Genomic DNA, 72,089 nt, shown 5'->3' on the forward strand with positions numbered 1-72,089 from the left:
AGTAGACATTTCTTATTTCAAACATAGATGGCGTTTATAATTAATATTATCTTATACCAGTTGAGTTGAAGACCAAGCTCTGTGCTGTGCCATTAGAGCAGTATTATTGCGCTTTATATATATATATATATATATATATATAATAAGTTTACTTATTTATTAATAATAATATACTTATTTACTTAGTAGAATATTTTCTGCATTTGATTTCTCTCAGTGGAAGAAGACAGGACAGACATCATTTTAATCAGCGGTCACTGATGATAATGATGATGACATAAATATTTACATACTTTCATGATACTCGATACAAACAAACACTGTGTAGATTTTAATAACAAAGGTAAGATAAAATAAGACAAATTTAACTAAATTCAATATCAACAAAATAATTCAATCAATTCGCAAGTCAATTCACGAATCTCATATAATCAATGAAAAATTTACTGTCTACTTTGGTAATTTATCTTTTGCCAATATGATGTAGCGCACAACTGTAAACGCGACGGTTGTGGGTTCGAAGGCCATTCGGGGAATAAAATATTTAATATTTTCAATTCCTCGCTCAGGTAACGAGGCAAAGGTAAATTCGGCGAAAAAGGGGAAACGGAAGTGTCTCAATGGGAACGGAGTGTTTTAACACTAAGTTCCCAGATCCTCCTCTAGTGCCCTGCCTACCCTGCTATGTGTTCGATACAGCGAGAAGCTAAAAAAATCTATCGTTTATTTCGCATGTCTTGTCATTGCAATCAAATGGGTTATTTAACTAACGGCTGGCTTAACGATTGATAATTTTAATTAAATATTAAGAATTTAAAATGGATATTCATTATGCACTCAAACGAAAACAAATATTAAATGTAGATAGAAACATGCATTTTTGTGGAATAAATAAAATTCAATTAAATCACAAAATTATATTTATCTATATATTTGATCCTTATATTAGCGTATATTATATAATGCTTATATGATTTGTAATTTATTTGAAACAACGATTTTTGTTTTTTACAATTAAAGATCACAGTTGATTTAGGTTTTATAAAATAAATAAGCATTTAATAAAATAGTATAAATGTTTATAATTTATTAAGAAAACCCTAGATTATAATTTTCTAGTGTAATAATATACAAAAATTAAAATATATTATATCTACAGGTAGAATAATAAAATCATTGTATTTTTCATTTTTATGTAACTTAAAAAACTACTTGACATACATTTTAAAACATCAAAAGAATAAATACAGAAGGTTCACACAACTGTGAACGTTTTTTTTTTGTTTCTGATATCCATGAGCGTATTTAGAGGGTCCTGAAGTTTAGCTTTGAACAGCTATATGTTCTTGTAAAGATTTTTTTTGTTTTCAGGGTTTTTAGTAAATCCTGAGATGATGATGTGACCCCCATTCTGACGCTCATGCTGATATACTATTACATCACTTTCCGAGAATGATTTTACGCGAAGCGCCAAAGTTCTGGCCGGACTGGGACGCCATCTTGTTCGTACCAGCCTGCAGGCCGATGACAGCTTCTCCTGCACGTAGAACATCTTCACTGAACTCACGGCGATTCTCTTCAGCGGGTTTCGGGCCTAGGCAGGGGCCACGCCATTCTGGGTGTTTGTATGTCTGGAAATTAAATAAAATGTACGTCATTGACCGGATATTTATTTATATAATGTACTGTGATCTTTTTTGATTGACGGCTGAATGAGCTGATTATTACTTTATATTTTTACATAATACCTACAGACTAGTTGTTAAAACGACATGTCGTCATTATTTTATAGCATTATGTGATGTATGAAACAAAATCATAAAAAAGTGAATACCGTTCTGCCTAGAGCAAAGATTGTTTGCGTAACTAACGCAATATTCTTTTGGTCCCACAAATCCGTAGATTGGAAGAGGTCCACGTCAGGTACACCATATTTAGCACAGGCTTTTTGGAATCTGAAAAAAAAATCTCAGTACAATTTGGAGCATTAAAAAAACGAAATCCTACAGTTTTTCATCAGCCTATCGCCGTCGACTGCTGAATGTAGGCCTCCTTCATCAAGCGCCGAACTCCTACATAATAATACGAAACCGAACCTTTTTTTTCGTATTATTATACACAGCATATTATTTTAAAATCAAAGAAATCTTACTGGCTAATATTGTCCATGAACTTGTAGTCTCCACCCGAAACATTGACTTTTGAGATAATGCCTGGTTGCAATCTATTCATGAGCTTGCACAGAATAATTCCATTCCTGAGAGCCAGTTCGTATGGCAGGTCTGCTGGGAATGGCTCGCCTATCACAGCTTCTATCCACCTCTGTGCCTCTTGTTCTTTTTCAGGCTCGCGTTTACCAGCACACTGAAGGAAAGAAACAAATTTTATCTTATAGCAATTTATATACCATAAAAATATTGGTTAAAGTTAGAATTTTCAAAGAAAATAAATTTCAACTTAAAAATCTGTTCTCTCCTAAGAAACTGTTCTCTACTTCTCAATAACAGAAAATAACATATTTTTTTATAATTATGTAATTTTGTATAAAGAATAAAATACCCTATGTTATGTTTTTTATTTAAGATATATAGGTACTATAATCTACCTAATTTGAAACAGGTAAAAAAATATGTTATAAGTTGTTAACCTAAAATGATATTTTTTTGTTTTTTTTTACATGAAACAAATATAAAAATCATCATAATAAATTACATAAATTTTTAAGGGGTTTCCCAGCACGTGCCTGCGCGTGGTTTGATTTTAATTGGACAATTGCCAGTGCAAGAGTGCTATTTATACGATATAATTTATTAGTGCTATTTCTTTTAAAATACATAACAAGTTATATTTTGTATTTTTATTATCTAATATAATTATTATTATATCTTTTATTTACTATATACTCGTATACATGTTTATATTTAGGCCGTTAGGACTGTAAAATCGACTGGTTGTGGGTTCAATCCCCACTCGAGGAGATGAAATATTTATTAAAAATTTATATTTCCATTTCTTCGCTCTGGTGTCGAGACAAAGCGCGGCGTTGAGCTCTGTCACTTAACACACGACCTCCGGAATTCGGCAGAAAGTGGGGAACGGAGTGTCTTAACACTAGGTTCCCTCTGCCTACCCTGCTGTGTGCGGGATACAGCGGGAAGCTAAAAAAAGTCTCATTACTATGAATTGCCTTTGCTTTAAGTTTGCTTTTGCTAAATCTCCAAGTAATATTAAAAATTAATATTTCAACGTTTCAAAGTATGTCCTTATATGCTTTGAGCTCTCTTTATCGATGTGCAAAAGTTAAGATAAATTGTGTGCATTTAAAATAAATTTATAATTGATAGTTAATAAAATAAATAAACCAACAATAACTAACACAAAATAAAATGTTTGCGCGTTATTTCAACATAAAATGTTTCGACAATGTTATTTCTTACATCACCGAGTGCACTCGAAAATATTCTAATATTAGATTATTGCTGGATTAATGACGAACGTACAAACAAATATTTCACAGATGTGTTGTGCTAATCCGGTCTTCGTTTAATGAGAATCAGACAAGGTCTTTTGAATGAAAAAGCTTTTCCAGAGAAATAAAAAAGAAATAATCCAATGGCTTTAGAAATCATTTTAGAAATCAATAGAGGGTAGGCAGAGGGAAACTAGGAATTTAGTTTTTAAGTTTTTGTCCTTCACATCAAGACTTTATTTCATTCCTCGAGTGGGAATCGAACTAACAACCGTCGCGTTTCCTTTACGTTTACGTCACGGATTTGAATCGATTTTTTCAGCATTAACCCTGCATATAGAAGTGTAAGTAGAAAGAACTTTCATCCTAGTATCAAATATCTCCGTATTCCCCACGAATTTTAGCCGATGCTGCCCTTTGTCTTACTAGAACAAGGAAATCTAAACAAAATAATTATGTTCCCCCGTGAGGAATTCGAACCCATAACCCTCGCGTTTAAGGACAGACTGTCAGTGTGCTTATACTACATATAATTAACTATTATTTAATTTTTCAGTGTGGTAAGAACAGAAACCAAAGTTCAAGATTATAAAATACGTATAGGTACAGATTAATCTAACCGGAAACACTATGAAATTAATCATATTTTGCTGGTTTCACAACGATCTGGTTTTTAATTCTATTTTTATTGCTTTTAGTTGTTGCTAACGAAATAACGAAGAGTATAGATATCTCAGTTAATTTATCAATCGTATTTTTGAATAATTGTCTAATTTTCAGGTCAGTCGTGGCGCAGCGCCACAAGCGCGGTACTGTAAACGCGACAGGTTGTGTGTTCGATTCCCGTAGGTTCTCAGGTTCCCTCTGTCTACCGTGCTGTGTGCAGGATACCAAATGTTTTAATTTTATTGTGACAACCTTGTAATGATAATAGCTGCATCGATGCGCTTCGTTTCAAATTATAATAAATGGCATTCCAATTTGAAGTATTTATATCTATATATATAAAAGGACTTGTCCTCACTGACTGAGGTAAGACGCACGCACAGCCGTAACCGCTCTGCGTAGAAACGTGGAATTTGGACAGATGTTTACTTTCGTAATCTGGACATCCACTAAGAAGGGATTTTGAAAAATTTTAACCCTAAAGGGGTGAAATAGGGGTTCAATTTTTATAAAATTTGAAATTTAGATTTTTAAAAGTATTTAATTGAACACGTGTTTCATCGTTTTCTAGAATTCTCCCCCTAAGGGTGCAAATAAGGGGTTGAAAGTTTGTATGGAAAAATTCTTAAATCGCCACCGATTTTTATAAAATTTGATATTTAGACTCTTAAAAATATTTCATTAAACATGTGTTTCATGGTTTTCTAGAATTCACTCCTAAATACGCAAGCGAAGCTGCGCGGGTCCGCTAGTTTGATATATTGATGTTAGAATATTTTCTATCTACCTACTTTCATTATTATTTGGTATATTTTCATTATGATATCTTATTATATCTTATCTAAGTAAATGATCAAAAGCAAGTATTTAATGTCAAAATCTTCAGATTTCTATATTTATAACGGTGATTTAGTTTAGATTCCTAAAATAGATAGGACATGCTTGCAATAGTTTTATTTCTAATTCAGATGAAATATATATCGAACATGTTAATGAGTAAATTTTAAATTAGCCGTAACATTAAGAAGTTGCAACTTTAGTTAGGTATTATAGTCCAAAACGTCAAACGTGAAGGTTGAAAAATATAGTAAAGCTCTAACAACAGACTTTTTAAAGTAGAATTATAAAAAAAATAAATGATGGTTTTATATTATAAGTTGTTTAAAAACATAAATGCTTCTAAATAGAGTAAGTAGTCCAGTCTAAATTTAACATATATTATTTTTGCATAAATTAATCTTGTCATAAAAAGTCAAGACCGAATTGGCTTAATATTGCACAAATTAATCTTGTCTTAAAAGCTCCATACTGAAATGGTTTATCATGCAATCGTAGGTTGATAGGCAATGGTGTAATAGCTATAATTACGTATGCGTTTGACTTTAGTTCGTTGAAAACAAATGGCTGAATGACGCCCGCCGTCCGCCCCCGCCGATGCTGGCCGGCTCTGGGCGGGCGGATCCACAACCAGTCCACATTTTGATACGGATCAGGACACTCGTCTCATTAGTGCTCATTATAAATTGTTCATATCAAGATGCCTGTAAGCTTAATTAGCTTTAAATTTATAATATTTCTTTGTTAATAATTCAAGATTAATTTTAGACAAAATTATTTGTTTTCGTAAAACGGACAATCATTATGTTTGCTTTGTTACTTGTTTCAATAATTTTGGGATTCTTCTCTGTTTATTATTGTATACAATGTACATAAATTTCCATCTCACAATGAGTGATTGCCTTTTAACTCTGAAGCTTTTAGATTTCCAGAATTATCATTTAGATAACATCCGTTAGGTTGCGTTAACGTTATTTTCGGATATGATTCTGGAATCCGGTCGCTGTACCATCAAACGACTTGGCACTGGAGCAGATATTTTATGGCGGTAGTTCAAAACACTTGCTTTTATTTATGTCTCTGACATAAGCATATGTTGTTTCAGGCTAGGAACAAGGAGCAAGAGGAAGAAGTCCTTAACTGGATTTACGCAGTGCTAGGAGAACCCGTACCAAAAGGAGCGTATGAGGACATACTCAAGGATGGTATTGTTTTATGCAAGCTGATTAACAAATTAGCTCCTGGATCAGTCAAAAAAATTCAAGAGAGAGGAACCAATTTCCAACTTATGGAAAATATTCAAAGGTCAATTATACAAATATATTTATTTATTTTTAATATATAGTACCGAAAAAATAAAATCATTACAAAGGCAATATGTATTTACCATTACATGGCAAATTCCAGGTTTCAAGCAGGCATTAAAAAATATGGCGTTCCAGAGGAAGAAATTTTCCAGACTGCTGATCTGTTTGAAAGGCGTAACATTCCTCAAGTCACCTTGTGTTTATACTCTTTGGGCAGAATAGTGAGTATTTTTTCACAATGATACATTATAATTTCATTGTGTAATAATTGCTTCGTAATTATTAATTGTTTTAATATACATTTATTTTCTATTTATTTCTTTTTCAACGACATTAACGTTTGCCACTATTTAAAAGTGATTATTAAAAAATATATTCTTCATCATTAATCGCAATATACATAAAAATATATATTTTTTTAATTATTATTATATATTACTTATACTTATATAACTACTTCCAGACTCAAAAACATCCAGAGTTCAATGGCCCACATCTTGGTCCGAAAATGGCAGACAAGAACGAAAGAACATTTACAGAGGAACAGCTCAGAGCGCATAATGCCGAGCTGAACCTCCAAATGGGCTTCAACAAGGGAGCCTCTCAAGCAGGCCACGGCGGGTTTGGCAACACCCGCCACATGTAGTCATCGACTCACTAATTATGCGTCGACACCATGATAATTATTTGGTTAATCATTTTTTTGAAATTTTTAGCTAATTTATCTTTAAACTCAGGGTCATTGTTATTTTTATGTTGCCTGATGAGTGTCTGTTTATTTTTTTTGTTCATAGATTTGTGATTTGAGTTCTTATATAATGATTTAAAATGCTATGACTTATTTATTAGAGAATAATTATTTTTTCCGAAAGCCTCTTTACCTGACTAATAATATAATTTTGTAAATATTTTATACTATTTAATAAAAAGAAATGTATGTACTTTTTATTTATTTTCCTAAGTCGAATCCTTGGCATTTATGAAAAGTTTAGCTAACGTGTGGGTGAAAATATTAACAAAGCTTTAATTTACCTAAAATAACTTCTAATTTATATTAGACAAAAAAATTCGCTTGGCATTTTTATAAAATGTTAGATAGAATAAATATTTATGAAACCCATTTTAAGAGTTTTTTTTGTTAATTAGATAGTAAGAATTGTTTAAATAGATTTAGTGTCTTACTGAAAGACGACAAATTAAGCGTCTGATGTACCTACCTATAAATTAATATATGAGTAATTTAATATTTATATTATAAAGTCACATATATAAATTGTTAAATATTTTACATACTATTGTAATAATTACTCATAAAAAAAATAAAAATGTTTAAAGATATAAGATGTGCGCGAAAGCGTAATGTAGCAATTCGAGAAACTTACATGACATGTACTCAGCAAATGTCAACATTTAAAATTAAATAAGCGCACGCGCATTTTAAATGTCATAAATTATCGTGTGTGATGAGGTAAGAATTAAGTATTTTTTTATTTTAAAATAGTTAGAGGCTCCTAGGAGCTTTATAAGTTAATGTTTTAATTTTTTCGCTCTAGCAATAAGGAAAACGCGCGGCCTTGATCCAGATTTCTCCGGTAATCTCTATGATCCATTTCCCAGTTTCCTTATGCGTTTACTGCTTGTATAAGAGACTAGTTAATTCCGGCGATTCCGTTCGTGTAAATTATATTATGCTAACCATACACGTATTTACCATCCATTTTAACTTGACTACGTAGAGATGTATTCAACAGTATGTAATAAAAAAAAACATCCCAACATTCAATAACTGACTGATGACGTACTTACCAGATAGTGTGAATGAAAAAATAACTTAAATATAATATCTGTTCTATAGTTTTTATTTTGCAGAGAAAGATGAAATAGTACAGCATACATTGTCAAAGGAATGAAAAGTACTTGACAGAATGTTAGGGTTAGGTTCCAAACTTATAAGTTTCATTGAAATAATTTTGGATCCCTGCAGGGTGGGGTCCCTTCCTGGTAAATTTATTTTTTAACATTGTTATTGTATATATGTTTTATTTTTTCTGTCACTCTAACCTACTACTTGGAAAGTTTCTACAATAAAAAATGAATATATTTTTTTATGAGCTAAGTGTCTTATCATAACCTATTTACAAGCAATAAAACGGATTTGAAACACAAAAATAACCGCAACGATTTCGGAGCTTCATCGTTCTGTCGACTTATATTATGTTTGGTGTAGATACGAGTACATAATCCATTTTATATTTATTTAAATTTGTGGTTTTAAAATAAAAGGAAAATTATTTCTTTTAAACGATTTAAGGCCGTCGTTGCGCAGTGGGGCATCTGATTCCAAATACGATGGTGGTGGGTTCGATCCACTCTAAGGCGAATTAATTATTTTAAATTTCCCGCTCAAGATTGCTCTGCTATATGCGGAACAAAGCGGAAGCTAAAAACCAAAACAATTTCTATAGGTACATGTAGTATTTTTTGATTTTTTAAAATAACTTAAAAAATGCGGTCAGTATATTTCTTATTTAAAAAAAAACTTAAATATTAAAGCACTGTTTTTTTGAATTAATAGTAAACCTTTAATTAATATAATTAATACCTTTTGTTTTGTATGCAGGATATTTAAAACTATAAATAATAAATAAAAAACAATAGTTACAACATAAAACAATGATAAAATATATATAAATGATTTATTATTACCGAGCACGAATAAAAAACCACGATGAGATACAATAGACTCAAAATCGCTTAAATTATTTATTAGAAGTCGTTTGGATAAATAAACAAACATTTGGACAAAATGGATGCTGCAAGATGGATTCATCCCACGATTCAGCAAAAGTACAAGTACCAGGACAGCATAAACCACAAAGATGTTGCAAAAGTTCGAGAAATAGCGTGGGCCAGTATATGATTTGTTTATTTTGAATGCAAGCCAATTCGCGAGGATGTTAAATAAATCCATATGACTGTAAAACCTTGATACAAGCTAGCTCTTGTAATTAGTGTTTGCTCACTATTGTGATGATTTATATGTTAATCATTAGGAATAAATGTCGCGTGGGCTCTCTGGCATAGGAACGTTGACTCAGGAGTCAGGAATAATAATAATGTTTATATTGCTTTATGATGTACCTTTAAACTACATTCAAAAATGAATATAATGAATATAAAAAATAGTGTACAAAGCACAAGTAAATGCTAATCATAATTTTAATTGATGCTATCTTGCTTCTTTGTACTATAGTGTAATATTTTGTTGGTTCATGCTTAGCCCGCACAAGGCAGGATGGTCGGGAACTACCTGGGAACCTAGTGTTAAGACACTTCATTCCCATTAAGACACTTCCGTTTCCCAATTTTCGTCGAATTCTGGAGACTATGCCTAGCTTCATACATGTTGAGTGGCAGAACCCAGCACCGCGCTGTGCCTCGTTACCAGAGCAAGTGCCCCTGCACCACGACTGGCCTCATAACAATATTTAATATTTCCATATAGTAAAGAAATATTATAATTCGTAAGCGTTAACTAATAATAAGCTTTTTACCCTATTCCCGAACACGAAATTGTGTAAACATCGACCATTCACTGTTCAAGGCCGCCTTTAAGTTCATAAAGCCATTCTCTATGCTACCCCACTAATGTAATAATTTCACAAGTCATCCTTATTTGTTATTAAATAATTTTCTCACTTTAGAAGTGCAAATTTTTTGCTTATAAAAATATAAATTGAATAATATAGGTTCAAATTCCTTTTTTAACAATACGTTTATTATAATATTTATATGATAATTCGAGTATTTAGGATTGTTATAATATTATAACAATCCAAAATACCCGTAATAATAAAATATGTATATCAATAATATAAGTACGTAGGATTATAGAGCAGCTTCATCAGCGCATACAGCAGGATAAGCAGAGAGAATCAAATTTTTAAGACATTACCAGTTCAACAGCAAAATTCAACGCCGCATTTTATCTGGTAACCAGATCGAGGAATTGAAAATAATTAATTCCTCCAAATGGGAATCGAATTCACAACCGTCGCGCCATGACTGCCTCAGGAATCACGTAGGATTGATTATAACCATATTATTAATTTATATGGACATATTTCTGTGATTTTTAATTTAAAGTAAATTTTAAACTAAACACAAATTGTACACACAATACGAAAGAGTACTAAAAAACGGTTAGCAAATAGTAATCGCGTTCAAGGAGTCGATGGGACGGAACCAATGTAACACTTATTATCTGTTACTGGGTTTCTGTTACGAATGCAGCGCTTCGACGATCCACTAACTAGAATAACTAGTTTTACAGGAACTTGGTGTTGATAGCTAGTTTCTACTTCGCAGGTAATCTCTGACTGAAGCTATGAGGCAATATTGCAAAAGAGGATGTGTCTCTTTCATTGAACACGTTACAGTTATCACGTAACCTAATATAAAATTAAATATCTATACTAATATAATAAAGCGGAAGAGTTTGTTTGTTTGTTTGTTTGTTTGTTTGTTTGTTTGTTTGTTTGAACGCTAAGATCTCTGGATCTACTGGTCCGATTTTCATTGTTTTTGTTTTGTATGAAAGCTGCATTCTTCCGAAGTGCTATAGGCTATATAACATTACATTACACATATAAACTAATATATTTTAAAATACTTTCTAATTTGACATGCAATTTATTCTGCCATGTTAATAACAACCGTCGCGTCGCTATGCAACCGTTACCGCGACATTTTGATATTCATCCTTAGGAAAATAAATATAATAGTCACTTTTAGCATTTTATCTAGATTGAAATTATAGTTTGCTGTATAACATTCTAATAAATAATTAAGGAGATGTCACTGATTCGGAATGACCTAGCCTACGGGCGGCATAGTAGGCGAGTATGACCGACGCGAACGGGCAGATGACGTTGACGGTTTTATAAATTTTCATACATTTTCGAACTATTGTAAATGTTTATGTAATTATTTGCTGTTTATAATTAATTTAAACTACACTTTGGTTCTCTTCTTATTTTATTTGATATTGCTCGCTAAAATTATCCTACTTAATAGAGAGAAATGTTTAGATATTTCGTAGAGTCGATATCTATGTACGCACGCACGGAAAACTTTAGGTACTTTTTCTAATATTGAGAATACCTATCCTTTAGTTACTTTTAATCCTATTGTTGGTTAATTTCAATAACTCAGATATTTTTTTCTAATAATGTGTATCTACTTATTATTCTTTTGATTATTTAAGCTTATATTTTCTTACTAATTCTATTGAAAATTGAAAATAATTTCATGAATATATTTAATAAATATTCTTATAGTTGAAGCAGGCGTAGCCGCGTCCGGGTCCACTAGTTAATAATAAAGACTCACAAAAACGCTTCAAAAGCATTATGTAATCGAAGTAGATAGTTAACAATAGTATTCGTATCTTATATACTCTAACATTAGACTCTATAGAAATGAGATATAATTTCCAAGGGGTATATAGGTGCTTTTGAACCAACTTTGGAAGGGCAAAGTTTAACTTTTATTTGCGCTGACAATTGCGTTGTGCCCCCACTTCGCGTAACAGCAAGTAACTCGAAGACAGTCTCTGCCACAGTCCTTACCGACCACCTCGAGCAGCCTGCTCGGGGCCCACGATAGGACCTAGTCGCTTCAATTAAATCATGTTGTCCAAATTGTTTATGGTGTTTGTGTTGTATTCAGCGACAACTGCTGAATATTACAAAACGAAACGTGAGTAGTTTTAAACATTTAAAGTTTAATTATTTATTAAATATATTTTTCTATGTTTAATTATTTTTTCGTAATATATTATTTTTAATTAATTTTTCACATTAATTATATTTACTAGTCTTTTTTAACCTCAACCAGAAAAAACTCTGTATCTCAAAAAATCCTTTTTGTAAGTACGATTTGAACCTACAATTATGGTGTACCATCAGATATATATACACTCGCAAACGGCTCTACGCCGCCCACAAAAACATGATATATGTACAAATTCTTAAAATAAAAAAACTTACAGTCGAATAGATAACCGAGGAGGTTTTTTAAAGTAGGTTAATTATTTTGTATCTACATATTAATATATTCATAAAGCTGTGTAAAGTAACTTTATGCAATACATATTATTCCTAGAATAAAATTATTTTCATTATTAATGTATTTTAATATAAATATTTATTTGATATTATGTAGAATTACGTATTTTATTGTTTTAATTTCCATTTACTTTCAGCTAGTTTCGTCCAGACTTGTCTTAAAAGTGATCCAGACTTCGATGATTGTTCTACAGAAGCCGTACAAAAGTTGTTTATAGCTTTGGGACCAGGTGAGATACTAGAGTCACATATAAATATATATTTTATTTTGGACAACAATATGTAATATTTAACGCTTATGAGGAAGCTACTTAAGATATCGGTTTTTAATTGAATATTCTTTCGATTTTTCCTATTTTTCTTTGTCCTCTATATATTTTTTCTAAATATTTATTATGTAAACAAGAAGTGTTGAAGACACGAGCTAGTATGCTATTTTTACAACGCATCGTTTCTAATGATAGTATTACGGATAAGTAGGTAATGTGCGGTTCTAGGCTAGACAGCCTCGTAAGTGGCCGACGCCGTGTATTCCGTTGCACAACGTAAATGCAGTTTGCGCTTAGGTACTTTATTGTAGTAAATATACTCGAGGCCAGTCGTGGTGCAGGGGCACAAGTGTGTGACTGTTAACGGGACTGGTTATGGGTTCGATTCCCACTCGAAAAAATTAAATATTTATTTAATTTAATTAATATTTTCATTTCTTCGCTCTGATGTTCGTTCCACCACTCAAGACGCAATACCTCCAGATTTTGACGGAAAATGTGGAACGGAGCGTCTTAACACTGGTTCCCTCAGCCTACCCTGCGATAAGATAACTTTAAGGATGACTATTATGTTTTATAAATAAATGTGTGAACGAATTTGTTACTTAAGTACAGTTACCGTAAGACATTTAAGACATTTTTACCGTTTTCTTTCAATAAATCTAATAATACCTATATTATTCAAATTATCATATTTATGTCATATTTAACAAGGTAGGTTGAGGGAACCTATTATTAAGACATTCAGTTCCAATTAAGAGCTTTATGTTCCCCACGTACCGCCGAATTATGGTGACAATGCGTTTTGAGTGGAGGAACTCAACGCCGCATTTTGCCTTGTTACCAGAGCGAGGAAATGGAAATATTTAATATTTCATTTCGAGGAAGAATCGAATCCACAACCTGTGACCTTTACAGTTACATGCTTCTACCCCTGTGACACAACTAGCCTCATGTCTATGTTTTATTAGTATGTAATTATTTGGCTGAAGATATATCTATAGACATAAAGTGCCATATCAAATTGCAATGATTCACAATATTATGTAAAATATAATGTATCAGCATGAGTCTAAAGAGATAACAAATTAATTTTAAGCATGTCATAAGGCACTGAGCTCGTGGCACAGCCTCAATTACGAAACATGTATACGACATAAGCAGAAAGCGAAAGTGCTATTTCTTCATCTTGTTTACTTATGGCAGTGACAATTTTTTTTTTGCAATATCTTTTTTCTTTATTTCAGGTCTTCCAGAAATAGATTTGCCTCCTATAGATCCTCTAAATATTCCGAAAATAAGAATACTTCAGGGCGAAGGACCTGTTAATGTCAATGCTGCGCTTGATAACGTGTTGGTAACAGGTTTTGGGAAAACTGAGGTATTATTGAGTCAGTAAGTATTTACAGCTTTTACTAAATCGTAATATTTAGATTTTCAGAATGTTATTTAATTTTTATTGTATTTTTCAGGGTGCACAGTAAGTCATACGATTTTTATACAAGAGTTCGAGTTCCAAAAATAAGAATAGAAGGCACATATGATTTAAGAGGAAAAATTTTGTTAATTCCTTTAGTTGGTAGCGGTTTATGTTGGTTTGAACCAAGTAAGTTTGATATAAATATTTAAAAAAGTATTGGTACCCACTTATTTTATTTTAAAACGAATTTAAATTTAATACATTAAATGTTTTTGCTTTTAGGTAATATGACTATAGACATTGTAAGCGACGTAAAGCTTTATGAAAAAGACGGCCTACCATTCTTCAATGTTACTCAAGTGCACGTAAAATATAATATAGGGGGATTAAAATTACATATGAGTAATTTGTTCGACGGTATATCGTCGCTCGGTAAGCATTATATAGATCACTAGCGACATCTAGTTCTGTTGTACAAAACTAACCTTATTTCGCTACTCGATATTAGATGGCGCTACTATACATGCGTCTATACAATCTCTTAGCTCAATCTGTTATCCTAGTACATTCATGTTACAAATTGCAACGTTGAAACATTGTGAGACGCCGTCGCTGATGACCTTGGGCGTCAGTTATTGCCAATTCGCTTAGATTTTGCAATTCTTGTATTTATTTAAATTTATAAAGTTTACCGCGATGTATAAGTTTGACAGTCAGTTATGGTATAATGATTTTATGATAAATTTATTTTTTAAATTTTATAATAAAATTATTATTTTTATTTTAATATTTTTTGTGTCTTTTTAATATTTTAAATAAAATTGTTTTATAATTTATTTTCCAACAAGAGACAGCTAATATGAGTTAAAAATATAATCGTAATGAATACACATAGTAAATATAAATACAATTAATTACATGATTTTTATAAATTTTATTTTCAGAGGATAGCACTAACGCTTATCTGAATGCAAATTGGCGACCAGTATCCGAGTCTTTGCGGCCGATCTTATCAAAGACTATAGAAGATATTTTACTGGGCTTCATTCAACAAATATTCCACAATTTACCAGCGAATTTCATGATTGGAGATATTGAAACGGTTATAAATAAAAATACTGATAAAAAAATATTTAACAATTAAGAAATTATTGTTAAAAAATTATTTATAAAATTGACTGTTAGGTTATTGTAATTATGTAGATATTTTAGACTAAGCAATATATTTGTATTCTTAACCAATGATTTTCTGTTAAAATAGATCGACGGAATGAATCAGTATATATTTTATGTGAATTTTGTATTTCGCAAACATATTTGTATGTTTATTATGTAGTTATATTCTTTCTAATGTGATAATAAATTTAATAAGTAATTACTTTCTGTGTTTTTCTTAAAAAGCTTTTGAAAGTTTTTGATATCAACAATAATTTGGTAGTTTTTTTATTTAATCTATTAGATGAACAGAACTAATAAATTGTAATATTAAAATTGTAATATGCCTATATTATAATTACATAAAATTAAATTAATAAAGTAAGTGCAATACGACTTGATACGTGACATTTTACCTGATATTTTAAGGTAGGCTTATTAATGTCACGTCTACGCATTGGATCAAATCATAAGATTTGAGTTATAATTTTGAATATTGGGTTTGGGTTTAATTTGGTTTATAGCAAAAATTAAGTAAATGCAAGTAAATTTATTACCTGCCAAATAGGACGTCCAGGCATTTTGATAAGTAAGGATTTCCAAAACACAGCACAACCACACTAGCCACTCGCAAGTTTGACGCGTTTGTCACTAGATGGCTCTCTCACAAATGATGGGAACAAAATAAGCTCTACTGAGTCACCTTACGTGTTTTATACGAGGCAAAGCGCTATCGGTGTAAATACCAGCGAGAATGGACATTACGCAGAAACGAGCAAGCGATGGACGAAAATATCTACTTACTCAGCCAGAATCGCTTAGTTAGACACTTCGGGATGGAAATAATTGCCAATACATAAAGTGAAAGAATATTTCCAGGTTTCAAAATATTATAATAATATCTCTTTAATACAAAAATATGTTTGTGTGGTTAAATAATATAATTACAATCATAGTTATAGTTAAATAAATCTTAATGCATGATTGAACTCATTCTTTAAGAGTAAGATAAATTTAATAGAATGTTGACCTTTTATTAACCGCATTAGTAAAAAGCCAAGAAGTCAGCTATACAAATTTAGATGTTTCTTATTTTACACCTGGAAAGCTACTGTATAGGTCAATAAATAAACTACTAATTATGTTTTCGTTTACAAAATTCGTTTGCAAAATTTGAAGAATAAATATATAGTAGGTGTATTTCGATCAGTGTTTACGAATTATATATTTAATAACGATCTTAATTTACGATAGAGACAGTAATTAATAAAAGTTTCACATATAGCACTGCTGCACCTATGAGTGTTTCATTACCGTCAAGCTTCCACAATAAGCAATACAAAAATATTGCATGATATAAAATATTTATTAGAATAATCTGATAGGAAAATATACAAAATGGGAATAAAAATATTTTACAAATTTGTATCAAATTATTAATTTAAATTTTATTAAGCCTTACTTATGTTATTGGTTTTTTTATATTTGTATCCGGAATTTGGAGTTCTGTTAAACATTATTCTTTATATAATTTACCCATTGACTGATTGTGTATCTCACATTTGTGGTTCTGAAACTGTACGATATTTTTATTACAGACACAGTTCAGAATTCTGTATGTAAGTGGGACGAGGTTAAATATTTTTTTTACTTTTCGTTTTCAAAAACGAACTGAGATAAATAAAGTTGTTACTTTAAATGCGAACAAATTTAAAAAAACCATATTAAGTATATTTTAAAATTTCAGTAAATCAAACATCCAATATTACACGCTGTATCCCGCTCACAGTAGGGTAGGCCGAAGGAATCTAGTCTTAAGAAGTGTTTTAAGTATTATCAATATAATATTGGTAATATAAAGCAAAAATATAAGCAAAGACAAATAAGTGAGTAATGAAAGTGCTTAATTTAGCAGAACGACTAACGACGACACGATTCAGACATAAATAACAAGTTTGTGATTAAGATACAAATAATAAGTCATTTGAAATTAAGGAAATATTAAAAAATTACAGCACCACAGGTGATATTGAACAGCAAAATATGAATTGCATATATTGCAAATGCATTAAATTACTTTTTAGTTTTCTGTACTCCTCGTCCTTCGAGTTCCTGGTAAGATCAACGATCAGCGTCCAGTTGTTTCTACAAAATCATACCTATACTGCATTTCTGGCTGATTTTGATAATAAATAAATAATTCAGTCGAAATTCAATTGTTAACATGATTTTTTATAAGTAAAACCTGTTGACCTTTGTAGAAATACGAATGATTTGTAAGCACAGTTAAGATAAATTAAATATAACAATTGAAACGGAATCAATATTTTCATGTAATTTGTAATTAAGAACTTATTAGAAAAGGTGGCAGCGCCATAGGTGATATTGAGTAGTAAAATATGAATTGCATAGAAATATATACAAATGCATTCAATTACTCTTTCGTTTTCTGTACTCCTTGTCCTTCGAGTTCCTGGTAAGATCAGTGTACATCGTTCTATAAAAAAAAACAATGTTATTTTCGTCTATTTGCATTTTTGGCTAATAATAATTAATGTATTTTGTTTGACGTTTTGAATCATTTTGTTCATTAAGAATATAATAAGTTGCAATACCTTTTCTTCCTTCCTGACTTCTTCCTTTACTCTTCTTTCTTGCTAACTTTGTTAGTGATCTAAAAATTGTTCGTCTACATCTATTTTAAATAAATAAGCGTCCTAAAAATATGAATTCATTATTTTTCTTCAAATAAATGAGGAATACTAAAATATCAGTAAAATTGTGATTTAATTAATGTTCATAAATAGATTAATAAAGTGCATCATACATTAAGCGTGTAAAAAGGCAAAATGCACACGAAGGTCGTCGAGTTCAGTGACCGCATGACGAGCGATGACCCAGAGAAGGGTGCTCTTGAAGGGGATAGGGCCCCTTTGGTGTCGCTTACAAAAGGAACGATCACCAGGGCAGCATGAACGCGAGGAGATTGAGGTGCATACATGCACTTTGCACCGAATGCGTGTGACGTAAACCAGTTAGTATTGTATTATTTGATATTGCACTTTTCAAGTTGGTGAGTGTCATACAATTCGCTCGCGTGCCAGAAACAGCGTGTTGTGTTAAATGGACATTAATATTTATCTATTTAACGACATAATGTCCTATCGAAGTTTTTATAAATATATCGTAGTTTCGTTCATGTTTATTTGTACTTTTTATTGTCTTCTTTCATATTTGCGTAAAATGAGATTTTTATAAGATAAAATAGTTAAAGACAAAGTGCTACAAATATCACATGTAAATTTTATAGATAAAATTGAATTTAAGTAAATTCTAAAAACTATTCTATTATAATTAAAGCTACGAATAAAAAAAGGTTACATTATATGCAACGTTGGCATCACTATTTACTATTATAACAAAACTGAGCAGCTCTGAAAAAATATGCAAATAACATTAATGTAATAAACACTTAAAGTCACTTTAAGAATAACAATTAAAGCTTCATAAAAACTTACAAAAAAATGTATTTACAAAAATAAAATCTAGAAACTAGTTTGTTTTTTGTAGTTGCCAGTAACGATCGTTAAACGGCGTAAATTTTGTGCGCCATCGCCTACGCTTATGCTCAAATTAGAATAACGAATCTCTAGCGAAAAACACCTGCAACGCCGTTGGCACGTGCGAAAGCTTCGTGTATCATTGGAGGTTTTGTATATTAGATAATCATTCTTTCTCGAATGTTCCCGAGTCACGAAACTAGTTTGTGTTTGGTTCAAGGCGGTTGTTCCAGGAATAGCCCTATGACTGATGCTTTTAAAATAGACTTGGAATAGCTCGTCGTGTGTTTACCCTATTCTCCACGCGTCGTTCTTTCTACCTACGTTGTTTAAAATAACAAAAGTTTTGAAATTATCATTATAATTACTTATTGTAAAAACATGTATTGAGGCCAGTTGTGGCGCAGAGGCACAAGTGTGTGACTGTAACTGACGCGACTGATTGTGGGTTCGAGCCCCACTCGATGAAATGAAATGTTTATTTAAATTTATGTTTCCATTTTTTTGCTCTGGTGTTGAGGCAAAGTGCGGCGTTGAGTTCCACCACCCAATACGCAATGTCTCCATATTTTAACGGAAAAGAAAGTAGAAAGTGGGGAACGGAGTGCCTTAACACTCTTCCCTCTGCCTACCCTGCCGCGAGCGGATTACGGCGTGAAGCTGATTTATTTATTTATCTATCTTCTAATTAATAATATAATCTATCTATTTATTTTATTAAAAATTATAGATTAGATAATTACAGATATTTGAAAATATTAATTTTATTAATTATTTACTTTATGTAAATATTTACTAACATTTTCACTAAAACATGAATATGTAATGATTTCTTTTAATAAAAAAAAGATATATTCAATAATATCATACATCACATAAATATCGAATTATTTAAACAAAATCGAGATTCCGTTAATAAACAAGGTAAACAACAAGTACGTCATGAATCTTCGGAACGCTAGGAACGTGGGTGTTTGCTAGTGGAGAATCTGGAGCAGGCAGTTACAATCGCCATGTACTAGGGCATCATATTATAGTAGGAGTGCAGTGGTGGTTAAGACATTAGCGCCATCTGTTGCTGAATAGATAATTTAACTTTATCGATAATTTTTGATTATCACCTTTTTTTTGTACAAGATGTCTCCGCTATAGTGATATTTACTAGTTCTTCTGTATACGTTGTCTTGGCAAATAAAGTTATTCATTTTAGTTTCATCGTAAATTTTAATATCTTTTGCTTTAATTGGAAGCATATAAAGATAAAAAGAAAAAATTGAACAATAGTGTTATTGTTACAATATAATGGTGTTTAATAAAGACTTATATACATTTCTTACAGTATGTATAGTGTTATATTATGTACATAATGATAAGTTGTCAGGTCAAAGCAAACATAAATAAGATAAATAATACGAAAAATGTGTAAATATTAATTTATATTTTTACAATGCCTGAATTTTAGTTTATGATAGAGCTACAAATTCGTCATTTAAAATAACCGTCATACTAGTCTTAAGTTTTAAAATAAGAAATTATTGCACGTGCGCTTAAGCTTAACTAGGTATAGCTTTTGTATTTACAGAACTATAAATATATTTATAATCTATATTTTCATTCATAAAAATTAAATTAACAACAGAATGGTTGAAGTTTAAAAACATAAATAATAAAATTTAACATAACATAACTTATGAGATCAAATAGGAAATGTAATAGGATTATTTGTAGATTTATTGGAACAGTTATATTATGTAAACATTATGTTATAAATTAAAATTTATTAAGTAATATATATAAAATAAAATAAATAAAGTAAAATTCTAATTTTATAATACTTCGAATTCGTTTCAAAGAATGTATGTATATTTCATCTAAATCTATTCATTGCCTTATTGTTACTGCGGTTTTAGAAAAAAAGCTTATTGCTTTCAACACGTAGTTTCATATTTACAATATTTATCATGCACTAAACAATCTTCACTACAATTATAATAGAAAAGGAATTTGATTAATTCTATTTCGTTATAATTATATTTATTTCCACAATCACTATTATCAAAACAATGAAAAAATTTAAATAATAATTTTTCGTTATACACTTATTTCCACTTCAGTCACATATCAGTTGTACTTACTAACTTTATTGTATAATTAAAGAAATACTAAGTGTAACACTAAATACAATAAAACCTTCAAAAAGTGACTGACTGATTGACTCATAATAAAACCTCCAAAAATCTACAAATCTTGACTAGAATTATGTATTTACAATGTATTCATAATACTTTAAAATTGTTATAAGACTAGAATTAAAAATGTCAATGTCAAGTCATTACACCAAATCGTCGTAGTTCTCATTGAAAGTTTGATCCATAGGATCACTGTCGAAGGGAGTAGTTTCCTTTTGGCAGGAATCCTTCTGCGCGAGAAGTCGATCACATGCGTTAAGGCGCCCATGTAGGACCTCATACACGCGGGTCATGGATGCAACTTTTTCTTTGTTGGATGGATCCGTTTCTATCGCAAAAAGCCTAGAATCTAATAATTTGATCGCCGCCACGATGTAGTTTCGCAATGTTTTTGTTTTGTGTTCACTACTAATTCTTTCTAGAAATGCGCATACTTGTCGTTCCCCACAGAGTAATACGTCGACATCGTAAGCGAGAGGTGAGTGTTGGCGATGAAGATACGCGATCAAGCGCTTAGCATATCGCCGGTATGTGCGGTAGATTTTTCTCTTACGCGTTCCAAGTGTTCTTCCCATAGTCATTGATTTTTTCATATCATCAATGACAGCTTTGTATCCAGCGTCGATTTTGGAATCGAAGATATCTCGCAAGCGCGTTTCTACAGGCTGAAGTTCGTAAGGCGCAGGTGAGGGTGGTAATGATGGAGAAGAAGGTGGCGGCGACGGTGGGAGAGAATTACGGGGGGTTTCTTCCTCGCTTGACTCGCTTGAGACTCGGTTTTCAGCTGGGTTTGTCTCTGGTATAGAATAAGGACGAGTGCGAGCACGTGATCGTTGTACCCGGGCTGGACGAGGGGCAGTTCTCGCATTGTATGCTGTTAAAACATTTGCGTCCTGTTCTGTTAGAGGGCGAGCTCGCTGAGTAGCCGCTAGTGGTATAATCCTTATTTTCACTAAAGAATAACTTTGATGAATTTTTGCTCGAATTCGTGGATCATCATAATCTTCACCCCAGAGGTCTCGTATAGCCGACTCCTTTAAAAATCTGACTTGGCAGAGTTCTCCATTGAAAAATCTTTTTCTTTGCTGCTCATTGAGGGCGTCTCGTTCTGCCCCAGTCAAGCCATGAATCTTAGTCAAGTGATCCGGAAGTTTTCCATATGTAAATCGTGCACAGTCTTCTATGGGACATGGTATATTTGCGTGATTTTGTTTCTTAGTGCGAGCGCCGGCTGGAGCTGGCCGCGCACTCATTTTGTATCGTTAATCTGTAACAACATAGATATAAGTGAATTACTTATAAATCAAATCAATTTCACGCTGTATCCCGCGTAAAACATGGTAAGCAGAAGGAACCTAGTGTTAAGACACTCCGTTCCCCATTTACTGCCGAATTTGTCGACGCATTGCTTCTTGAGTGGTAGAACTCAATGCTGTGTTTTTTTTGCCTTGTGTAAGAGCGAAGAAAAGAAAATGTTAGTTCATATGAACTACCAATAAGTTTATATAATAAAATAAGTGCGATGATTTATCTACTAAATCATATAAACGATTAAGCTATTTTTTCAGTTTCGACAATTGAATCGAACTGAAATGAAGGTCCGTTAATTTATTTAGAGTATGTTTATCAACGAGGGTGGCTGTCCGAGTATAATAATTGTGTTGACGGAGGCCGGAGGCTGTTTGCGGAGTACCTTGTCCGTTTAATTTATTGAAAACAATGCTCCTTCGAAGGATGTCACATCTTGCTCTTAATGTAAATGATCTTATTTGGTGAAATCATCTTTTGATTCTTTATCTGAGACTATTGTCTACTAAATTATAATATAAGTTTAACGATAAAACTTATATGTTCAGTATAGCATAATATACAAGATTTTGAAAACTTAAGCACATAAGGAATAATATTAAAAAAAAAATTACGTTGTCAAGTTTTTTTTTGTAATAAAAACCAAAGAAATGAATAAATAAACCATTCCCATCAGCTTTTCTTAAGAGTAACGAAAATTACGAAACTTTTTAAGAAGTTTTGATTTTTAAAATAAAAGATTTCTTTTTAAATACAGAGAGACGTTCACAGAAAACGATTGTTTGTGCTTGTTTATAACATATAGATTATCATTAGGTACAAAAATAATTCCGTCACCTATCCATCCATTCTTGCATTTTCTCACATAGACTCTAACATAATATTTATATAATTTCAGAAACAAAATACAAATTATGATAAAAGTAAATAGCATTTGGGATATAATAAACACAACCTAAAACAATATTCTCTGTAGAAGTAGGCACAACAATTAAGTTGCTATAATAATATTTCCGGAGCCCCACAATGACTAACATAACGGCCAGTGGAGTCTGATTGAACTAATATTTATTTTGGAAATTAGCTCGTACCGACCGTCTTAGCCCGAGCCCATTCGCCGCGAAATTATAAATAATCTAAATTAAACGTCTCTCTTGGGGCAACTCCGCGATATCTTGCTATTGTTTAATATTCTTCAATTAATAATTTTGATTGGCTTTGGAATATTAGCTTGGTATGTATCTTATTATTATTGAAAAATATAATATGCTACTGGCGGTCGTACAAAAATAATAAATTGATATTTTATTTTTCCGTTAATATTTTTTTCGTTTTCTATATATTATATAGCTAGCATATTATATAAATTTTATAAGTGTATTGTAAGTAATGCGTACTTCTAGTATACTTTCATATCATAATAATGCTAATTCTTTTTTATTTTTATAATTATTAAAATTCCTTATTGAAATAATTGTAGCTCGATTTAAACTTGAGCATCATGTCACCATCGATAATCACCAAATATATATATAAAAAACCTTATAATATAAATCCAGTACAAGCTGGAAGGATAATAACTTTTAAATATAATAAAGCATATATATATGTAAAAAAAGTCTCAAATAAAACTAAACGACTCTAAAACAAACTCGGCACCCATATAGATCTCCGATTATTTTGTCAATGAAATTGAAAACGACATCATTGTTCATTTAATTTTGCTCTCATTTCAAATTTATGTTGTTAGTGGGATTGGTATTTGCTTCATATATTTTGTACAATTGACTCGAAACAAAACCAAATTTTAATTCGTAACATTTATGGTGTCCTACGCTTTAATTAATTAATGCCTCCTGCTAAAATAATGCCGTCATTATCACTAGAAGCGCCGCCGTCCCATTTTTGACCCAAACGCAAGGTTGATTGTATATAACTTTTTTATTTGTTAATTTATGTAGATGAATTTTTTTTACTACTACCAATTTTACACCTTTATTTAATTAAAAATATAAATAATTTTATAGCAGTCATACTTTTTGAAAAAAAAATAGGTTTACCTAGAACTGCCGCTGGGTCATTTTTGTCCCGCCATTATTATTTTATTATTTGAGGGTATAATTTGACATATTTTCATGCCTCGGGGACGAGGTGGAGGGGAAAGGGCAATGCGGGGGCGGAAAAAAATTGAATAGTAGGTTTAGCAGTCAATGCCTAAGTTTTTAGGGTTCTGTAGCTTTTAAGGAAAAAAAAACCCTTATAAGATCATTTTTTTGTCCATCCGTCTGTCTGTGCCTTTATCTCAGGAATGCTTGGAGAAATCGAGTTGATATTCATATGAGTATATGAATATGAACTATATGACGATCTACAGTCCCTTCATTTCCTGAAAAAGCGCCCTTAAAAAAATATATGACTATTTATATAGTAAAAAACATGTATTTCGACACTATAAAGGGAATCAAATTAATAAGGTACTTTCAGTTAACTTAGAATTATAAAATCTGGCAGCTAGCATCTACATGTAGTACTAGTACAGGAAAAAATCTGAAAACTATACATTTATGTATAAATCTTAAAAAATAATAGCCTGAAAAGTGGGGTAAAATTGGTGTCAATACTAAATTTTGCCGCTAATCCAAGTGAGGTATCAGATGAAAGGATGACTAAGCTAGGCTTGAATTTCAGAAAAACACTTGATACCAAATGTGGGCAATTGTAGGGTAAGTAGAGGGAACCTGGGAACCTAGTGCTATGCACTCCGCTGGCATTTTCCGCCGAATTCTGGAGGCATTACCACGCAATGTTATAAATCATCTGTGATGTATCACTGATGAAGAATATATTAATGTATTACTTGGCCTACTAATAATATTAACTAGTTTCAATAACTTATAATTTTGTAAGAGTTATTCAGTTAGTTGTCACGACCTTAGAACGTATTAGAAATATTTGATTCTTTCTTTGTGTTTTATTTTTTGGTACTTTTATGTTTGCTAAAGAATAAGAATTGATTATTAAATATGGTCTACATATTTTACGAATAATTTTAATAATATTTTTTTTGTATTATACCAACAATCAACATAATAAGTAGAATGGGACAAATTTGTCACGACGGCGGTTCAGGGAGGGTATCAATCTTCGGCACTTCTAGTGTTATACGGTGAAATCTATACAATTCTAGCATCATTTTATATTAGCATATTATACACAACTTTGCCCGATTGTATAAAAACTTTAATAATCATTCAAAAAGAACAGGCAATGCTTCTTATGTCTTAATAAATATTAGTAAATTATTATAATAGTACTTTATCGAAATTAATCGTTATATTATTACAAGAAGGTAATAACAGCGACAGAATGTTTAAGATAATTTCAAAACTGTATACAGTAATCTATTTAATATTAAACAAGAAGCGGTATTCTTTGGGTACAGAATTCACAGGAACGAACGTAAAATCTCGACGTACCAAGTCGCGACGGCCGTCACAGAGACACGAGTATGACAAGAACGACACGTAAATTAGCACCAAGTTTTCATAAAGCTCCCCTTGTGAGTGGAAGTAGCGCGGCTTGAATAAATAACTAATTTGCATATTTAATACAGATATCGTGGCAGATTCAATTGTTCAAATCTTGAATTATTAATCCAGGCCGCGGTTAGCTTATTACCCTCTGGCTGGTAATCAAATATTCAGATCAGCTTTTCTTTAATTAGCTCAGTGACGCTATGAATTTTTTTGTAACTTATTTTGCGATATAAAATGTACTTCGTCACTGAAGACACCTTTATTTTATTATTGGGTTGTTTGGGTAAAAAAGAAATGGAGGGAAGTCAGTGCTATATTATTTTTTAGAACATTTTGGATTTTGAATATTAGTTTGTGGAATGTTATGTCACATTACTAAACTAATTGGCAACTAGTTAAATATATTATTATGTACATTGGAACCCACACATAAACAACATAAACATTAATTTTATTACCATTTGAATTTAATGGGATTATTTCTATCATGTTCTAGTTACAATCATGGGGAGTGTTCTGAAGAACTGTTTGATCTGTTACCTGAATGTATTTGAGTTTTAATGTACAAATGTTTCGACAACAAAAAATCTAATCAGCTTTACGTTGTATCCCACACACAGCAGGATAGGCAGAGGGAACCTAGTGCCAAGACACTCTTTTTTTAAATTTTTCATGCATTCTCATAGTCATTTTCATATTAATCATTTTCCCAACTGTTCGAAAAATGTAAAACTCTCGCACAACAGACGCACTTCACGCGTTTCGACCAACGCTTACTACGTAGCCTTGCCACCCTCCCTTGTAAATAGTAAACAAGGGGACGTAAACATGGGGTGCATTTGATATGCAACCAAAACAATACGCATTGACGTATCTGAAACAGTAATTTTCTTTGTCTAAGAAGAACTATACGTATTATTTATAAAATATATCTAATTTATTCTAACTGAAATAAATATAACGTAGAAAATAGATTGTGGTGAATCGCTAGGATCTTTTGAAAAAATATGAAATATTTTTTCATTTCTTTAAAATTTAATTTTATAAGAAAAGAAAATTAAACGTAGGCAAGTGAAAGACACAAAAGTTTTTACAAGTTAATTAAAGCATTTGTTTTATTTTGATTGTAGATAGATATATTAAAGTATTTTATTCCTAACAGTAAGTATTAAATACGTCTTATATCCTCATAATTAAACATAATTAATAGGCGGTGTTTATGCAGTTTTTACTAATATAACTTATACTTTGTTCAATATTAAAATTCAATTAAAAATGAGAATTTTAATTTGCAACACGTATGAGGAAGCATAATTTTTCAATTACATGTATTTCTTATCTTTATATATATATCTTTTGCATTTTACGAGTTTGGTTGAAAAAATTTAAAAATATTGAATGTGTGTAAATCGAATTTTTAAAAACATCACATCTGTGCTGTTATGGCACTGTTGGCATACTCGCAATAAACAGCGCGCTTTCCAACATATACTAAATTGGGGGAGCTATCGGGGTGATGCATTAAACACTTTAGAATTTTGTAATACCTACCAAAATACTTATTAAACTTTTCTATATATTAATTGGATTAAAATATTGACATTATTATTTTACCTGTGTATAACAATATTTTTTGTATATTTGTAGATATAATGCACCGAGAAGCACTATAGAAAATATGAATATGCAACGAGGTTCTTAAGATATCGACACTAAACTATACGCTTATGAACTTCCTCTTGACATCTAGCATAATATCACTTTCATCTTCAATTTTATTTGATGACTAGCGACCCTCTTGCGGCTTCGCCCGCTTTTACTAATGGATTCTTCATATAATGTATGTTTGCAAAGGACTTAAGATAATGTGAAAATTATTAAACCCTAATGCAACCCGCATTTTCGTAGTTTCAATAAGGATTTTCTAGGTGTTTTACACAGCAAGGATTTTTTTGTAGGTACCGTAATTTTAAATCTGTGCTACTAATCTTTTCAAGTACTTATTAAAATATATTTAAATGACTATTTTTAGATAGTTAAATGACTATTTTTAAACGGAAGAAACTATAAACAAAAACCTACCTACTAATAACTACTACAAAAAATATGAAACCAAATATATCGCGCTGAAATAATACATTCGACTCCAATTATCCAATACGTGCAAACGCCACAACATCTTCGTTGCTATAAAGGCAGGCGGTTTTCGAGCTTATGGTTAATGCTGAACACGGTATGTATTCTGTCCCTGATGAAAAAACTACATAGCTGCCTGTGAGGAAAATTAAATAGAATGCATCGGCCGGTAATCGAACCCGCGCCCGCGTGGCAGGCGAGCATTCTACCACTGAACCACCGATGCGTGTAAGGCAGGCGGGCGCGGCGGGCGCGGCGGACGCGCTTGTATAAGCAAAACGTCGTGGGGCGCGGAGGTACGCATGGCGAGTAGCGAGCCGTTTCGCAGCAAGGATTTTTTGATATTGTAACAACTTCTAAAGTACTTATTAAAATGAAAAACAGTAAAAGACAGTTTTGGTCTACATTAAATGGCCAACGTAACTAAATACTTATTTATATGCTGAGAGTAAGGGATAAGTGAAACTTGAGTAACATACAAATGATGTGTCAACAATTAAATGCGTTGTAAAACTATTCGCAATTCGAAATAGTGTAAAAAGCAAATTTTATCTTCGTTTAACGTAGAAAATTAATAAAGTATTTTAAAGGATAAGGATTAATACCATTATGGGAAAATATCCCTCACAATAAAAAATATATTGAAATTATTATTTTTAGACAAAAAAATGATCACTACACGTTATTCTTAAAAGATACGAACATGCCGTCGCGGACTTTTTTGTAGATCTTATTAAGAGGAACAATACTTCAGTACATTATTTTCATGTAGTATTTACCATTAAAGCAGCGCATGCGCGAAAGTGTCTCAACGGGTAAGACTTTATACACATTTATCGTATTTATTTTAATTTACATAAGAATGTACAAATAATAAACTATATATAAACCTTCCCTGAGAAATACTCGACCTAATGGTGAAAACCGCATCAAAATCCGTTGGGTGGTTTAGAAGAAGAAGAGTTAGAAATTTCAGACAGACACGAAAAGCGACTTTGTTTTATAATATATAGGATAGGATAGGATAGGATAATGAATTGAATTTTTTTACTTTTAGAGCGAGTGCTGTCATGAAAATATCAGCATTTTTTTAGGTACTTGTTTAACAGAATAAGCTCAAGGTATTACTCATTTTTTTACAGACAGCTGACAGCTATTTGAATTTACTATTGATATTGATTACTAAATTTAATTTGTAATAGTGATACAAATCGATTTTGTCGAAATCATAAATGTCAATAACTAGTTCCTCTAAACTGCCTTTTTCATTTATCGATATCAATGATTTTTATCTATTTAATTTTTATTGTGGATTTAATTTGATTTTAAAGAAAAATTAAGACCTCTAAAATAAATGGTAAGGGCCATTGAGCAATCCTCAGGTACCGAAGAAAAGGATGTGGCGGCAGTGAAAAAATTTGGAATTCTTCAAATAAACTTTTATGACAAAGTCTCGGCTTCATAATTTTTTTTTATTTTAAGTCAAGAAGCAACAAATAAATTAAAATATATATTTTCTTATTACAAGATAATTTGTTTTTTGACGCTCATACATGGTACCCAGTCGGGTTTTAGGCGTCGATAATAAGTTGTCTTTTAGTGAGTGCTAATTACCGGAGCTTCGATTAATTAGAGAATTTCCCTACTTTTTGGCATTATAGCTTAAAAAAATATTTATTGTTTTTTCACATAATAATATAATATCTTTATTATATCCATGTTACCCTGCTGTGTGCGGGATACAGCGTGAAGCTGATATAATTTTTAATTTTAATCCATGGTAAAAGTATACAACTTCCTCAAGTATCGGTTTAATGGTGCCGGCATGGTAGTACTCTTTTATTTCTTTTATTTTTTCCATAAATGCTATTTTTTTGTAGCCTAAATTTCTGTTCTAACAATAGTTCAAAATGCACTTTGTTATATTACATTAATGTATATACGAGCAAACGAATAAAAAAAAAGAATAATATAGAATAATTGAACTTTAATGTAATTTCAATTTCATATTGCTAGTTTTCTTTTACAATAAATAAATGATCAAAATTAGTAAAGATTAAAAAAAATCTATACCTATTTATTTTAATTTAAAGTTTTTGGTACCTACTCGTATATTATTTACAATTTTACCCGATCCAGCATACCAATTAAACACGACATTATATGAATACAATAGTATATTTATGTAAAAAAATATATATATTGTCGGATGTGGTAGTATTTAAAAAAAATCTAATTTAAAACAGAAATTAACTCGCAATAATTTAATTAAAAGTCCTATTTAAAAAAAAACATTATAGTGTCGTGTCATGTTAATATCATTTTTATTATAATTATGTTACTCTTTAACATTTAAGCTTGCGTTATATTTTCACCTTTTAAATTTTACTTTTATATTTCGTATTATTTAATTTTGATTGTAAAAATTGGTTTATATATATTTAAAAAAGAGTTTAATCTGTTTATCTAAATTTATTTTTAAAATATTAATCGCAAATAAACACTAAGAGATTTTAATATAAGTATTGAAAAGTAAAGAAATATTACAAAAATAGGTAAAAATAAAAATAAGAAAAAAATACATAAGTATAAAATAAAATAAAAATACAATAATTTTATAGCATAGGCTATGAAAAAATAAAACTATACATTCCCGCTATTAAACCTACCTTTACTTCGTAGGTAACTTCCAAAATGTTGATTGTTTACGAATCTAAACACGTTGTTGTTGTTTATTGTGTACTTAGAAGACCGAACCGAACGTGCTCTCTCCTACACTGCCGGCGCTTAACTGACGTTACGTAATACATCCTGTCGAATTCCTTTTCATCCCTCACTGCCATGCGTTTCTCACAGACTCGTCCAAAATATATTGAGCTTTTTCCCTCCTCCTGTCTTATTAAATTTCAGGAGTTTACAGGGAATAAGAGTACAACGGTAAAGTTCTTTTATAAATGGTTCTCTGGCTTCTGGTTTCATATTTCGCGTGGCAGCGCGAAACTTCGTGCTACGCCGTAGAAAAGCCCCGCCTCAATTTTAGACGTTAGATTCATTACGTAGACCTTCGTAGCACTTGTGACATACTTAGTACTTGTTAAAAATTTAATATGTATTTTGTGTTTTAAATTAGTATTGATTTACTGAAAGTTTTATTTAATTTTTTAAATTTATTTATTTAAAATGTTATTAGGGCTTTGGTGGCTAGGATTTTTTTCTTTTTCTGTATTTTATTACTTGAGCTTTAGGTAGGTACATTACACGTAATTTATTGGTATTTTCAAATACGTGATTTTGTGTAAAATATAGAAAAATTACTATGATAGTTTCATTGAGAATTGTTTAGGAACTAAATTATTTTAATGAAGATTGGTGTTTTATAATAAAATAAATACAAAATATTCTGTTAAGACCTATAGCTGCCTAATTACAACTATTACAACATTTTAAACAAATCACATCATAAAATGCATTTCACAAACCATTCATTTTTATTAGTGTCTAAAGATAATAGGTTCTTACCTATAGTACGTGCACATAAAAGTATATTATTTTTAATATCTGTATAGATAGACACGCCCAGTGCGTAGGCGTGGTCAAAACTTGACACGCCCACTACACCTCCTTCATAGCTTAAGGCATGGACTCTTGAAAGAGACGATTTCGTGTAACACGTCTAATTTTAGAATACCATTTGAATAAATGGAATTTGGGCGAAAAATTGGTATCTTAAAATGGCCGTGTTGTATAGGATATGGCGATTCGCTTATTGATCGGCTCAACTTTCTAGACGATTGATTGGTACCTAGTGAAGCATATGTTTTAAGAAGCATACTTTTAAGGAGCAATTGTTAGTGATACGTTGATTTAGTTATTTTTTTAAATTATTTTGCCAAAGAATCTCATTAAATATGACATCGAAAATTGAAATAGAAAGTGAATAGTGTTTTAGTGCTTAAAAAAGTAAGTTAAATTCATATAATGTATATTGTATATTATGTAAAATATATATTTCCTATACAAATTGCGTTATAATAAGATTCAGTGCGTAGTTGAGTTCTTAAGGAAGTATTCATTGAAAATTCTTTAAAAGAATACAAATTATATCAGAACTTGAACATTTTTAAAAGCAATATTATAAAATCACATAATAAAATAAAATATCTTTTTACTTCAATGAAAGCTTTGTTGTTCAACGTACCATTTTAATGATTTCCTAATACACTCATTCTATTAAATATTAATTTTAATACATACAGAAATATGATTCCTGGCAGATATTTAAAAGAAAGGAAGGTAATTTTGTAGATTATCTTATTAGTATTTTTATGATACGTAGTTTAATTATATTTCCTAACGTGGTAAAAGGATATTTTATTTTTTAAGCGAAGCGTAAACTTTGTATCTTTTTTACGAAAACTTGATATTTGCCACAACACATTTTAAAAAAGAAGGAGAGCAGACTACCTATATTTTTTTAAAAATGAACAATAAATTAAATTAATGAAACACACTCTACTATATGTTTGACAACGGTAACGCATTTTATATGCTTCAATTCGTTATTTAGCATATATAAATACTTGACTCGCAAATAGATATTAATACACATCTGAATTTTGAAAGTTATTATATTATGCTTTAAAAATATAGTTTGTTAAGATTTCACGAAGTTCAATTATTCAATGTACCATAAATTCGTTATTGTTACGTTATATTTTTCCAACTGTATAAGAAATGCATAGAAATTTAGTCAAATCTTAATTATTTATGGTAAGTATTTCAAAATTCTGTTTTCCAAGCTTACAAGGTGACTATACAGTCATTAATCAGCCAATAAGATGCGGGGCTGCGTTAAAACATAGACATTATTAAAAAAATATAAAATAAAATTATTTACTTATTGTGTTTTGGTTGAAAAAATTAAAATAACTTTATATGTTGTGTGTTGGTGCTCTCTTACTTAGGTTTTAGTGTTTAGGTATGTCATCTTGCTAACATCGAAAGTCTCTCAGTATAACGAAATAATTAAAAATAAAGTTTAATTTTTTTAGCTCCTCGTTGTATCTCGTAAGCTGGCCGGAGGCGACGGCCTCAAAATATTTTTTACTCAAATAGAGTTTTGCAATAATTTTGGAATCATTTCAGAAACTAGTTCTGCTAAGAAGAATCGGCTAGGAACTCAATGATTGCTCTTATCCATGTCAATGGTATAATTTGAATATTACATAGACTGGTGGCTCCCGCATGAGATTCAATTGATATTGATTCCATACTTTTTTTCTGTAAATATTCCTGAAAAATATGAATAAGCTTTACTTGTTAATATTGTTCTTACAGTTATTTTAAAATTTTGTAGTGGCAAGCTAAAAATCAATTTAGTGTTGTTATAATTACAATAGTCGTTATCAAGTCTTATCCTTATAAACGTAGCCTAAATTTGACGTAATGATGATAAAAATATGATGTTAGCTCCCCTCCGGATATCCGATGGATATTGTGTGCTCCGGCGTGGGCGTCACAATAAGACGCTTATGATAAATTTGTACCGGCAAATGCCTCTTGATTGATAATCTTATGGTAGCCAAGAATTCTATTTAGGCCTTTTCATCATCACGTAAGGCGCTACTGCCGCGAGTGACTATTGGTTTGGTCCAGAATATTGTTCTACTTGTAAAATTAATAATTCGGTCCGAAAAATATTCTTTTCCTTTCGTAATCGGGGTAACTTCAAATGAGTAGGTGGTTAACCCTTTCCATCCTAGCTCCATGGAGGGACTGCCACTTTGAGCACTGGACATCGTTCCGTTTTGGATCGGATTGCGTCTCTATTACAGGCACCTAGTGGATAGGTTTTAAGACATTTGTGACTAGCCCTTGGCACCTGCGATCTTATTAGGCCTTTTCATGAATATTTTTATTTCATTTCTTGTTATAACAAATCAAAAATATATTATAAGAAACTGACGCATTCACTAATATCGGATTGTTCATAATGTTTTTGGATTTTTCAAACTGCATTCAAAAGAATATATATGTTGTAAACAATCAATGAAGAATGTTATAAACAATCAATGTCTGTACATAGGAAAATTATTCAAAATTATAAAAATAGAAATTAAAATCAATGAATATTTTTCTTAATTGATTTTCCTAAAATATTTTCAATATCCAAACTTGCGTAAAACATTTTTTTATGTAAATAAAAAAAGCTGTTAAATTAATAATATTCTAGATGAACATTGATTTTTCATGCATTGTGCAGCGTAAATCATAGAGCGGCGTGCATAATAACATAATAAAATAGGGTTCCGATACTTTGTTTATTGTTTTGATGAGTCCACAGATTTTCCCCCAGTGATGAAGGGAACGGTGCACCCGCATATGGCTGAGGAAAATATCAAAGGAATCCTTATTTTTATCTTGTGATTTTGTTCCACGGCTAGGTATAGATAGGTATAGTATTAGAAACCACAGCACTTACCATACATACGTAAATATTGAGAATCAAATATAAGCTTACACTTATGAAGATGAAGATATGTTATTCGATGACATATCTTAGTATTTGAACTGATGTAGAACAGTATTGCTTGAACCTGGTACCTCGCCCTGCCATGCTGACATCGACCATCGATGACGATAGCCAATGGCGTGCTTTGTTTTACTGGTAAATGTAAATAATTTAAATTTTATTGTTCGCTGAATGGAAATCAAACTTAGAACCATCCCGTTTATAGTCAGGGCTATAGCATTAGGCCTCGACAACCTTAATTTTCAATATATTTCATTTGTTCCAGACGTTCAAATATGTGATGTTCCAGATGTTCAATATAATTATGCCACTGAAAAACTCTAGTCATGTTCAATTAAATATTATTGAATGTAAAATTGTTGATTTCGTTAAGGATGCATTAATATTTGCTTTTTGGTTTAGATGGACGACTATGGTTCTACATCAAGTAAACTTTATTTTAAAATATTTTATTTTAATTATATTTAAATGATTGATATAGTATCTGCACATTTTAAGAAATTGCTAAGAAATCATTTTAGTCTATTTTTAATCAAACATTACACGGATAGAGAGACGCAACGTAGCCTCAACACATTTATAAAACTTTCCCGTACAAAAGCCTTAAGTAATTGATCAGATAAATAGCAAACTATCGTGATTCGTTGCAATTTGAACGCTTTTGTTTGGCCATGCATCGGTACGATTAAGGCCGTAAATTTTTAATACGTCACATCGTGGAGAAACAACAGGCGAGTGTTTTTCACGTCGTTTTTCGGAATTCCACTTGATTGTCAACTGAATAATAGATAGAAACTCTGAATGTAGTTCGAGGCACTGATTTTTCAATTACATCACAATGCGCACAGCCATGTTTGTGATCGCGATAAAAGGGAAAAAGCATTTTATTTCACGACTGAAACTTTATTTGGACGAGCGCAGGATTTACCTTTTGTCATTTCAACGTTATTTTTAATGGCTTATCAATTTTCAAATTGAATATTACAAAGATAGTTTAATATTTCATCATATTAAGATAAGGTCAGCGAAATTTTATGAAATTAAATGACTATAAATATTTATTTAAGTGCTAGTTATTCATACTTAACGTCTAACATTCGTGAAATGAAGTGACATGAACACACATGTGCCCATACGCCACGACTGGCACATAAATATGATAAAGTATAATATTGATATTTGTTTGCCATTTATCTTGTTTAAATATAATAATAATGTATTTTAGTGAAAAATTAAATATGGTTAACATTAAGTTTTATCTTAATGCAAAGGGTAATATTCTACATAAATAATATAAGTTAATAAACAACAAAATTAATCTTCTTGTTATTATTTAAGCTATTTTAGGCGATTAGTTATCAGAGAAAAGTAAGAACAAAGTCAGTAACGTCCAGAGGGGGAGACGATGGCCTGTCACGAGAAGTGGCCGTATAAATGAGAATCGTTTTTTGTCCTCAAACTAGCGCTTACCTCGGGCGCCGATAATATCGGATACGTAATGTCCACGCGGATTATTGCGATATAAATTGGTAGCATTGCCCATTTTATTAGCTAGGGCTGGCAGTTGAAGATAGTACGTAGATAATATTTAATTATATTTTCAACAATTTTTCTACGTATTACTAGACAACTTCATTTGTTATATTATATTATGCAATCTGTACCCGCAATGCTACATGTATATAAGAAGCTATATTCATTCTTAATTTTGATAAATTATAACATTTCACTACTATTATTAGTGTCAAAGGTGATTTTTAATTTTATTCAAGTCCATAACTCAACAAGTAATGCCTCGTAAAATTCGGCGAAAAGTGGAGAACAGAGTGTCTTAACACTAGGTTCCACCTGCTTACTATGTTATATGCGAGATACAGCGTGAAGATGAAACAAAGGACATAATTATCACAATACCATACGTTATTATTAAACTTTATACGCATTTTCCATACGTTAACAACCCTACCATATGTTCGGCGAATTTTCCGCTTTGGCCAGTCACTCCCTACAGGCACATTAAACGATATTAGGGCTTTATTTTTTATCGTTCGTGAAAAAGAACTATGTTACTTTGGTAGAAGAGACTACTTATTATTTTTCTGAATTTACTTCAATGTTTATTGAATACAAAATATATTAATTACGGTCTTTTAGAAATGCCCTACATATTTAAATATTATTGGCACATAAGAAGCATCAACAGAAATAATGAAATTCCATATTAACAATTTAAATGCACAGAAATTTGTATACGTAACTCTTTCATAAAATTATATGTCAATAATATAGAAAACAGTTACATATTAGTACTATACTACTACTACTATACTACTACTACTATACTATACTAGTTAAATTAGTTACATAATAACGAAGAGGTCAGTTGTAACGTGGGGGCACAAGCGTGTGACTGTATGTCATGACGCGACAGGTTTTGGGTTCAATTCCCATTCGATAGCAATTCTCCACCATAGGGTGTAGACGCAAATCGCTTTTTTTCGACTTTGTGTTCCGCAATTCAACAAGCAATGCCTCCAGAATTCGGTGGAAAGTGGGTAGCGGAGTGTCTTAACACTAGGCTTCCTCTGCCCACCCTACTACATGCGAGATACACCGTGAACCTAAAAAAATGATATACATTTAACTTTCAAATACTTTCAGGTGATATCAAAAGTTGCAACAAAAGGTCCCTAAAAAATCCCATTGTTATCGAGGGTATAATTTATTAGGGCTCGGCTCACGGGGACCTTTTTTATATATCATCGCATTATCCCCACTTGGAGAGTTACAACTTCTTAAAGAAAAATCAGGGGGAAATTAATTTAAGTATTTAAAACTGTCCTGGACACGACCTCGCTTCTTGCTTGTTTTGATAAATGTCATTCTTCGGAAACTTAATGAGGTGTTATTCTTTTATTTATAGTCGTGGTGGTATCTTTCTGTTATGATTTGAATGTTATTGGTGCATAAATATTAATTTAAACCAGAATTAATATAAATATTTAAATTATATCACTTTTGCGTTGTTTATGCTATGATATACAGCATTACATTTTTGATTTACTTCTAAAATAACAATTTTACAATAAATAATTGATGTTAAAAAAAGCTTTTATTAGAAATAAAATTAAAACTTTACAAAACAGAAATTTAAAAGGGACAAGGGTATCCTGTTCATCCGTTACCGATTAAGCTTGTCCCTAATATTTTTATCTCCTCACATAAATACTACGTAATGAGTCCCAAAAATTCTCGGACCGCTTAAATTTATTCAAGTCGACGAGTGCGCATATTTGATACAATAATATAATATTAAAACCTTCATTAATTATTCTAAAATTTTATAAAATTTTTGCAAAATTGTATTTAAACAAGTCATTAATTATTCTAGAAATTTATTCAATCGTTGTAGTATGTAGTATTCAGAAACAGCCTTATATTGTAGATCGTATAATTAAATGAAATCTTCAATGATCATCAATCAATTAACAAAATGTTAATTAACATTATACGGACGTTGATGGAATAAAAGATCTATAACTCTAATAAATTCTGTGTAATATGCGTCTCTATATTTGTGTATGAGAGTATACATACTATACATACCTTTAAGTATCGTTTTTTATATTAATATAAATTATTTTTTTATTTTAATACTATACATACTACAAATATTTTTTTACTAGAAAAAAATATACATTATTAAAAACATTTCCCGGGCGGCACGCACCTCTAATGGACTCATGATAGCGGCTGAGGATCACTGATTTATTGCCTCATGGCTACCAACCGTGAATATTTACGAGAATTTACGTAGTTCTTGTGCGATGGTGCCCAAAATCTCTCTCTTCAAGAACAAAACACGATTTTATTTAAAAAAATATATAAAAAGTTCAAATATATCGTATAAGAGCAATGTCAATACCAAAAGTTTATTTTTTAAAACTAGTTGTCGAGCACCATCGGCATACCGAAAACAAACCGCGAACAACGGCACCGTGTGTGATGTAGCGATATCGTTGAGTTTCAATTGTCCTTTCAACTTAAACACTGGAGCCAATTGTTTACGTCCGTGCCAATCAACAGGCTCGCTAACAAAACCAATCAACTTCGTCTCGTCTCTATTTGCTTAAAAGGCAACTTTTTCCTTTTAGTTTTTCATTACTGGCAACCCTTTCGTCTATCACCCGTGCCGGATATATTTGATTAAAAAATAACGTCGTCAGAAACCGGCGGCGCAGTGCGAGTGTGGACCAAAAGGAGTAAAACACTCCTTGCCTGGTGGAGGCTTAGCTGTCAATTGTCACGTTCCGGGGCGTCCGAGTCAACGTTTGTGTTTTGCTGCACTATCTGCTTGGCCGAGATGTGCGGTGTGCACGGAAAAGATAAATTGGTTGAAGCGTTTCAATAGGTTTAAGCAAACAGTGGATGTGCTGGAACACCTGTTATCATATTGAACGTGCTGGATGGACGGCGATGTTCATAGAGTAACGAATTTATATTAAAAATATTGAAATTGTGTATTTAGTGACATATCACTTTACACATTTGAATATGTTTAAATGTGGGCAGGCGGCACATAATAATATGTATTCTAAACACTAAAGAACAATAATTCAATTGTATAAGAAAATTTTAAACAAGACATTCTTTTTTTTTACTAATAACTACACATACATTTAAAATTTTAATTTATGAATAAAATTGTGGAAATTCCAAAGTATAAAATACCACTATTATCATTCATGTTTTTAAAATAAAAATATTTAGGTAGTGACTGATCCTATGTGTTAACTACAAACAAATACAATGATTAGTGCTTAAGGAACCCTCTTAAGTAACGATCATTCTCCATTCTCCGGTAATATATTGCAAATAAATCGACGCACCGTTGCAAGATGTTCTGAACGTAAACACATAAATTTACAAGAAGCGCTTCTAATTGTCTAACTCTCTCACGATTTCTTACCTAACTATTAACTATGTAATTTATTTGTTTTCTCCAGAAAAGAATGAGGAACAAATTATAGCAGTAACAGTTTTTATTTTGTAAATTTTTCTTAGCTCGAATAATTCAATATTTGTTACCTATAGAACTGATTATATCTGATGTGATAAATTCATTTAGTGGATAAAATAAATTTTAGTTTTTACATATTTCCTTTTAAGTTTTAAACAAATTTATGTCTGTGAAATAATACTATTTATCACCTTATACTTTGTTTCACTGTCTTCCAAAAATATCCTTATGTCATGTTTGCCTCGCATTGAATTGAATTACATAAATATACCTAAATCATAGATTTAGAACTACGAATAAAATATATTAACACAATTTTCATTAAAATTTCGATTTAATTTAATAAATATATTTTATTAGTACAAGGGAAGCTACAAATTACGCATTTAGAATTTGTTGTATTATCTAAGTTTTAGTTTAATTCCATAATGAAATCACTGAAAAGGGGAGAGAGGACCGGCAAGACGCAACTTTTCGCGGGACGCGGCACGCTTTACGATTACGATCGTAATAAAATATGGAAGTTTGTTGTTTCGTTTACACTAAACGTTTTATTATAATTCGGCGCCAGTTATTGTTTTAAGTTATGAAAAATAAATAATTGTTATATTATCCTCAATATTCTACTAATTATATCATAGAAAAATATGAAGGTATCTACTTAATTTTTGTTATAAATTAAATTTTAAATATATTAATACTTACAGACTAATTCATAACCCCTCATAAACACTCAGACCAGTCCGATGACTTAATCATCTGCCCATACAGAGATATACCGTTATTTACGCTACCTCTGAAAGGTGCCCACTTTTGAGTTAGTGAGTAGGCACACTGCCTTAACTACATATTAGACTAATAGTCCTCAAAATTTCAGATTTGCTAAAATGACGTAGGTCTGGCAGCTCTGGGATCTTGGGCTAATTTGAAATTTCCTTAAAAATAACTTTGGACAAATATTTCTTACTTATCCCATCGAGATTACACGTCACATTACACTCGCAAAGCAATGAAAACTGCGCTATCGGCCAAACAAAACGACGGCGGCGGTTTTCTTAAACTGTAATAGAGAAAGTTGATAAGTTTTATCTGCGAGTCGCCCTCGAGGATCAATTAAAAGTCGGCTGAGCGCCATTCTTGATAATTATTATTGTAATAAGGAGGCGAACATTTGCCTGAGAATGTCGAACTTGTGTTAATGTATACGTGAAACATTTTTAAATGTTATATTTGGAAGTTAGCGTAGGTGTTTCAAAACTATAGCAAGAAATAAATTTATTATTATGAATTATGATACTTATTTAATGAATATTAAATTCGTATTGTATTAAATTTAAAACTTGTATTTTTTCTTCCACTAACATTTTTATATTTGTATTATACAAATGAATAATAAAAATTATCTAATGGCAGCTACCTCTTTTCAAAGGTTATATGTTTGTTTTTTATAGTTCGTGGAAACACTTGTTCATATGAAATATACGTTCACCTTTTAAAAACTTTTGAGAAAAATCCATGAAATCGTTACACTTCTTATTATTAATGATTATTACTTTAAGTCTGCATTTCTATCGTAAAATAATTATACTTCCTTTATAGTGTCTTAATATTTCTTTACAACACGGGTAGTGCCGTAAAAACACTAATGTCTCCGTTGAGATCGATCTGACGGCTCCTATAACGGGAGTTTTAATTATTTTAATCACTCTTTACAAACAACACCCATTAATTCATTTTAAATTATGGTGGTTAAAAGCTACAAAATCTTTTTTAAAAAGGAAGGAAAAAATGTTTACGAGGTATTCTCAAGGTCTCTAGGACTACAGTACTTAATAAATAAAAAATGCCTATTATTATCATTTTGTTATTTTTCGCTCACTTAGAATGAATGTGTTATGGAACTCACGGCCAACGGCGATGACCGGAACAGACGACCTGCGAATCTCTTACTGATACAATACGATATATAATATTAATAAAAAGTTTCATTAATAATCGTGTTAGAGTTAGAGTATCATAGTTAAGGGCAGTCATGGTTTAGGGACATAAGCGTGCGAATGTAAACGTGACAAGTTGGGGTTCGTATCACATTCGAAACAAAGAAATATTTAATATTTAATATTTTTATATCTTCGTTGTGGTATCAAAGCAAAGCGTGGTATCAAACAATAAACTCTAGCTAATAGTAGGCAAAGAATTTTTTACTAAAATGGGATGTCTCTAGAAACATCAATACTGAATCCTTATTTCTACAAACGTTTGGCAATTTCTCGCTACGTGCTAACTGGCTGCTTCTCTCCGCCACTTTGTAATTCTTACTTTAACACGTTTAATCGGTCCCCGGGGACTGGGGAACTTTCACAGGTGAAATGTCTTTGGCATGTACACGGGGAATGATTACTACTTTAAGCATATTTGTGTACGTTTGCTAATTTTATTCTATCCTACTAATAATATAGCTTTTACATGAGAAATCCTAAATTTTATGAAAGGATTTTGTATAATAAATGTTGCTATAATATAAAAAATATTATAAGCGGGAAAAACCGTATAAAATATAGACATCTGGGTATATTTAGTTATTGCCGTTTAAATAACTGCTGTTTTTTAGTGATTTTGAATCAAATCTTACATTCAACTTCTGTACAAGCCTATATATAAAGTTTTGTATTTTAATGTAATCTTTTCATCCGCTTTTTGTAATTACATCGCCAGAGAACTATGATTTATTAATTTTCACATATATTATAATGCCTATAATATTTGTGAATATGCAGAATGCAACATATACAAGTATCTATTTATATATATTTTTATACTTTAATATTATTCTTTCATAATTGTATAAAATAAAATTTTATAACACTCTTTGAGTGAACCATTTTGTATTTTAAGCAGTTACCACAATAACTGGTAATTGTAGCAATAAAATCATTAATTCTAAACCGAATAACATTAAAAGTAACAGCTTGCGCGTGAAAGCGCGATGGCTTAATTTCGTTACAAAGATTAGATACGCCGTACTGTTAAATAATAGTTTATATGAAAATGTATAAATAAATATTATATATAGTAGAGTTCCGCCATTCAACCCATCAAAATTATGGCCTAAAACTTGTGAGGGACCCTAAAAAAATTTGATTGAAATTTATTAAAAAAAATATGGTACAAATATTTTGTGGAAAATAGAAAATAAAATGATTCCGTACTATAATTTATTCATAAAGATTGACAATCTTATATCTATAAGAAGAAAAATTAAAAAAAAATTATACACAATTATTTGCTTAAAGAATTATTTGCTTTAAAAAGTAGTTTACAAATTTTATATAAGCATCCAATCTTCTCATATTAGAACGATTCCGACCCTCATAAAGACAGGTAATGCCTCCTGGCAGCCGTATTCTTATAAATTAATTACTTGTAATCTACTCATGAAACGAGACTTACAGAAATGAAGTTACGACACTGCGTAATACCACCGCTTTCGCTTAAAGAGTAAATGCGTATAGAAGTGCTATCAAAATATTCCAATATATGTATGTAACTTGAATTAGTCTTTATATATTTATTATAAATATAATTTATTGGTAAAAGTTCATAAATTATTAGCAAAAATAAATATAAAGATGCTTATATAGAATGAATAATATTTGGTTGTTATTTTTTCAAATTGAAACTATATCTATTACTGAATACTATTTTATATCAAGAGCTTCCAAATAAATATATTGAAGGTATTTAACGCACTTATATTACCTACAAATTTAATCTACAAGAGTGTCTTATTTTTTTAAATCCTAGAAAATAAACTGTGTTAAAAAAAATTATACAAAGATTTTTCCTATAATCTGTGTTCGACCGTGGCCTGGCTCAAGGGTTCGTAACGACTTAATGTCGCAGCGAGAGAACAATTCTGAATTAGAAATGAGGTGCTGTCTAAAGTGCCTTGTTAATAAGACACACATGTACGCCCAGATTTGAGAATAAGGCTCTGATCGTTATAGAAATATTAATATAATTTCACTTTGTTATATTAACTTTTAAAGGAAAAAATAACTCGTTTTTAAAAGAACAGTAAAAAAGATTAAGAAAAAAAATGTATAGTGTTTTTCTAGTAACTTTGATTTTAAAATAGTCCGAATTGCTACTCGAAGAAATAATAGGCTATATATAAAAAATATATACTTATATAAAAATTTCAATTTCCCGTACAAAAAAAAACAAATAAGTCAAATTTGACGTGTATTGTTAGAATCACTACAGTTACGAGTAGATTGAAACACTGTGAAAAGATTTTAATTCCTGCCCACGCCTGCCGAGGAGGAGGGGAGGTGTCCCCTCGATCGCGTCTTATCCACTACACAAACATTCTTTACAAGAGCTCTTCCATTCACTCCAGAGGTTATCTTTTATTATTTCTCACTGCATCCTCTTTTTATTGCCACTCATATTGGCTTTTTATGCCGTTCGAATAAATACATTTTAATTTTCGCCCCTGTTAGCTCTCTTTTGTAACAATCGTCAAACGCGGTGGATTAGCTCCTGAGGTGTAATAAACTTCGTCGTTGTGTGAAAAGCAGATATATATTTATGCAGAATACTACTTGTATGTAGAAATTAAAATTACACATTTTTTTAACATTTGCACATTATATTCTTCCTTCTTCATTTGTATCCCGCATCCTCCAGGAAGGCTAGTGTTAAGGCTCTCCGCTTCCCACTTTCGCCGAATTCTTGAGGCATTGCGTGTTGAGTGGCGGTCCTGCCAACGCTTTGTTTGTTTGGACACTAGAACGAAGAAATGAAAATGTTTTCAACAAAGATTAACATTTCAGGAATTTAATAATAAAAAACATTATTTAATTGTAAAATAAGTATTTTATATTATATATATTTACTAATAATAAATAATATAAGTATATTATATTTTAAAATAATATAAGTATATTATATTTCACTAATTTCACAATCTTATACGTGGCAAAATATCTCTAAAAAATTGTGGCAAAATGAAACCTTGCCATTACCATGTAGCTTTCAAATAACGTCTGTTAGCTCTTACGCAAACACCACTGAGGGATTGAAAAGTTCTCTCTCGATAAGAAAAACATCGATAAATCGAACTTAGGGGTAGATATAGTGTGTTAACACTGTGACTTTTATTATATGCTAAAATATTATTAATGTTAAGTAGAAAAAAGAATTGATATAAGTATATTTAATTATCATATTCTCGCTCTGGTGATGAGTTAACACTCAATATACATATCACTTAATCACTCAAATATGCATGCAGAATTTGGCGGAAAATGGGTAACGGAAGTGTCTTTTTGGGAACGGAGTATCGTAACACTAGGTTATAACAGTTTTCCTCTGCCTACCTTACTATATGCGGCATAGAGTTTGAAGGTAAAAAATAAATTAATCAATATGTTTGTCAAAGTGGCACAATAGGATTATTCAAGCTTAGGAAAGTTCCCATTCGTGCCATTAGATTAGTTAAAAAATAAAATACGTAAATACGTACGTAAATAAATAGTTTCATCTTCCAATTAGCAAAATTTTTAAAGGAGAAAGCAAACTACAGAAAGGTAGGTTATTCGGGCTTACCCCGCAAAATACGAAGTATATGTAATGTTAATAAAAATGAAGTAAATATACTAATCACTTAAAACTAAAACTATTTAAAAGGAAAATCCTTGGCCTTATATAACTTACATAGTATAATTTGTTTTTATCTACCAAATATCAAAATATATAAATAGAATCGTTTCTTCTTATTATATGTATGAATGCCTTTGTTTTCCTGTCACAAAGTTCCCGTATCAATACTCGTGTTTGCATAACTGCTTGCCGCAAGTATGAAGTAAACAGATCTACCTGATACATGTGTCAAGTTTGAAAAACAAAAATATTAGAAAACTTTGCTTTTTCACTTAGCCTTTGTAAATACAAAAATATCAATAGTATACGCAATAATATTTATTTTCATATATTTTTGTACGTATTATATTATTTTCTGGATTACTTTCCACTATTCCATATTTTTAAGACATATCCACATAGGTAAATAGGTTGAGGGAAAGTGCGGCGTTGAGTACCGCCACTCAACACGCAGTGCCTCCAGAATTCGGCGAAAAGTGGGGTGCGGAGTATCTTAACACTAGGCTCCCTCTGCCTACGCTGCTAAATGGGGGATAAAGCGTGAAGCTAAAAAACAATATATGTTGCTTTGTCAAATCTCCACGTAACACATCTTGCTATTTTATTACTATGAATAACACATAGGACAATATATTTCATCCTAATACGTAATCGATAACATTAGATGTCCGAAGACGGACGATAATATCCGCGAAGAAAAGGAGGACCGCCATATAAAACGCACTTGTGCGCATAATATACGTTTTATTAATAAAAAAGCTAAGGGAGAATCACCCATAAATAGCCTTAATGGCGACTACTGAGCCGTCGATTTTTTTCGATACATTGCAAAGCATTTGTTTGACAAATCCCCCGAGAATTTGCGACACTATCTCGTATTATCTAAAAGCTAGAGGGATACGGGTCATTCCAAAGGTGATGAAAGCCGTATCGTAAGCTGTCTGGGGGCCACCTTTAAATCATTCAGGTGTCTTCGTGAACAATGGGCATATTCCAAATAAAATGTAGTTTTTTTTGAGTTTTTTGCTCTATCCCGCATATAGAGGGCAGAAGAAGGCTAGTCTTAGGACACACCGGTTACTGCTTTCCGCTGAATTCCGTAGGCATTGCGTGCTGAGTGGCAGCGGTTTGCCTCGACGCCAGAGCGAAGAAACGAAGATATTAAATATATCATTTTCTCAAGTGTGCCACACGCTTGTGTCCCTCTATATAGTACCAAATATAGTTCGTCTTAAACAAAATATATTATAATTATGAGTATTTATAAAAAATATATAATGCATTTGAAATGGAGCTTTCTTATAATAGAATCGAGACTCTACCATTACTGTTAGCCATAAGCCGATTTCGAAGCAAACACATTAAAAGAATAAAATTTATCACATTGAAAAGTCGCAATTAATAAGACATTTGAAGTTGCGTGAAAATGTAATTTAGATTGTTTTCCGTAGACGAGGGTGCATCGCTTCTTGCTTAGAAATCGAGGAGCATTCACAAAGGCGGCTTATTTATATATGGCCGCTTTATATTAGCGTCTTTAAGGAACCAGGGGAGCATAATAAAAAAAGAATCAGCATCAATGTCTTAAGGCGTCTTCCGGAGCGATAGCGTAGACCGCCCCGCCGCAAAATGGCGATCCACACTCGAATAAATTATACGACCCCCGAATCGGATCGAACGATTGTTAGATTCTTTTGAAACTTCGCTTTAAAGTAGAGCCTTTATTAGTGTAAGCCAAACGATTATCCTAAGCCGTCATTACATATTCAAATTGAAGTCATTTCGCTTTGAAGAAATTGACGCGAAATAAAATGAAGCCTTTTAAATAGATCGTACTGTAACGTGGCAATAACATTTTTCGAACCATTTGCTTTTCATGAGCAGGTTAAGTTAGAACAATACAAATAATTTTTGTATGTAAATTGAATATTATATTAGCGCCAATTAAAGCGTTTTATAATATTTAAAATAGAGAACTTAAAAATATGTGTTGGTATAGCAACTCAGGAAAAAATTCTGTAATAGATTTATTTTTGAGGCCACGTGGTACCGGGGCACAAGTGTGTGACTGTAAACGCGATAGGTTATGGATTCATTCCCACTCTAGGAAACGAAATATGTACTCTTTTAATTTTTTCACCCTAGTGTCGAGGCAAAGCGGTACGTTGAGTTTGGCCACTTAAAACACAATGCTTCCAGAATTCGGCGAAAGTGGAGAGCAGAGTGTCTTACATTAAACTTTTTCTGCAGCAGCGTGAAGCTAGAATTTTTTTTATTATTAAATATAATTATAAGCCTCATATATTTTATCAATTGCATTCTGAATATTTGAATAATTCAATTAATTTAAATTCACAGATTACCATTACATGATTACACATAATCTATTTAAATATGTCCACCATAGATCCTAAGCTTAAACCTTAACAAATAACGGGCTTTGCGCTATTAATAACCAAGAATGTTTCCCCTTACCGCATCTACCGTCTGAGCGTGTGGGTGTTAGATATAACTTAATAAATTTAATGAACGGTTCTTCCAACCCAGTAACTTCAGTCCGAAAAACATAATTTTTGCGCGACTGACCAAAGATTAACATTTAGATACTGTGAAACTCTTTGTTCGTGGCGGAAGCTGCTTCTACCCTACTTTTAAATGAAAGACTTATATTTAGCTTAGTGGAAATGATGTGAGTATATTTTCATTCCACGTGTAAATAATATTTGTAAATTTTACTTTGTGATAACGGATGAGATTATTTTATTTGTATGATGTAGATATAGTAGGTACGTAGGTAACGATAACGAATATACTGGTATGTGAGAATAGTATGTCTTAATATATATATTTGATTTCTACTAAGAAATTAAAATATAAGCCAAGCAAAATAAATATAATAAAATAAACGAGCTTCTGCAAAAGAAAGCAACTCAAGCAAATTGATGTTTTGAATAATAAAAGGTACCCGACGAATTATTATGAGTAATACAAACATAAGTCAATAGCCTGCCGGGGCGGTCAATATTGGATTAACTGCCAAAAGGAGTCAAAAAGCAACGTATACAAAAACCTTTTACAGCGGTTAGATCTAGGGAAAAATGTTTATAAAATTGTTACACTAGATGGAGAAGGATTCTCATTGGTAGTACTTTTTGTGATATGTGTATCAAGTGCTAGCGACCCGCTCGCGGCTTCGCCCGCTTGTACTATACAAAATAATTTAGATTAGTAAAATTTGAAGGAAAGTAATTCTAATAATATTTCGTTTTCAAAACAATATCCTTATATTGGAAACGAAAGTTTTAACCAATCCAATAAAACTATTATTTCATAGTAATTTGTCGAACAAATATTTATTAAGGATAGTTTGCCAAAACACAATAATAAAAACTACTAATAAAAACCATTGTGTTTTATTCTATTATATTGTAAATGAACCTTGTAACAGATTTTCTCATATATCTTCATGTGCAGACAACGATCAACTACAATTTTATTATATATATGTATAGATAGATTGGTATGTCTGTGGGAAGCTTTTTCAAACCTTGATTATTCAGTTATAGATATTGTAGAAAATGAACCAAAAAATATATTTGGTGAAAAAGAATTTTTTTGAGTATTTATTAAATATATTTTTAGAATAAAAACTGCTAAGCTCAGACTTCAAGGCATGCTTTTCAACTTTTTGCGTAATTGTAAACATAGAGTAACGTTTTATCTAACCGAAGCTAAGCGAAAACTGCTTAAATCCACTTGAGTGGATATTGAACCTAAAACCGTCACCTATACCAACAGTTATACACTGTTTCACAAAATAACATTATTTCCTTTTATTAATTAAAAGTATGTAAGTAAGTAAGTAAGTTTAAAATAAAGTAACATAAACACTACAAACATAAACAATAAATTCATTTAAAAGAACTCTATAGTTATCAAGCCTTTTAACAGCAATAGTGCAAAAGGGTTGGAATATAGCCATTGTTTATCCAAAGTATAGTATAATATAATCAGAAATGAAGAAATGGAATCCGACGAAAAACCAACAGAGCCGGGCGAAAATTTGCTTAGGCCAGCGGAATAAGTGGCTGATGCCCAGACCGGATAGCCCTTCTATTGTCTATAACTGTTTTGTCTGCATAGTATTTTAGTCTAGTGAATGAATTTTAGAGCAGCAATTAGTATTTGAAAAAATCTACGAAATAGGGAAATTAATTTCTTAAGAATCAAAATAAGGTTTTTATAATAATATAACTTACTTATAACAACAATAATTTTACATGTGTATTATTTTAAAAAATATTTGTCATCATCATCATCATCAGCAGCCATCTTTTGTCCACTGATGGACATAGGACTTCCCCAATTCTCGCCACCACACTCGATCCTCAGCTCTGTAAAAAATATTTGTATATTTTTTAATTTTAACTATGCAAGAATATTTTAAATCAACAAAAAATATTATTAAATGGGTCATCAGAGAAATTTATCAAAGAAATCATAATAATTTTCCTTAACGCTTACAATTCATAAAGTCGGCAATTTACCTTTTCTCGTTTTGGTAAGCAGCTGTCGCTGCAGTTATTAAGGCGCACCTGTCAATCTTCATGGACCAATTTTTTATTTCAAAATCCCTCCTCATCTCAATAGCTTCAAGTATTGAGCAGTTTCTGTAGTCTTATTTTAGCATATTTATTTAGGACCAGCCGTCGCAAAACAAGAGTTCGGAAGGCATTTTTAACAATTGAAAAAGTTGATTGAGTCTGCCTCTAAATATAATTTATGTATGTAGGTACAGTCCGTTATTTTGTAAGTTTTATAGCATAAATATTATAAATGTAGAAATATACAAATTAATTATTATATAAATTAGGTGTTATAGAGTATAAAAACTTCCCTATTTTTAATAAATCCTACGTTTTAGTTCTCTACTACATATTTATTAGGCTACTAGTCTGTAAATTTATAACAAATACAGATACAGTTAGAGAAACTATCCTTTTACACAGTACATCCATCAACGTGCAACAAAAACAAGAGTCGAATAGGTAATTCGGAGACCAATCCTAAATAAACAAAATTTAGAATTGCGTTAGGGTGTCCACACTTCGATTTCCGATTTCGCCCACTACATTAATTCGGGTGTTCATTATAGATGCCATCAAGTCGGCCGTTAACGAAGTGCTCCGCAATTAAAGTCGCCGCTGACGTCACCCCTGGCCTGAGGACCTCCTTGACGCTTCTTATAGGAGCATACCTTGAGATGGAATTGAAAAGGCGAGTGATGGTCGGTGGTAGAGATTTTATCATTGTCATCATTTTTTATATGACGCTAATGTTTTGTTCGCTATGTTTTATAAATAGTTTTAAGCGGCCAATACAAGTGTATTTTAAATGAAAATACATTTAGAACGCTGCTTAAAATGGTCTCATTTAAAATGTGGTAAAATTGTTAAATATTTTTGTGGTTTTGAAGAAATAATAGATTTCTTATATATTTTTTATGGTAGTGTTGAGTTGTGGAACCCTACGTCGTGTTTTGTCTTGCCAGGATGGAGAAATGCATTATTCATTTCCTTCAAGAAACATTGAATCTATATCCATCGCGTCTATAATCTCTTACACATGCACACACATAATACATCTTATTGCATAATAATGACCCCATTTTTTTATATGTTTAATAAAATATATTAATTTATATATTAAAAATATAAAGTTGTCAATATTTGAAACTCATCCTTCAAATGTCTATAATCTGCTTCATTAACGTGTCAAAATCTTATTATTGTCGCCCGCATAAGAACATTAGGCACTTGAGATAAAACAGAGTCCCATTAGCGGAAATACGAAAAATGCGATGCTATCGTACACGAGGTGGCAATCTAATTTTTTTTCTTAAGTTACAGTCAATCACAAGAGAAATGAGCCTAACAGCGTATCTCAAAGGGACTAATGTTGATTGGCTCCCGGTATCTCGTTTAGTGTTTTCTTATCAAATAACTTTCTTATTTACAAAGAAATTGGGTTCATTTTAAATATTTCCAAATGTCACATCGATACTTTGTGGTTCTGATAAAGGTTTTACACGTTACATTTGATAAGAATTGGTTCGACAAAGATTGATGTCTTTTGTGGTTCCAATGACCGCCTTCACTCTATATCATTATGAATGGCTATACTTAAAAATATAATAAATAAAAGATTTATAAAACATAAACTACACTTAAAGGTCATGTTTAGTTTCAAATTTAACACCTATATTTATAGAAAAATCGATTTAAGCAATTAATAAAATAAATGATTCATTTTTACAATTCGCTTTTGTAAATAATGTGTTTTTTGAGGCGTTCAAACGTGGGGTCCCCGATTCGCTAAGGTGTCTCAATCAGCATAAAACAAAAGAAATCAATAGCTCCCCTCAGTAAAGCTGACAAAGAGCAAAGATTTCTTTTCACAATTAAACACCCCTGGGTGTTTAGCTCCGATAACCGATTTAAGCTCAACTAGGATTTCATTTTTTTCTCTTTAGTAATAAATCATGTACATAATATGCATTGGATTATATTATTGTGATAAAATTACTTAATATATTTATAAATACAAACTAAAATTATTGACTAGAACCTAATTAAATGCTAGTGGGCGTCAAGCGTTCCGTACTAATTTCAGGATTATCTGTCAATGGGAAGTACGAATTCTAAAAGATGAACAGCTTAAGTTGGCAACGTAGATGTATACACTCTATGCATACTATGTATGAAATGAACTATAATTATAAGTTTGTGATATTTTTTCTTGATTACGTGGCAAAGTTTCTAGAAAATGCAGCATAAACGATGAATAAGCACTCGTATCTTTTAATTGCGTTGACTTACGCCCAAAGTTAATAACCAATCCTAATCCAAAAATTGCTACCAAAGATTGAAATAGACAGAGATGGAGGTAGGCATGCAGGTTAGTGATTGGATAGATATGTCGGGCAGTACAAGATAGACGTTAACTGGAGATAGGAGATACATTATTAATATTGGGCGTTAGAAGCTTATTGTTTGTGAGCTCCAAGGAACTATAGATTTAAATATTTGATATTGATTTCAAATTGGTACATTCATGCGAACTTTGGGATGAATGCTGGGATGCTTGGGATGGACAACAAAGTCCTACAAGCGTTCCATTTATTTTCCTTTTTAGTTTCCTGTAAAACTAGTGGTAAGACACTCCGCCCTCTATTAAGTCTAGATAGGTTATTGTTGAGACCTCAACGCCGTTATCTTGTAACCAGAGCGAGGCAATTAAAATATTAAATATTTCAACCCCCCGAGTGGGGGTCTAACCCACAATCGCCGCGTTTGTGAATAATCGAATTCAATTTCAAGTGCCGATGAATAAATCTGCGTGTATTGTTTCTTTTTAGTCCATTCGCTCTAATCCAACAATTTCGCAGGGCTTACGTCTAAACCAGGTGGCGATGTGGACAGTTCGTGATGCGGAATAAGCAACGGAATGTTTACATCAAAGTAAGTGTACGTAGTACGTACACTTGGCGTACTGAAAAAACAATACTATGTTTGTTTTAAATATAATTTTAGAGTAATTAATATGTTTAACAAGATATTTTCATATATTTGTCTCTGAAGAATAATCTTTCTTTACTTAAAAACTAGTATAACATAAAAATAATTGGAAATGTATAAAGTCCATATTGAAAGTTATGTAATATTTGAATTGCATAAACAAGCAATATTTATAACATTATAACAATTAAAAAAGTTAAGTCTCATGTCAAAATTTGTATATTATTCCCAAAAAATACATAGCATAGCGCATCCAGTGAATCAAAGCCTAAAGTACAAACGACGAACTCGTGGATTGAAATGAAAATTAATCAAGTTCAACTACAACTTTATTAAAACAATTGTCTTTGTCCTCTTTCCTTGGTAGGGATTGTCGGTCGTCTAGGAAGCAGCTTTTATCAGACGGATACTGTTCCAATATTTAATAATCCTTCGGTAACGAGCCCTCTCAGCGTGCCGTAGTTAGAAAAGTTTAAATGGGTAGACGATTAAAACATACATGTGCTTATAAAGCTGACAACAAAGGAAATACAAATTAAATATTTGGCTTAAATGATTATGTATCAAATTTATATCATTTTTTTTTGGATTTAACATAAAATAATTTATTTTTTAATATCATAGTAGACTCAACTTTGCGCTTTGCCTCGACACTGAAGCGAATTTAATAGAAAAATATTTCTATTAAATAAATTATTATTAAATGTTTGTTTTGTATAAATATAAAGATATAATAAATATAAAATAAGAATACCTCTTACTAGTATGGAAATCTGAATACGAATAAAGAGCTTTTAGCCCCTCGTAAGGAAGAAGTACGGGTCAAGCAAATTTGAGGAGAGATTAGTAGGTATGTTTGTACCGCTGTTTGTCTTTCGTCTAATGGTCCGAGCTCCTGCATATACGACCTTCATTAATATCATATGATACTATGTTAAAAAAATATATAACATTTAAATTATTAAATTAAATATACAAGAGTATTTTCATAATTATTTGATTGTATTTTATATATTGTGCATATTTTTGGTATATTTAAGGTAAGATTTTTGTTGTCTTTTCAGAAATATATATTACTAGCGGCCCGCTCGCGGTTTCACCCGCGTGAACTGTGTTATTATTAATTTCTGTCTCCATGACTACGTCCTAGTGACGTCTATGCAAAATTTGAGACTCCTAGCATTTGTAGTAACGAATTTCATACAAACTTTCGACCCCAAAAACAACCCCTTAGAAGTCGAATATTGCAAATTCCCGTCTTAGCGAGCACCTACGTCCTATAAGTAACTCCTATGCAAAATTTGAGATTCCTAGCACATGTAGTTTCTGAGATTTCGTGATGAGTGAGTGACCTTTCGATTTTATATATATAGATAAGTATTATATAGTACAATACCACATATAAAAAGAAGCCACTATATATGAATTAAAACAACACAGATGTTATTGCAAATGATTTCCCTTGGTCAACACGCAAATCGTAATCAAGCGGAGGACGAAGTGTCTTAACACTAAGTTCTCCTCTACCTACCTTGCTAATGCGGAGTAAACTTTTGAAGAGATAAAAATGAATACATAATAATCAATATAGTATCAGAAGCAGTGATTAGGAGCCCATAGACAGACAGAGGTCAGCAATAAAGCGACCGTCGTCACTGCCTCACGTCCGACGGCAGCGACACCCTCGTTCCGCGTGCGCTGCGATTTCATTTTATTGACTCTTGCGGTTTCTGCGCTCTTGATGACATTTTGTGTAATCGAAAGTGAAAACGAAACGGTTTGGTTGTTTGTTTGTTTCACGTGTTTTTTTTATTTGGAACTCGCTATAGTGAACCTGTTTTATTTTATTTTTTTTATATTTTATATTTTTTGTATACTTATTTTTTTAACTTCACGCTGTATCCCGTACATAACAGGGTAGGCAGAGGGAACCTAGTGTTAAACAACGAAGTGTTTGCGTGCGTGTTCGAACGCACAATCTGTTGCGTTTACATTTACATGCTTATGCCACTGAGCCACGACTGGTCTAAATTGTAAATTGTATGCTTATTTACAACTTAAATTGATTTTAACAATTCTTTTATCTAAAATATGATTAATATATTTTCAAACGAAACTCCTCATACAGCATGTGATTAAGAACTTAATAACGAAATCTGGGTCCTCCGCCCGTAGTAAGTGTTATAAATATCCCTTATATTTCAAAGTCGTTTGCATCTGGACACTGGCTATTAAGATAGGGATATGCATTGAAAGGAATTATTTAACTTTCGTTTTCATACACACAACATGTCTTCTTGAATTATATATATATTTAAAATTATTGCCTATTTGCACAATTGCAATTGCAATCATGATGCAGTTGGTATATTATTATGTGTTCGATTCCTGTTCGATGTTCGCTGTTCCTGATGTCCACCCTTTGACCTGTCAACGTTTAACATGTTTACTCTAAATTATTTTACTTCTTAAAACGTAATTTATTTAAGTTGTAAGCTTACATATATTATCGTACTCGTACTCTTTTAAAACTTTTAGTGTAATGTTAAATGAACTTCCTTGTCTAAATAAATATATACTTATAAGATTGGTTTTATTCACTTTAAATAGTCGCTAAACTTTTTCTAATATCAACAAAAGTCATTGTTATTAATTTGTTAAGTGTAGGAGACACTTTCTACGAAAAAACGAAACGGTGTACAGTATATTTTGATCGGGATACCTTAAAAAGAACGTTATGAATTTCGAATGACAATAAGCTAGTTAATCGTCGCGTTGTAAAAAAACAGACAAGACAAGGGTGCAGAATTGTCACATTCTCTCAGCACTCCCTTTGTGACAGCCCATAAAACGCAAATTCGACAATAAAAGGAGAACCCCGGCAAAACATCCTTCCTGGACACTGACTCAGTACAATGCCCACAATTCACAGCGGATTATTGTATTTTTCCAGTACTCGAAATATTTAAGAAAGAAGCTAATGAAACTAAAATTGTACACAACATTGGACTCTATTAGCATTTAGTTTACGGCTTATATTAATGTTATTTAGGAAAAGTTGAAAATGCGGCAAGATTCATTGAACAATGAGAACTCTAATTAGCTGTCAAGGCTGCAGATTTCAGTCGTCCGTTGTCTGTCCCAGAAATAGAAATTATTCAAAAGACGTCTCCAGCGATTTCCTTTAGTTAGCCACGTTGAGGCTTGTATCTCTGTTTTTTTTGTTCCCGCTTTGTTTCTTTAATGACTTGTTAGTAAAGCCACATGTCTCTGCTGTATATAAATGTATATATTTTGTAAGATTTTTTAATAGATAGGTTCTTGTGTGTGAAAAATGTTATAATTTAAGGTGATATTGAACCGCCAAGGTTTTACAAAATTACCAAACAAATTTTCAACTTAAAATTCAAATAAATCATACGAAGCAGGAACTACGCATTCAAAAACAATTACGAGGGCGTTATGTTGGGTGGCTGCCTAATTGATATGAGATTTGCAAGTGTTTCTAATTGCGACGAAATTTACGAATTTAAGGCGATCACTCATAAGCCCATCAGGTTAATTAAAACCATTTGTCTTGTATTTTCATTGTTTATAGCTCATCTGTAGGAATTTTTTAATCTACGAGAATAGTGTGACAGCTAATTGGTGTTTTGTTTATTAGAATATCCAAAAATACGTATTCGTGGTAGCATTAACGATATGATTTTCATATTTTCTTGCTTAATTACATAAAATAAAGTAATACACTTATTGGACTAATCGAACTATTAATTAAACAGTTATTATATTTTTGATTGTTATAAACATAAATAACAATTAATAAAAACACCATCCTGATTCATATTTTAGCCCAAATTCTTGCTTCTAAAAGCGACTTCAATTTTGGACGTAGCTCTTTTTAGGGCCGTTTTCATTAACACCATTGGCTCACATACTTGTCATAACCCTGTCCCCTGGTCCTTGTGTTTCTTTTTTGTACATTTTTAATTTACGTTGTCTCATTTTTGTTCCACTTGGAATTTTGTGCGACTACAGCTTCTGAAACTTACCTAACATTTTTAAGTATTTAATTTGGTAGATGTATTTAAGGCTGTAAAAGATTACTATAAGTCGTATCATTTTAAAAGTTTGTAATTTTTTTTAAGTAATAGTGGCTCTATGCGTACACAAATTTCTGTATGAATTGTAGAAATAACTAGCTTTTCTCGAGAGCCTGTCGCAGTACGACAATATTAATAATTATTTTTTTATAAAGAGTAGAGTATGTATTACTAAGAACCATCCACGTTCGTTCCACTAATTAAATTATTTAATTTTAAGACTTATTTAATTAAACATTTAATTCTTTTAATTCTCCGGTATTGCGGTATATGTGCACTATTTGATCTCTTTATTTAATCAAATATTCGCTCGTGGCTGGAGCCACGTCTAGACAGGCGCGCACCAGACTCTCTAATGTAGGGATCTTTTTATATTTTTATCACTATTAACATTTGCCCTCACACTTTATTGACATTGACATACAGAATAGTAATTGTTGATTTGTGTAAAATATTACAATGGCAGCAAGATTTATTTTTTAATTATAAAAGAATAACTTTAGCGTTTCATTAATTAAAATGTAATATCATAGATTTAACTAAAGACTTTTTACAGTTTTTTTACTTTAACGTATTTGATTACGCTGTACCTCATACATTACGAAATAAGCAGAGGAAACTAGAGAACTTAGTGTTGAGGCATTCCGTTCCATTAAGACACTTTGTCTCGTTACCAGAGCAAAGAAATGAAAAATCGAATGTTTTTATTCAAAGATATTAAATATTTTATTTCCTCGAGTTGGAATCGAACTTACAACCTGTCGCTATTACAATCGCATGCTCGTGGCCCTGCCCCACGACTGGCCTCAAGTATATATATGAATACAATGTATGCATTATAAGACATTTTAGTATAAAAGTGCAGCAAGTCCTCCGATCCGTGAATAATATAATTTATAATATAATGAGGGAAGCGGATAAGTGTATCGATGGTAAACAGCATCAGCTGATTGAATTTGTTAAGCGTTCGCAAAATAAACCCCACCTCCATAGAAATTGTTTCCGACCAAGCATAAATATCTATTAGGCGTCCTAAGATTAATATTTTTCAATGGGAGCATTTGTTTAACTGTTGAGGGATTGTCTGGGATAAATAGACGTGCAGACGCAAATAAGGGAGCCAGTTCAAACTCACCCAATCTGTATTATATTTGTTATTTATGTATGAGGCCAGTCTTGGCGCAGTAGGACAAGCGTGTGATTGTCAATGATATAGGTTGTGGATTCGATTCCCATAATGTCTCCAAAATATGGGAAGGGAAAGTCTTAACGCGAGGCTCCATGTACCTGTATGCGGCATACATAGTGAATCTGACATGTAAAAGTTTTTTTTAGACAAGCAAAGTTTTTTGAATATTCAAATTTTTGAAATATCTGTGCTGAATTAATTTTAGTTTATATTCTTAAATTTATTTAAGTATTTTTTATTTACAAATAATCATTAGAAATACCATATATTATGCGTATGGATACAGCTAATACTATTATATTTTTCAATATCGTTCTTTTAACATATTTGGCTATTCCCTCACCGAACTGCCTTTCATCCCTTTATAATGTGTTCCGTTTTTCACCCCCTACCCTTAAGTAGATCGAAGGTGCGAAATGATATAGCTTCCGAGGTCCAATGTCAGACAATAGCTAAAATTCATACGTAGCGTGCGACTTGAATACAAACCATCTAATTATCGAACCAAGATGGCGGCTCTACATTTTTGACTTGTAACAATATATTGATATTTGTATTTTTCTATTCATAGATTTCTTTTTCTATTAGTTATTGTAAGATTATATTAGTTATTTTTTGTATAATAATGTCATGAAATATTATAATACTTTATTTAGTGATAAAAAATAGTAATTAGTTATTAAATACATAGTTTCTATGATATCTTCACGTAATGGAAAATAGAAATCTTTTAATTTGCCGTTACCCATTACCAAAAGTAAGCGAGATCAATAAATCGGAAAGACATCTTTATCTCGAGGTAAGAACATTGCTAACTTAAGCTTTACTTCTAAACTTAACGGCGTTTCATTATATCGTTAGATAGGCTCAGGTTCAGTGAATTATGGTTATTTGAATTGTACGAAACAAAATAAATTTAGTGAACGTGCTTCTATACCGTTCTGCTCTTTGCATTTTTGAGTGCTTATTTCGGGCGGGATAAAAGTTTGCGTTATTTATGGGCCGCCTCTAAGATTTAATGTGAACTCAAACAGCGATAATGTTCCTGACTTTACATTGCTGTCGTCTGATTTCTATGTTAGCTAAAGTAGTGTAACATCATTTACATTAGGTATACTTACTTTACTTTAGATATATTTTGAGATCTGTCATAGCGTAGAGGCACAAGCGTGTGACTGTAATCGCGAAAAGTTGTGGATTCAATTTTCTCTCGAAGAAATGAGGTATTTAATATTTTGATTTCAACGCTCTCGTGTCGAGGCTTCAAAATTCGGCTGAAAGAGGGCTTTTAAGACTAAGCTCCCTCTGCCTAGTATGCCACATGCGGGATACGGCGTGAAGAACTTTATTCAAACATTTTTCTAAAATTAAAAATGAGCTTGAATATAATCTTGTACATTAATTAATTCAAACTTTAAACATGTTCCTCATTAACCTACAATTGGTATGTAGTTGTATATGAACGTTATTATATTATACAAGTCAAACAAAGGTGGTCATGTAGAACATAATTCAAATTATATAATTGGGTCGCATCACTAAATTAGATGAATACACCATTTCCGGGACCGGTAGTTGCGTTACATTGCTTTATTGTCCATAAGTAGTCGAATATTCTCGCAGGTTGCTACTATTTCCTCCCCTACGAGGATCCCGGGATCCCTACATTCCGGGATCCCGGACCATCCCGTTACGCGATCCATTTAGCGTAATGCGCGGTTTGGCGGGATTGACAGCTTCACGATCGCTTACCAACCTTAATGATAGTTTCAATCCACGGTGTGATTTAATGAAACAACTTTAGAGTGATTCGTGCGAACTATTAATTAAATGGCTTGTTTAATTAAAGTGGCTGGGCCATTTTATAATTAAAACCAAAAGTCAATTTTTAAATGTTCTTTAAAATAGCGGTATTGTAGAAGGTGTTTTCGTTTCTTTCTAGGTGATACCAAGTCTTACTTTCTTAGACCAATTTCTTAATTGGACTATAATTGAATCATCTTCAGATTTCTTTTATTTTGTAATATTAGTTCCAGTATTTTTTATTAACAAATAATGATTAAAATATATACGCAGTAGGCATATTTTTAAATGAATGTTTTAGGTATGCCTACTGGGTCACTTTACAATGTTAGTTAATTTTATCAAAACGACGATGTACACCAGCTATATGGAATGTCCCGTGAAAAGGGTGGATTAGTTGACAGTAAAATTTGTTAAAGAGATGGGATACGGGTATATATGGTGCCGTATGGGTGTATAACGACCACTTTACATAGAACCTGAATCCAACTTAGTGATGTAAGTTTGTATAAAATTTTACTATTATTATTATTATGGAGTAAAATACATTTTACAAGTTTTTCTATTAAAATGTAGTTCTATTTATGAATTTAATAATAAATAACGACGAGTATTAGATAATAAGAATTTCGACGTTGCTTGATGAAAGCGTATGGCTTAGTGGTCAGTGTACTTGGACAGTTTCCAAAAGACGCAATCATAGAAGAAGATACATACTGTATAAAAAATTTTAAAGTTCGAATACCGAACGTTAATTTTTGATACATTTTCTAAAAAAGTATCATCTTCGTCATTCTGTACCGAATCAATGAAACCGATCTCGATATGTGAAGTTTTAAAAATTAATAACAAGTGTTAATAAGATGAGTTTTTAGATTTAATTTTTAAAAGAATATTTCATGTGTAACCCCTTCTTCCCCAAATACCCGGTCCTTCCTACACTGGCACATACCCAACTGGACGGAACCGCAACTATCTTCCACTCACAGACGAACACTATAATCCCGATAAAGCCCGCACATTTACATTCAATTCTAATTCCAGGCCACTCGCTGATTGCCTGCTTGTCGGCTTGATTAGATGGAAGATGTATGGGTATGAGCTTATATGAGAACTTTTGTTATTTATGTGTATCATTGCAAAGTAAATTCGTGTTGAATCGGTTTATGCGATAATATGGAAATATTTACAATCCTTTAATTATTTTATTAAAATATGCTTATAAAATATTTTATTAGTAAAAAATAAAAAAACTGCTCCCGTAACAATATAAAAAATCTTATGCAATCTTTGCATAAGATCTCTTCATTCTTAACTAGAAATAAGAAAAATAGTGCAACTTTTCTCTTCTCAACGAGTAATTTTGTAAAGAAAATTGTTAGCTAGAAAGGGCAGGCAAAGATCAACACGTTGCCAACACTTCACGGACACTCAATTTAAAAGTTTCGCTTCTTTGTTTTGTCCTGAACAAACCCAATTAAATGACCTTTCAGTTTGAAATGTTCCAATGTTTGTTCCGGTATAAATAGAACAATCATATTAGTAATTCATGTTTCTTTTATAATTTGTCTTTGAGAGAACATTTTTAAAATTAATTTATAAAGACTTTTTTATGCGATTGCCTTTTAGAATATGTCGAACTGTAAATGCAAAGGGTTAATTATCCTATCCTATATCTTATAAAAAAAGTAAAAAAAAAATTTTAAGTTAAACGGTTTTATATTGCAGATAAATGTACTAAAAGCTAAAAAATAATTTCATAGAAATTATGATTACTAAAATTTAATCGTGGGGCACGTCCAATATCTACAATTGAAAGACATAGCGTGAGACTTCACCCACCTAGTGGTAAGTAGCAAGTGTCCCCACGATTTTATTTTAGTAATCATAATTTCTATGAAATTATTTTTTAGCTTTTAGTACATTTATCTGCAATATAAAACCGTTTAACTTAAAATTTTTTTTTTACTTTTTTATTTTTAAGTTTTTAGTTTTTATTTCTCATGCTATTCAATTCGTTGAAATGAGGCTCGATGTCTCATTATTGCAAGGTTAATGGAGAATGTTACGAACGACCCCCCCAGAGGTCCAATAGAGGGACAAGGCTATGTACAACAAGATGTGCCTGAATCTTGAGGGGAAAACGCTAACGACATATCATTTTTATCCACCTAGTGCCATACAGTTCTCGGCGCGCTTTTACCTTTTACCTTGGGTGGTACCCCTAGCGACGTATCATTTTTAGGCACCCTATAGCCACACAGTCCTCGACAGGATACCAGATTTTGACTTAGGTGGGAGATTCATATTGTAATTGTGTATAGTATACTGTATTATACTTACCAAGCCCTTTATTTTGATACCCATATTGATGGGATTGAAAACTACATTATCCGCCATTTTGTAGCAGTGGCCATCTTTGATTTTGATTTTGTATAGTGCACTGAATTCTACTTGACAAGCCCTTTCATTTGATACCCATATTGATGGGATCGAAAAAACTAACTTGTACGCCATCTTGTAGCGGCGGCCATCTTGGATTTTGATTTTGTATAGTCCACTGAATTCTGCTTGACAAGCCCTTTCATTTGATACCCGTATTGATAGGATTGAAAAAAACTAACTTGTCCGCCATCTTATAGTGGCGGCCATCTTGGATTTTGATTTTGTATAGTCCACTGAATTCTACTTGACAAGCCCTTTCATTTGATATCCATATTGATGGGATTGAAAAAAACTAAGTTGTCCGCCATCTTGTAGCGGCGGCCATCTTGGATTCACAATAATATTGAATATGGATAATTGTATTGTCACCAGAATCAAAGGCGTATACCAAATTTCAGATCAATCGGTTAACGGGAAGAGGGTTAAATTTCAATTACTAAATTTGACCCAAACAAACAAACAAACGGGGTGAGCTAAATAAAACCGTTTAAAAAACCGTTTAATAAAAACAAAGTCGCTTTTCGTGTCTGTCTGAACTTTCTAACTCTTCTTCTTCTAAACCACCCAACGGATTTTTATGCGGTTTTCACCATTAGGTCGAGTATTTCTCAGGGAAGGTTTATATATAGTTTATTATTTATACATTCTTATGTAAATTAACATAAATACTATAAATGTGTATAAAGTCCTACCCGTTGAGACACTTTCGCGCATGCGCTGCTTTAATGGTAAGTACTACATGAAAATAATGTACTGGAGTATTGTTCCTCTTAATAAGATCTACAAAAAAGTCCGCGACGGCATATTTTTATCTTTTAAGAATAACGTGTAGTGATCATATTTCTGTCTAAAAATTGTAATTTCAATATATTTTTTAATGTGAGGGATATTTTTCCATAATGGTATTAATCCTTATCCTTTAAAATACTTTATTAAATTTCTACGTTAAACGAAGATAAAATTTGCTTTTTACACTATTTAGAAATTGCGAATAGTTTTACAGAAAAACGCATTTAATTGTTGACACATCCCGCCGTTGACACATCAGCTGTATGTTACTCAAGTTTCACTTATCCCTTACTCTCAGCATATAAATAAGTATATTAGTTACGTTGGCCATTTAATGTAGATCAAAACTGTCTTTTACTGTTTTTTCATTTTAATAAGTACTTTAGAAGTTGTTACAATATCAAAAAATCCTTGCTGCGAAACGGCTCGCCACTCGCCAAGCGTCCGCCGCGCCCGCCTGCCTTACACGCATTGGTGGTTCAGTGGTAGAATGCACACGTGCGGCCCGGGTTCAATTCCCGGCCGATGCATTCTTTTTAATTTTCTTCACAGGCAGCCACGTAGTGCTTGCTTTTCATCGGAGACAGATTACCCTCTTCAGCATTAACCACAAGCTCGAAAAAAAAACCCGCCTGTCTCTATAGCAACGAAGATTTAGATGCGTTTGCACGTATTAGATAATTGGAGTTGAATGTATTATTTCAGCGCGATATATTTGGTTTCATATTTTTTGTAGTAGTTATTAGTAGGTAGGTTTTTGTTTATAATTTCTTCCATTTAAAAATTGTCATTTAACTATCTAAAAATAGTAATTTAAATATATTTTAATAAGTACTTGAAAAAATTAGTAGCACAGATTTAAAATTACGGTACATACTAAAAAATCCTTGCTGTGTAAAACAATTGGAAAATCTTTATTGAAACTACGAAAATGCGGGTTGAATTAGGGTTTAATTAATTTTCACATTATCTTAAGTTCTTTGCAAACATACATTATATGAATAATCCAGTAGTAAAGGCGGGCGAAGCCGCAAGAGGGTCGCTAGTTACATTATATTACAGAAATAGATTTTATATCGCCTGGGACTGAGTAGGCAAAATAACTTCTCCTTTATGGTAGAGCAGTTTTTTAAATTTAATTTAAGGAAAATATTACATAATACTATAGAAAATAATACATATATAAACATAAATGTATATTCCATAAAATTGGTATAAATACACAAACAAGTTGAACGATTTGCAAAAGTTCCAAAATAACAGCAGAAATACAATCTATTACGAATACGATATCAACTTTTTTACTGCCGCGTATTGCACCTATGATATGTGCGACACGGGGAGTAATAATTTGTTTCGCTTTTATTTACAAAGTTAGGTTATGGCCATACTAAATTATTATGTAAAAAAACAAATTCACCCCTCGATATTTTTGCTAGTTTTTTAATAAAGAAAGTACCTATTCTATGAGAATGAATAGTGAAATGAATAATATTGTTTTTAACTTAAAAAAACTTGGAAAGTTTGTTTACATTGTTTGAGAAAGTATACAGTGAAATTAATTTATTACAGTAAAAGGCGGAAAGCGAAACGCGCTGACTTATTTTACTTTCTATAGCAATTAATGTTTGAAAGTGAAAAATCTTCGGAGCAGCCGGTTCAGCGCTTATTTTGTTTCTTAAATTACCAAATTTTTCTTCACAGAAACTTTTCGATTTACCCCTTCCTTTGGCAATCAAACAAACCCACAATTTTGATGTACAGAGTATATTTTGCAGAGAAAACGTTAAAACAATTTATAACGTTTATGTTAACTGTTTAATATTACAACTTTATAATAATAGATTATAATATTTTTGTTATCTATTGACAGTTCTTGTCGTTAAAAGTTCATCTACTTGTGCTCTACCAAGATGACTTTATATAAATTTGTATTTTAAATCTAGTAATCCCATAAAATAGCTAAAAAAATATTTATTTATCAGTAAATTTATAAAGAATTCTCTATATCTAGTCTGTACTAATCACAAAACACCATAATAATGGGAGCCGTGGCAAATACAATTAGGTTAATTAATGAATTAAGACCCGCCGAGTTTCTTTATCTCGTTATTAATTTGTCTAAGGCGTACCCAGACGTCTTACAAATGAGAGAACTGTAAATGTTTGCCTGAAACATAGATTTTGTTAAATACTTTTATTGATATATTAAACTATTGAGCGATATATTTCACTAAAAAGGAAATTAGTTACAATTTAGATGATAAAACCAAGACGTTTTGCAAATGATCGTAAAGAAAATAGCATTAATCAGGGCCAGGATGCTGTATGATTTGAATATAAAACACGAGGTGTGAGGGCCATGTGAGCTGGTCATTAGTCATAAGGAGGTCGGCACGTGATCAGACTTGTGACGTCTTAAAGCCCTCATGAAGAAATGAAATAACAGAAGCTCTTCATATTTTTTGTAGGAATTATATATGGTAAAAATGCTTTGCATTAGATAAATTCGCATTTATTTTCTAGTGGCAAATAAATTTCTGGGTTTTCGTTATGGTAATAAAATTTGAATTAACGATAAAAATAAACTTCTGAATTTTTGAATAATATATTCATTTTTTATTATATATATGAAGAGATGTGTAAATTTTAAATTACATAAAAAAATTCTTACTCACCCTTCTTCTGTAACCGGATTATGAAGGTAAAATAGTATGCAATTGAAACGTCGGTCCGGCCTGAATATAAATATGTGTATTTTATCCAAGTTTCAGTGGACAGTGGGAGATAATTCAATGAATATAAAACTTATATCCTATAGGATTTTCAATATTACAACTACAATTCTTACAAATATAAAGCTCAAAAATAGTTTATGAAATACAAAAAATACTTTATGAAGAAGTTTTATTTTAAACTTTAGTTAACTTCTTCAATTTGAAAATTTAAATTTAGCTAACCAGGCCCGTCATGGGGCAAGGGCACAAGAGTGCGATTATAAATGCGACAAGTTGTAGGTTCGATTCCCTGTAGAGTCAATTAAATATTTAATATTTTGACTTTTGGCATTCAACACGCATTGCCTCCAGAACTACTCGGAAAGTATTAAAAGGAAGCCTAAAAAGACTTCTACTAACTAATGTAGATACCATTGATTAGTCAATTTACAAAAAAATAAAAAAAATACTAATAAAAAGACAGGCTAATCAAAACACAGGCTAACATAAAAAATATGACATAGCACATACTTTTAAATAAAGGCAAATAAGGGGATGGCCTGTCACGTACGTTTCAACATTCCTCGAAAGGAGTGAAATCAGAACGGTGGTAAAAATCAAATTGAGTAGCCGATAAACACCCGACCGCGGGGCTCTGGAAATTTTGATTACAGAGAAAAGTGTTACTTATTCTCAAATAAAAATTCCCGGGGAAAAATTTTGCTGATGTCGATATTGTTATGGCGGGTTTATGTCGAAAATTGGGGGTACGGTTATTGCATGTCATTAGGAATTATGGGCTCCCGAGGTAAGGAGAAATTTGTCGGCGGTGAGTGCGACAATTTTTTTCGATAATGTAATTATTGGAAATTTATTCTGTGGTAGGTTTTGGTAGGCGCTACGCGTTCACACGCCATATCTCACTCGTATAGTAAGTGCTCGTTTCAAATGTTGTTTCGGACCATGACTTCGGACGGTTATTTATGTCCATTTTCTATATTATGTAACATTTTATATATTTTGGCTTTTGTTTACTTGATTGATGAATTATTTTATGATATTAATAGAAGTGAGACAGCTTTAATTAATTTTAATATTTAGTAGGTGCTACTTCTTGAAATGACTACTAATTCAAATGAATTGATATATCTTCTAAATTAATTATCACACTTTACTCTTCACTAATATTTTAGCGAAACGTATAAAAAAATTTTTCAAAGCTCATACAAAAACTTTCAAATATACATATAAAATACACCTAAACAAGTAAGAAAACCTAAAAATAATGCGACGTACGTGCTCCCGTTGTCTCATAAAGCAGCGAGTTCTTATTCATATAGTTACGGGCCCATAAAGCATAAAAGGCATTCAAATGTGATGTTATTTTGCCGCCAACACGGGGTAATTTATTTTCGTGCGATTCATAATTTTCTTTTATTCACTTTATGTTGATTTTCCTTGGAGAGTAAGTACGGAGTCGTAACGATAATATTATTTCAACAGCCCCATGCATCACGTGGGTCTACTTCGTTTTATTTCAATGTTTATGTATGTACGGCTCGCTTTTATATTATCATTAATGGTTAATTTAATTAATATACGGTCGTATATGCAAAATATAATAATTTTTTAGACATATATTTAAAATATGGGAAACTTTCACTATATTTGTATATTACTAGATAGAAATTAAATCAAAACGACTTATAACAATTGTAGATATATAATTGCGTATATTGGTTGTAACTTGAAAAAGTTTAAATTAAAGCTATATTAAAGGTATATATTTTTTAAATAAATATTGTACAAAACAAATACCTCAAGTTACACCCTTCTATTCTATGACGCGTTCTTGTAAGTTCAAGTCGTTTAATATAAACGCGCTGCGTGCGGTGTGGTACGAGCGCTAAGCCGAATATTATGAGACGATGGCCAACGCAGGTGGCGCTAAACATCGAACTTGCAAATTCTATGATATTCCATACATTCAGTTTAAATATAAGCCTTATTTACACTTAAATAAGGCACATATTGTAATATGACATACCAACAATAGAGTAAAGCCATGTCAGTCACGTATTGAAGTATCGAAGTTGGCGAGCACTGCTTGAATATGATTGATTCTATTCATTAAAAGGAAACTATTGTAGATTTCATTACTTTTTAAGTATAGTTCATTGATTATGAGTTTCTTATCTTATCTTTTCAGGATATTTCAGAAGGTTTCCCAGGAACAATGGCAGTTGTGATGAAACTTGTGATTTCAAAACAAAGCCGTGTACACTAAGATATTTTATCTATATCAAAGGAAAATGTTTGTATATCTGATTACCCGTTTTCGTCTCCGCTGGGTGGTCAGTTGACCGTCATAATTCGGTGTTGGGACAGAATGCGCTCAGTGACGCATAAAATATTTCTACCTCAATTCGCTAAAAAGCGCTTTTGAGAGCTTTATATTAAACTGTTGTTTGATATAGAAAATATGCGAGTATACTGTAAAGCCTCTAAAAGGTGTAATATAAAGTGGCGTAAAGGAAACAGGAGGCGGTGAAAGCGCAAAAGGAAAAATTGCGAACCATTTCACTTCTCACCTGGCGGGCACTCGCTTATTTAGGCTTCGGCCAAATAAACAGAGGATGTTTCACTTTGCCAAATAGGTAATATTGTGTTTTAAGAAAATATGTATGTACAATATGAGCTAGAAATAACGTTTTAGATTAAAATTATTATCTAAAATTTAAATATTTTAGAATACCTTTTTCTCGGTTGTCTTTATAAGGAAGTCTGTTTCAGAATAATTAAATAATAGATTAAATAAATTCGTAAATTAAAACATATTAATATACAAAAGCTAAATTAAAATTAGATATTCTTCATATACTTAAATAAAACTAGATTAAACTTAAAAAAACTATAATACCACAATTGGACACGCTATATAACATGCTACAATGTAATAATTTCTCACATCCGTTTACCGGAAACAACAAAGCGACGTCATCCATTTCCTATGACTGTTCTGATAGTTTTCCTATAAACGACCACCTCGGACGGCCATAAAACCTCCCCATACGTAACGACTTTTCCGATACACTGGCCAGTGCGGACACAGCTAACAATTATCTAAATAGCAATCTACATCTTACCCCTTACATTTTATTAGTACCGGTCCATTTGTCCGATAGTCCGCAAGTCTACATATCTCAGCTTCTTCGGCTTCGTGTTTGCGTGGTAGATGTTATGATAACAATATTATATTGTGGTTATTGCTGGATTTGCTCTTTTTAGTAACATTTTATTTAAGGTTCACTTTATATACGAGTATGTTATCAGAACCTAGTGTTTAGATATTCCGTTCTCATTTTTATGTAATAATTCAAAACAATAAAAATACATTAGCTAAATATTTCCAAATTATTATTTAATTTATTGTTTGAAATTGCATCTTTTTTATTCGTTACAAACATAATTTAAAGATCATCTCTAATAAAAATTTTCTGAATATATAGAAAAATGTTTTTATTTCTACATTAGTATATAGCTATTAGCCACTTTTCTATATATTTAGAAATATATAATAATAAAATACCTTAGTAATAAAATAATTAAATCCTTAACAAAAGATAGATTCTTTATAAGTAAGCATAAAATAGGGTAATAAATTTTCCACTTGAATGCGCAATTCTAGTGACAATAGGTAGTGATTTTAAATAAAGTCACCCTCGATTGATAAACCGACTGCGGTCTGTCCTTAATGTGCCGGACTTGGGATCTCCGATCGTCGCTGCTGATTTCCTTTGTTGCACTAGAAATTGATAGAAGTGGCAAATATTTATTCGTTGTTTTGTTTATTATTAATATAATTTATGTGCAATTCGAGCTTAAGTGAAGCTTTGCGTTGCGGCCCTCTCACGGTTTCACCCGCGTGAAGTATGTTATTATTAATTTCTTTCTCCATGGCTACGTCCTAGTGACGTCTATGCAAAGTTTGAGAATTTCCTAGCATTTGTAGTAACGAAGTTTCATACAAACTTTCGGCCCCAAAAACAACCCCTTAGAAGTCGAATATTGCAAATTCCCGTCTTAACGAGCACCTACGTCCTATAAATAACTCCTATGCAAAATTTGAGATTCCTAGCACGTATAGTTTCTGAGATTTCGTGATGAGTGAGTGACCTTTCGATTTTATATATATAGATATTGTAATTCGTTTTAAATAAATACTAGATTAAATTGAATATTATGAATATAAAAAATAAATGGATCTTGTTTATACTTATTTGTAATATTTAGTTGCTTAGTAATATCAACTTTTGTTTTTATTTTAATTATAAATATATTGGAAATTAAAAAATATATTTGAAATTCCAAAAAAATATAATATAGTTTTGGTAATATGTCAGTTCCTCCGTTTGCCTATCTCTATGTGATCTAATATTTCTTGACCGTTGGCGATTGCTGACCCACCGGCCTTTTCTTACATTGTCTTGTTTCGGCCGAGGAGACAAAAGAAACACATCATCCGGGCCCTCCCTAAGTAACAGTGATCTTGCTTGAATTGTACATAAAAATATAAAAAACTATGTAGTAAAAAAGTATATACTACATTATTACAATAAAAGATTTTTTAGAAAAACTAGAGATTATTTAAAATTTTATATGAAGAAAATTCATCATCACAAGATGTCACAAGCAGCTTTGAAAACTATAATAGAGACAATTAAGCCGTTAATTTATTCTAATGACAAGGCCCAAGAGGGTAAAATAATGTCCCTCTTAGCACTTTAATAGTGCGGAGTGTATACCCTGGAGGACGGTCAAGCTGTGGACAGCCCGAAGGCGTTTCCAGAACATTAATGGCCATACCGCTCCACCCCTTGTTTGTTACCGCAAATTACCTAAAGAAAATCAACGTGTCTTTTAAATTTTCCTTACAATGGCTTATAAGGAATCTTTTCTACGCGACGGTATCAAAATATTAATATTGGGTACAACGTCGAAGGGGGTGAATTCTAAATTAACATCCACCTACCTTAGGCAAACATCGCCAAGACACCGGCTCGTAATACAATGTTTGTTCCATGTAAGGGCCTTCCGATGAATCTTAATCTTCCTGAGTCAGGGTTACCCTCTAACCCGCATGTGTATAACTTAATCGGCACCCCCATCTCCCTTAACTTGCCTCTAATTGTTTGCTCTCAATATTGTCGACGACCGTTGTTATATTAAATATATTTATTATATTCTGTGTATTTGCCAATTCATGTAACATAAGAGAATATCTGGTCTGGTCAGGTCTGGTCTGGTTCATCTTGGTCTGTATCATTTACTAAAGTGCTCATGTCGTATTATACTGTTATTCAGTCTACAATTGTATAAAAACTTTCCATACCTTGTTTTTATATAATTTTTTTTCGATCATTTTACCAAAGATATTTTATTTTTTTCTTTCTTAATAAATTTTCAATGTATACCTAAGTAAGAATGTTTCAAATTAACAAAGTCCCGGTGTAACTTTTTATTGTTATTGTACAGCGTTTAAGAAATGTGTCTCATCAGACCCTCGCATGTTCAATTGTCGTGACGAATCGAGCTTATAAAGTTACATGCTCCTTGCAAGTGTACGAATAATTAAACGTGTATTATATTAGACGTAGCGTATGCTTTATTTTGAAAATATATTTTTAACAACAATTACTTGACTAGCTGGCTTGATGTTGTATGTATTGTTATCAGTAACCAATTTATTTATTTTTTCAGGTTCACCCTGTATCCTATATTTGTATTGATAACAGAGTCAAGAAATGAAGAAATATTTTATTTTATGAAGTGTGAATCGAACCTATTACTTGTCTGTCTGTAGTGACATGCGTGCTATTTTTGTCAGTTAGTTTTTTGGTCTGTGACCAATCATTATAGTATCTGTATAGATATTCTTAAAATAAAATAAAAAATACTACAAATTATTATTTATAACAATGATATTATTAATAATAAAAATTAATAAAGCAATTTGGTTCTATTGAAACAATAAGAATGAAATTTCCTAAAATACCTTGAAATAACCAATCGAAGCAAAATTTAGTACTTTTACAGTTTGTATGAGAGACTGAATAGAGAAAAAATTGAAAGACATAACCGTCGTTTTCTATGTCTGCTGCCACAAAATAAACACGAAACATTTTCTGTGTGTTTTCCTTTAATTAACATATCGTTGTTGTCTTGTGCTCCGTTCGTTATATAATTTCCATATGGAAAAATGATACG

General features: G+C 31.6%; 4 protein-coding genes across 4 annotated transcripts; 2 read left to right on the plus strand and 2 right to left on the minus strand.

Moving 5' to 3' along the window:
• Positions 1-1,105: 1,105 nt before the first annotated feature.
• LOC146528690 (muscle-specific protein 20-like) lies at positions 1,106-15,969 on the minus strand. The gene is made up of 4 exons (XM_085203594.1): positions 15,809-15,969; positions 2,153-2,364; positions 1,835-1,955; positions 1,106-1,631 (listed from the first exon to the last, which is right to left on the minus strand). The coding sequence occupies exons 1-4, from the start codon at positions 15,830-15,832 to the stop codon at positions 1,440-1,442; spliced, it is 549 nt and encodes a 182-aa protein (XP_085059720.1). The 5' UTR covers positions 15,833-15,969; the 3' UTR covers positions 1,106-1,439.
• Positions 5,519-7,220, plus strand: LOC146528691 (myophilin). The gene is made up of 4 exons (XM_085203540.1): positions 5,519-5,678; positions 6,078-6,277; positions 6,380-6,500; positions 6,743-7,220. Exons 1-4 carry the CDS (start codon positions 5,673-5,675, stop codon positions 6,923-6,925), a joined length of 510 nt encoding a protein of 169 aa, XP_085059666.1. The 5' UTR covers positions 5,519-5,672; the 3' UTR covers positions 6,926-7,220.
• On the plus strand, positions 11,871-15,474 carry LOC146528692 (protein takeout-like). Its single transcript, XM_085203593.1, has 6 exons — positions 11,871-12,039; positions 12,545-12,637; positions 13,924-14,071; positions 14,149-14,282; positions 14,379-14,528; positions 15,041-15,474. The coding sequence occupies exons 1-6, from the start codon at positions 11,970-11,972 to the stop codon at positions 15,238-15,240; spliced, it is 795 nt and encodes a 264-aa protein (XP_085059719.1). The 5' UTR covers positions 11,871-11,969; the 3' UTR covers positions 15,241-15,474.
• Positions 15,970-20,099: 4,130 nt separating the features above from the next.
• On the minus strand, positions 20,100-30,793 carry LOC146528693 (uncharacterized). The gene is made up of 2 exons (XM_085203591.1): positions 30,650-30,793; positions 20,100-22,267 (listed from the first exon to the last, which is right to left on the minus strand). The coding sequence occupies exon 2, from the start codon at positions 22,251-22,253 to the stop codon at positions 21,144-21,146; it is 1,110 nt and encodes a 369-aa protein (XP_085059717.1). The 5' UTR covers positions 22,254-22,267; positions 30,650-30,793; the 3' UTR covers positions 20,100-21,143.
• Positions 30,794-72,089: the final 41,296 nt, after the last annotated feature.

Source organism: Heliconius melpomene, chromosome 19 (assembly GCF_056956725.1).
Source record: "Heliconius melpomene rosina isolate 202511_hmr_F chromosome 19, ASM5695672v1, whole genome shotgun sequence".
In the NCBI taxonomy this organism is placed as follows: Eukaryota; Metazoa; Arthropoda; class Insecta; order Lepidoptera; family Nymphalidae; genus Heliconius; species Heliconius melpomene.

What these genes read in the sequence shown, in the direction of transcription:
- LOC146528693 (XM_085203591.1), bottom strand. Translation starts at nt 22,253, where the DNA reads ATGAGTGCGCGGCCAGCTCCAGCCGGCGCTCGCACTAAGAAACAAAAT.
- LOC146528691 (XM_085203540.1), top strand. An exon ending in CTTATGGAAAATATTCAAAG is followed by an intron (nt 6,278 to 6,379) that starts GTCAATTATACA and finishes GGCAAATTCCAG; the next exon opens with GTTTCAAGCAGGCATTAAAA. An exon ending in TATACTCTTTGGGCAGAATA is followed by an intron (nt 6,501 to 6,742) that starts GTGAGTATTTTT and finishes AACTACTTCCAG; the next exon opens with ACTCAAAAACATCCAGAGTT.
- LOC146528690 (XM_085203594.1), bottom strand. Translation starts at nt 15,832, where the DNA reads ATGCCTGGACGTCCTATTTGGCAG. An exon ending in CTGGACGTCCTATTTGGCAG is followed by an intron (nt 2,365 to 15,808) that starts GTAATAAATTTA and finishes TCTTTCCTTCAG; the next exon opens with TGTGCTGGTAAACGCGAGCC. An exon ending in TCTTTGCTCTAGGCAGAACG is followed by an intron (nt 1,632 to 1,834) that starts GTATTCACTTTT and finishes TTTAATTTCCAG; the next exon opens with ACATACAAACACCCAGAATG.
- LOC146528692 (XM_085203593.1), top strand. Translation starts at nt 11,970, where the DNA reads ATGTTGTCCAAATTGTTTATGGTGTTTGTGTTGTATTCAGCGACAACT. An exon ending in GTTTATAGCTTTGGGACCAG is followed by an intron (nt 12,638 to 13,923) that starts GTGAGATACTAG and finishes TCTTTATTTCAG; the next exon opens with GTCTTCCAGAAATAGATTTG. An exon ending in TTTATGTTGGTTTGAACCAA is followed by an intron (nt 14,283 to 14,378) that starts GTAAGTTTGATA and finishes TTTTGCTTTTAG; the next exon opens with GTAATATGACTATAGACATT.